The 72089-nt window shown below is 28.3% G+C and overlaps 4 protein-coding genes and 1 pseudogene across 5 annotated transcripts; 2 read left to right on the top strand and 3 right to left on the bottom strand.

Annotated features, from left to right (window-relative positions):
• Window positions 1-7018: 7018 nt before the first annotated feature.
• LOC111287556 (F-box/kelch-repeat protein At1g23390-like) lies at window positions 7019-8381 on the bottom strand. The gene has a single exon (XM_022878181.2). The coding sequence runs from the start codon at window positions 8247-8249 to the stop codon at window positions 7092-7094; it is 1158 nt and encodes a 385-aa protein (XP_022733916.2). The 5' UTR covers window positions 8250-8381; the 3' UTR covers window positions 7019-7091.
• Window positions 8382-39529: 31148 nt separating this feature from the next.
• On the bottom strand, window positions 39530-43052 carry LOC111288347 (ATP-citrate synthase alpha chain protein 1). Of its 2 annotated transcripts, none has more exons than XM_022879206.2 (13): window positions 42984-43052; window positions 42776-42879; window positions 42256-42432; window positions 42001-42162; window positions 41819-41899; window positions 41522-41573; window positions 41320-41434; window positions 41133-41214; window positions 40734-40829; window positions 40520-40621; window positions 40149-40265; window positions 39949-40065; window positions 39530-39801 (listed from the first exon to the last, which is right to left on the bottom strand). In XM_022879206.2, exons 2-13 carry the CDS (start codon window positions 42872-42874, stop codon window positions 39730-39732), a joined length of 1272 nt encoding a protein of 423 aa, XP_022734941.2. In that variant the 5' UTR covers window positions 42875-42879; window positions 42984-43052; the 3' UTR covers window positions 39530-39729. The 2 variants fall into 2 exon arrangements, with proteins under 2 accessions (XP_022734941.2, XP_022734942.2); XM_022879207.2 differs by having other exon boundaries at window positions 42776-42876.
• Window positions 43053-52620: 9568 nt separating this feature from the next.
• Window positions 52621-53367, top strand: LOC111287493 (ubiquitin-ribosomal protein eS31 fusion protein). The gene has a single exon (XM_022878097.2). The coding sequence runs from the start codon at window positions 52711-52713 to the stop codon at window positions 53179-53181; it is 471 nt and encodes a 156-aa protein (XP_022733832.1). The 5' UTR covers window positions 52621-52710; the 3' UTR covers window positions 53182-53367.
• Window positions 53368-56268: 2901 nt separating this feature from the next.
• Window positions 56269-58763, top strand: LOC111288996 (axial regulator YABBY 4-like; annotated as a pseudogene).
• A 4200-nt stretch (window positions 58764-62963) lies between these two features.
• On the bottom strand, window positions 62964-64771 carry LOC111287455 (DNA-directed RNA polymerases I, II, and III subunit RPABC5). The gene is made up of 4 exons (XM_022878033.2): window positions 64628-64771; window positions 64455-64513; window positions 63379-63473; window positions 62964-63249 (listed from the first exon to the last, which is right to left on the bottom strand). Exons 1-4 carry the CDS (start codon window positions 64661-64663, stop codon window positions 63224-63226), a joined length of 216 nt encoding a protein of 71 aa, XP_022733768.1. The 5' UTR covers window positions 64664-64771; the 3' UTR covers window positions 62964-63223.
• Window positions 64772-72089: the final 7318 nt, after the last annotated feature.

Genomic DNA, 72089 nt, shown 5'->3' with positions numbered 1-72089 from the left:
ACCTAATGTTAGTGACAATCAATTTCTTAATCACAATGTCAATGCTCTAAGTGAGAATTAAGAACACGTCGATCCGAAAAGGCCTGGAGAGTTATAGTGAATCAGAAGACAAGATGTCAATAAAGATCCTTCACCTGATTGCATAAGGGCATAATTTTGGAAAAAGATGTTAAGGCTAAGTGGAAGTTGTTTATTATTTTAGGATTTCTTTTAGAGTAATGTTAGGATTTTTTTTATGCAATAAGATTTCATTTGTTATCATTTTAATAAAGGGAAAGGATAATGCATTTCATTACATTTTCTCTTTCATTGTCCCATGCTTTGTTACCTTTTTATTCCATTTCTTAAATTTCAAATGATGAATGTTTAAATAATGATAATAAAAATTCTGGGATTTAATTTTGAAAATGCATTCACATTGATTTGAGAAGACTATTTGAACAAAAGAAGCTAGCTACTAGCGAATGTAAAATTAATATGTCCTGAAGATGTGTAAAGATCCATGAGCTTATTTTTGTTCAATAAATAATGTTCAAAGAAAACATTCACATTTGTGATGAAAAATGATAATTTTTCTTTTACCATTTGAAAAATCATTCATTGCCACTCCTTTGAGCCTGCTATGATTTAATTTTTTAAAAGAATCCTGACCAAAGATCACCCTCCACACTGAGAGATAATTTTTGAGAAAAAAAAGAGCCTAAAAATCATAAAAAGGTCTAAAAAAAAGTAAGACGAAAAAGAAGAGAGCAAAGAAAAATGTCACACCTGATTTAGGGTAAAGTAATGTGAATCTTTTTGTGAGAAGTGAGGTGAATGTGAAAAAGAAAAAAGTAGTGAAATAATGGGGCAAAATGCCAAGTTGCATCAAGTGATTATCCTTTGGTTTTGAACCCTTTTAATACATGTTTTGAGCTTATTATATCTATTTTTTTCATAACCCTTCATCATGGCCTACATTACAACCTTTAAAAGTCTATTTGGATCAGATGTGAATGCTCGAATTGAATGGTCATATGTTGGGCTAAGGCATGCTCATGTTTGGTTGCTCTAAAGATTGATGTGAAAGATGGGTGAACGAATGAAGAAAGAAAAAAAAGAAAAAAAAGAATGGAAAAAAAGAAATAAGAAGAAATAAAAGAAAAAAATGGAAAAGAGGAAAAAAAACAAACAAAAAAGATAGAAAAAAAAAAAAGAAAAATAGAAAGAAGAGAAAGGAAGATTAAAATTGAAAACCCAAAAAGGCAATTTGGGTAGAAAATCTCTGAGTTGACAGTTTACATATATAAAATATCAAAGATATTTAAAGATCCTCCGAGGCTAGAGCAAGGTTTTATGAGCTTAAAATGATGTCGACAGTCAATCGAATAAGTTTTTTAAAAAAAATCTTGGATTAATGTTCAGAATTGTTTAAATTTTATTACTCAGATATACCATTCATCCTGATGACATGCACTCAAACTTGTTTCTTTCCCCGTTTGTTTTTGTATCAAACTCATTTCTCATTGATTACCTTTTCCTTAATTCACCTTGTGTTCTCGCATCCTTAGAATGATTCAAAAAAAATGTGAATGCATTATATTTGTCATGATTTAAAATGATGATGAATGAATGACAATGTGTATAAAAGAGTCTTGCATTCTTTTGAAAAAAAATTCAAGATGATAAAGAAAAAATGAAGAGATCATAGAAACCTAAAAAAGATTATTTGAAATGACACATGGTGTGCTCAAATGATGAATATGGTGATGGGTTGGTCAATAAATGAAAAGAGTACAAAAACCTAAAAAGGTGATATGACCAAGTGATGAATACAAGGATGAATCGATCGACATAACGTGCGAGTTATGATCGAATGAAGAAAATAATATGGATCAGTGGACAAAGTTTATTTTGGAATGGTTAGCGTTGAGAAACCTATGAGTGGTGACCTAGTGATGGACGATGAAATTTATTTTGGAATGGCTAATGCTAAGACACCTATGAATAGTGACCCAATGATGGTAGATGAAACTTGTTTCAAAATCTGTTAGTGTTGAGAAGCCTATGAACGGTGGTCAAGTGATGATCAATTGATGAAACTTGTTCCAAAGTGTTAAGAAGCTAAACAATGAAGAAATGTGAGATGATAAAGTCTTGAGAACCATATTACCACGTTTTGATTAGAATTTCATGACATTGACATCCACATTACATGCAGAACGTTTGCATTATTATTTGGAGACTGTTTGAAACTTTGGTTTGGATATGCATTTACATTATGCAGTAGACATTTGAATCATGGTTAAGAATATGGCATTGTGAGAATTTAGATTATTGCATTTGCATCATTAAAGAAGCATTTGCATCATTGATCATGACATTCATTACATGCAAAATTTTGAATCCCTTGAAAAAAAAATTATGAATCTTTTTATAAGAATTTTTGAGTTCTCAAATGCGAATATTTGGATTTCAAATGAGAATCTTTGAATTTTAAATGAGAATGTTTGAGATGTGAAACCCTTAGATTTGTCAAATGTGAATATTTAAACTTGAATGAGAAGCTTTGAATTTTTAGATGTGAATCTCCAAGATTCAAACAAGAATATGAGCCTGGCAACTTGCAAATGCAAATCTTGAAATCTTGCAAAGTTGAAGTGAAATTTTGAGAATCAAATTTCACTGAATTCCTGCGAAGCTGAAAGGTTCTTGCAAATATGAGCCTTCAAATATTGAACTCAAATTGTGAATCTTTGAGTTTCCATTACAAATTCCATCACACATGATTTATGACTCATCTGGTCATGATTGTCAAAGAGCAATTTATTTTTCAAAGTTCTGTTGCCTCTATTTAAAGGAGCAATTTATTTTTTCAAAGTAGTCGTTCCTCTGTTTTACTTTTCCAAAATTGTGGTGCCTCTATTTAGAGGAGCAATTTATTTTTTTCAAAGTCACGGGGCCTCTGTTTATAGGAACAATTTATTTTTTCAAAATCGTAGGGCCTTTGTTTAGAGGAGCAATTTACTTTTTAAAGTTGTGGTGCCTCTGTTTAGAAGAACAATTTATTTTTTCAAAGTTGTGTTGCCTCTATTTATAGGAGCAATTTATTTTTATTTTAAAGTTGTGGTGCCTCTATTTAGAGAAGCATTTTATTTTCAAAAGTCATTGAGGTTCTGTTTAGAAAAGCTTTGTTTACTTTTTCAAAAAAAAAAAAAGGTGTATTGAGTTGATTGGGTTGTCTACATCTTTGGACAATTCTTATTTCACAAAAAATACGCAAAGAGTGGCAGTTGTAGACACCTTAATCTGTCCAGGGGTTTACATTCAATTTTTGTTAATAAAATAATAAATAAATAAATAAAAACAAAAATCTAGCAGGTTGAGTTTGTGTGAGTTAAAACTTAAAAAAGATTAAAACCCTTTTCTAATTTAAGGTTCTTTGAATTTAAAACCTATAAATACATGTCCACACAACTCAAAAGAACACAGAACATAGAAACATAATTAATGGAGAAATAAAAAAATTTGACAGTAGGCGAGGGAATGTGAAGTTGTTGGCACCAAAAGAAGGCAAAAAAAAAAAAAAAAAAGAGGAACTGAAAAAAAGGCTGGGCAACAAGAATAGAAGAAGCTAGCAGGAACCGAAAAAATAATGGAAGGCAACAGTGGAGGGGAACCACGTGCGTGTGGAGCAAGTGCTTTAGTGTGCTTTGATGCCTTAGTGTCATGTCATAAGCTAGCACATTGATTTGGTAGAATTTCATCCCAAAGGCTTACGTCAACTTTGGTACTTTTACTTATTTTTATTTAGTTTTTTTTTTTTTTTGCAAATTCTTTAATTGTTTGGTACTTGTTTTTTTTCTTTAATTGATTGTTTATTCATTTGTTTTGCATAATTGTTTATTTATTCACTTTGTTTTATGATTTTCATTATTTGATATTAAATAAAATAATAAAATAATAAAATAAATTTTAAGAATAAATATTAATTATCCAATGATGAAATTTATAGAAATTTCAAATGGTAAATTTTTATAAAATTTTTAGGTGATAAATTTTATTTGAATTTGTCTCAAATGTTGGAATGATTTAGATAAAGTTTCAATAACAATAATTAATATTTATTTTCAAACAAAAAAATAAAATAAAAAAAATTTGATTGAAAATATTTGACAATTATCTAATGATGATATTCTTAAAAATTTCAAATGAGAAATTTTTTAAGAAATCTGTAAGTGAGAAATTTCTTTAAATTTGTCACAAATGGTGAAAAAAATTTAAATGAAATTTCAATAAAAAATAATTATCATATTATTTTCTTTCTGAAAACAAAAAAAGAGGAAATAAATAAATAGAATTTTTAAATATGCCCAAATGGTAGAGAATTTAGAAATTAAAAAAAAATTTAATTTAACCCAAATTGTGGAATAATTAGATGTATTTTCAATAAAAAAAATTAAACATTTTTTTGATGATGAAGCTTCTTCAAGAAATCAAATAAGATTCTTGAATACTCTTAATGTGAGAAAATATTCTTAAGAATTATGCTAGATTGATAGAAAAATCTTAAGAATTATTTTCAATATTTGAATATTATATTTTAAAATCATTAGACTCAAGACCTTATGAGAAATTCAAAATAAAATGGTACCATCATTTGGATGGGTATGTGGGGATACTATAATTTTCTCTACATGTAACCAAACTTTCAAATAATGTTTTGGTTAACAAACTCGAACCTATTTTTCTAAAGACTCTTAGTCAAGCTTAGGAGCTCTTAAAGAAATAGATTCTTTAGATGACCAATCACACCTTATAAAAAAGATTAGTGGTAACTCATTCATTTGTTAAGTCTAGTTATAGATTTACGAATCTATATGTTATGACAATGACTATTTTGAATGATCTATATGATATGTATGAAAATGATACTTGATCTGATAAGATGTATGAGCCTATACTTACTGAGTTGTGATTTACTTATTCTCTTTTACTTTTTCTTTTACAGATGATAAGAATGTTAAGTATGATTAGTTTTATGAAAAATTAAAAAATTAAATGGAATATATTACTTATTTGTCGGAGATAATATTGATAGTGAGATCTTATGAAACAATTATGTATTTTATATAATTTATATTTAGATATATAAAAATATATTATTAGTTAGATTAAAAATATGAATTTTATTTGATAAATTATATTAGTTTATTAAAAAATTTTAAAATGATTAAAATAAATACTTCGTATTATTTGAGATTTTATTTTAAAGTAACATGACTGTGTTATATATTAGTCTTAGGGTGTGACAGTTGCACAACATGTTCCACATCGATTGTCGACCATGTTGCTCTTTCCTTTTTTCTCAGTTATTTTCCGGTCTCTTCAATCCATCGAGAATTTGAGAAGTCAGAAAGATTGGAGCAGCGGTGAACGTAGGTATGTAAGCTTTTCTCCCAAGTCCTTAATGTAGGACAAGAATTTCGTATTCAATTTTAATATTATTATGTTTACGAAGACTGTTGACTTGGAAGAGACTACATATTATATTTTGCTCTCAAACGCTACATATAACCCCCCCGGTATGATATTATAAAATAATAAAAAATAAAAATAATAGGATTTAAAATATTAATAAAATAAATATAAATTTAATAAAATAAAAAATATTTCATATTTAAAATACCACCATATATTACAAAATAATAATATTTATATTTTATATATATTTAATATGAAATAAAGATTTATATATATATATATGAATTATCTTGTTTAAATTTGAATAAATTAAATCATTATATATTTATATTTTTTTTCTTTCTATAATTTTTTTTTAAAACTACCTAATTGTAATCCGATGCTACAATCCGTCCCGACTCCCAAAACAATAAAAAAAAATAGTTTGGGTTCAAAATATAAGAGACGTAAAAGAAATTCCTTTATATGATCATGGTATCACCATTTCAAACATTGCGTCAGCTGGCGTGCGAAACATGTCTTAACAAGGGTCAAACTTTTGACAAAGTTAAAACAGCTTTAATGTGCTGTAATTGAGTCATCAGATTTTTTTTTACGACTACATGCTAATTTAACATTGACGTTACTGTTAAAAATAGTTTGGATTTAAAAAAGTACACTTAAAAAATATGATTAAAAATTTTAAGTATGTGACATTATTATAAAAAATATTATAAGTAAATGAAATATTTAAAAAAGTATAAAATATTAAAATATTAAGGTGATTTATTTATCTTAAGTACATTTTTCCACGGTAAAAAAACATCTTGGGCTTTTGTATTTAAATTGGAGAATCAAGTTTTTTAATTGAAAGGCTAAATTATTTTTATTATTTAGTATTGTGTTTGATCGAAAATTATTTTTAAACAAAAAAAAATTACTTTCAACAACAATATTATAAGACCTAATCAAAATAAAACAATTGTACAATTGTTAAGAAAAATGAATATAACAACCCACTCGAACTCAACCTACTAACTTTATTTATAGATTTTAGCAAGGTAGGTGGTCGTTGACACTTTTTATCATTTCAAATAAAAGATTCCAGGGAACATTACTTCATTTCAATATATACTTTTATTTTATTTAAATTATGTTACATAATTATATTATAAAAAATTAATTAATTATTATATATCATAGATATAAATAAATTAAAATAAATATTTATCATTTAATTATCATATATGATATATAATAATTAATTAATTTTTTAATAATATAATTACTTGTTATGATCTGAATAAAAATATATGTAACTATGGAGTGTACAATCTTTTTCATTACCATAATTATCATATGCATTCTGTTGGAGATCTTTCTTTATTTTGATGACTATTTATAACTGAAATATAAATAAGATTCAATTGCAAAATACCCAAAAACTGTAAAAGCATAAACAAACAAGAGATATGTTTTTTTTTTTAATTTATTTTGTATTTTTTATTCATTTGACATTTTTACTTTTTTTAATTATTTTTATTAAAAAATAAAAAAATTATTAAACGGAAGCAAGTAAAGCAACGAGCAAAGGTAGCTCAACAAATTCACCACGGTCAAACAGTTGAATCCATGAATAGAAAACAATGTCACTGGAAAATCCCGTTATTAACAATACTGAAACCCCCTTTTCCGGACCCAACTGCTTTACCTAAATCACCTAACGCAACATCGGCGCACGTAAGCACCGTCCTCTCCGCCACCCTACTTCCATCACTCACCTTCGCGTTCTTCAAACTTCCCCACCGGGAAACCCCTTCGCCGTTAATCTCACACACCACCAATTCCTCAGGCTCTTCAGGGTTGTATATGTACAAAACACCATCCATCAAACTTATTTTCATTGAACTTAAACTTGTATGTTTCCCTTTCAGCTTTTCCACCAACTCTTTTGGCATCACCCCGATTTCTTTACAAAACTTAAATGATTCGCCCTTCAATTCCCAGATTTTAACGTCTTTAACATTCTCGGAATTTCCAAGTAATCCCACCATGATCATTTTGTCCCCGAAAATTCCAATCACAGAAAAGTAAATGTTCTGATCGTGTCGCAGGTCGAACGGACCCTTCCAAATCCTGGAGCTCGGATCAAAAGAATACGCAATACCAGAAACTTGCTCCATGGCGTACAATTTTTTAGAATTGGCTGCTACAGAGAGCCACGTGGAAGCTGCAGAGTCTTTGAGGATTGCTGGCATGGACTCACACGTATCCCACTTGCGAGTGTCGAGATCGTAGATTTCAACCGAAAGTGGATCATCCTCGAAGTCGCAGGCGCCTCCAGCGACGATGATTTGGCGGCCCACCATGGCCACGATAGGGTCGGTGCGCCAGACAAGGGGTGGGTCCACGTGGTGCCATGTCAGGTGGAGGGGGTCGAAAGAGAAGGAGAATTTAGAGAGAGACAACATGTAGAGGAGCGTGGAGTTGGACGAACGGAGAGCTGAGACGTATTCGATGGGTGGGTTTTGGTTGATTCGGAGCCAGAGGTTGGAGCGTGGGTCGTAAGCTAAGGCGGTGGTAGCGTAGGGAGGGCGTGAGCTCTGAGCGTGGACAATTAGCCAAGGTTTGGGCTTATTGAAGTGGCGAAGAGAGGAGAAGACGGCGTGGTTCCATGATTTGGACACGTGGCTAGCTGAGAGGAGATGGATGAGAGGAACATGACAGAGAATTGATTCTAAGACATCTCCTTGAATATTAGCTTCAGCTGCTTGATCTTCTTTACTCAGCTTCTGTTCTTTGGTCATCGTAAATCTAGAGTATATTTAATTTTTGCGATTTAGCGCAATTTATAAAGGCTCGGGAAGAGAATAACGACGTGGTTCAAGGACTGTGCACGGAAAAGAGAGCTCTATTTTTTTTTTTTTAATTTATTAACCACACCAACCAACGATGTGCCAATTATTCCACATTCTGCCTTTATCCTTCAATCCATAAAGTCGTTAGTAATTATTGAACAAATTTTGAGTTAATTATATTTTAAAAAAATAAACGGTATAAAAGTCTCTTAATTATATTAAAAAATTATTTGTTTTTATTATAATTAATTAATTTTTAATATTTATTTACATTAAATTAAACTTTTATTTTGATGCATTAACTTTTTTTTATTAACAAATATAAAATTTCATTTGATATCAATAAAATATATATAAATTTATCACGTAATTAATATATAAAAATTAAATAAAATAAAAAAATTTTTCTTTAAGATTTTTATTTAGACATAATTTTATGTGAATTGATTTGAATTTGATTTAATATTTGATTTAAAAGATTTGATTTAATGCTTTATTTGAGTGATTTGATTTCAATCAATTAAAACATTTTAATTGAATTTATTCGTTTGGGTTTATCTTGAATTAATTACTTTTGTGTAATTTTATATAGGTTAAAATTCAATTCAATTTTATTTGGGTTAAGGTTTAATTTAATTTAGATCAATTCAGCATTTATTTATTTAGACTTAAAGACCCAAAAATTAATGTGAACCTGAATTTCAATTTTAGGTTCAAATTAAGTTTTTAAATACAATTTTATTTTCATTTTTTTATTATTCAGAGTTAATTAAATTAATTAAAAACTAAAAATAAACAAAAAAGAAAGAAAATAGATTGAAGTGCTGACAACCAATTGTACCAAGAGTAGCTCTTCTGCCCATTCCACGCCACAAGCAACCAAAATTTTGAATTGCTTTTCAAATGCAGCGATTGTATTGCTACATTTCTATTCCTATGTTGGCTCTACAAGACCTCAATTTCACAAATTAAAGCCAAAAGAAAAGGCTCAACAAAGGGAGCAATGGCAAAAAATCTTCACAGAGTCATAGACATCCATTTTGTCCGGGATAATTGCATACCATTTTTCAACAAACAAATATGGTTAGATCCATGTTTAAGTTGAGTTATCGAATTTAACTTAATTACGCTTTTTAATTTGATATGTTTGTGGTTTATGTCATTTTCCACTGGCTTTTTTTTTTCCCTTTTAGGCTTTTTCTTTGGGTTGTTTATTATAACAATTTTGAAGATCGTTAAATGAAAATTTTTAAAGTTTCAAAATAAGATGAGTTATCATCAATCTTTTTTTAAGGTATGATTGACTATCTAAATAGTTTATTGTTTTTAATAAAACAATAAAACAAGTTTAAAATTTATCAAAAAGATAATTTTGATCTACAAAATCAAAATTGAATTCTAGAGTACAGTTATGTGTGAAAAAAATTAGCACTCCACTGTGCCCATTTTAAAACAATACAAATTGATCATATGTTATCTTTAATCTTGATAAAAATGGTTTTAATTCTAATATTTAAAATAATTCCTTAAAATTTTATTTTTTTGTGAAAACATTTTTTTTAAAAACTTTTTATTTATAAATAAGATAAAAATTTGAGTATCGAAATATTTTTTTAATTCTCCAATATTTAAGTAGAATTTCAAATAATATTTCTTTACTTGGGTTTTTCATACTAATTCATCAAAAATTTCATAAAACATTCCTTTATAAATACTAATTATTGAAAAACCCTCCAATATCTTGGTAGGTCTCAAGAATTATTTTTATTTGGGAATATTAGTTTTTTAATTATTTAAACAATTCATCCAAAAATTCATCATTTAATTTTTCGAAAACAATGAAATGCAGGCAAATATCATATAGGGCGAACATATGACATCAATGGAAATTAAAATTTAAAATGCAGACAATAAATTAATTCATCTAAAACATATTTTAAATTTTATTTTTGATTCATTTTTAAAAAAACCTTTTATTTCAGAAAAAGATGAAAATTTTTAATATCAAAATATTTTCTAATTCTTTAATATCTAGATAGAATTTTGAAGAATATTTTTTCACTTAAAATTCTTACGATATTCCTTAAAATCTAGCTTTATATTCCTCTGTGAAAAGTAATTATTGAAAAGCCCTATCATATCTAAGCAGAGTCTCAACGATTATTTTTACATAGGATTATTAACCATTATTTATAAGACAAACTAATTTTCAAAATGATCACTTATAATTTCACATGTTTTATTATAGATCATAATGCAACATAAGACACTAAATGATGCAAATACAGAAAATCAACCAACTTAACTTATCTTATATGGTTTTAACCCTTTTTTATCATGATTTTTTTAAAGAAAAATCAAGAGGAAATAAATTTTATTTTTGTTATTTATTTTTTGTAAAGGAAAATTTTCTTTAATTCTTCAATATTTAGATAGAATTTTGAAAAAATTAATCATTCAAAATATGATTTGAATTATCTCAATATCTAGGTATGGTTTTAAATATTTTTTGAGAAAAATCATCATGTATTTTATTTATGAAATCTTTTCTTTAAAAAAAACATCAATAATAAATTTATTTTAAAGAGTGAATATTAAATAAATATTAAAAACAAATAAAATAAAAAGAAAGAAGAATATATTTAATTTGTAGCCTTATCCATAAGTGATATGCTTTATAAATCCAAATCAATTTAAAGCCCAACTCCATATCTAAACCCAAATTCTTAAGCTCAAATGTACCACATAAGAATGCATCCATACAGATTTGGGCCTATCTAAGATCATGGGCTAATGTAGGTCGGGTCCAGCTAGGTTTGGGCAGATGAGTCTTGGGTTGGGTTTGATTAGGTCAACATTTTCTTTTCTTTTTTTTTCTTTCTTTTTATCCTTTTTTTTTTACCTTTTTCATACCAATAGTCCTTTCCTTTCTTTTTTTTTTCATTTTTTTCTTTTATTACTTCATTCTTTTTTTTCTTCTTTTCTTCTCCGCTAAATGGCCCAGTTGAGAGCCCTTTTTCTTTTTCTTTTGGTTTTTCTTTTTTCTTTCTCTTCTTAACTGAACCAGACTAAAAAAATTTTCTTTTTTTTCTTTTTTTTCTCAATTGAACGGCCAAATAGTTGATCAATATTTTTAAAAAAATTTTCATTTGGTGGTATTATATTTGATTATTGTTTGTTTGTGATTTTTTATTTTTGAAAAGACTGTAAGGTGTGGGTTTTCAGTTGATAATGGTTTTTTTTTTTATGTTTTTTGTTGGTGTTAAGTTATGAATGGGTTGAGATTTGGTTAGATATGGGAGGCAGATTAGTGGTTTTTTTTTATTGGATGTTAAGTGCTAAGCATATGGATGTTGAATGGGTGTTAAAAGCTGTTGCTTGATGGTCGAATAGTCTTGTTTGTTGTTTTAATTTTTCTTATATGAATTTCAACTGGGATGCTATTTGACTATGATGGTGGGTTACGGTTTGAGGATGATTTTTTTTAGTTGTGAATTGGGATTGCGAATGGTGGTGGAATTCAATTGAAAAAGATGGTTGATAGCTTTGGTGGGTTTAGCCAAATGGTGCTACTTGGGTGTTTTAACGTGATTTGGTGGAAAGGTCAAATGGTGTTGGGTGTGATAGGTTCATTGACAAATAGGTTTCGATAGAGAGTGGCATGGATGGTGTTAAGGTGAGTACATTTGACTGATGATAGTAATGGTGGCTTGGGTTTGATTGGGTTTGTGAAGTTTTTTTTTTTTTTTGTTATGTAATGTGGAATCGGATATTGAAGATTGGTGGCTTTAGTGATATTCTTAATATGGTATTGAGATTAATGGAAGTATGGTAGTAGTAGCTGGTCAAAGCTGGAAGTGACCTTAATGGAGTTGAAATTTTTGTGAGAAAATTTTTTAATTGCCAAATGGTTAAAAATTTGATGGTTTTTTTCCTTCTTTATAGAACCAGAATAGAACATTTTTTACTTTGTTTGTAGTTAGCACTTTGAAGTTTTGTTGCAGTAGAAGTTGTTGCATTTTAGGGTTTTACAATGCTACATTTTGAGGGAACAAAAAGTAAAAAATTTTGATCAAATCATGTTAGAGATAAATGAAAACAAAAAAGGGTAAAAACAATCTATAGCCAAGGATGAAAATGTGCAGTGCTGGTCATAGTTTGAAAAGAAAGTGAGGGTGAAAAGCTTGGTAATGGAAATCCCTTTTTTCATTGTTTTTGTAAATTTTTTTTTTAGAATTTTTTGTGTAATTTTTCAATTAATAATTTGGGTTTTAAAATTAAAATTTGGACTTTAAATTTTCTTAAAACCTATATAAGATTGGCCCAATATTGACATAGAGTGGTTTTTGATCCAATTAAAATGATAAAAAATGATTCATCCAAAATAAAGTTTGAATGAGCTCAATTTGATAAATTCAATTAAAAAGTTTAAATTTTTCTCATATCGAAATATTCAAATCAAACACAAAAAATTGAAAAAACTTGAGTGGATTTGGATAAAATTAGGTGTTTACACTCTTCATAAATAAAATGTGGGCTTAGTTCATGGTTATAGGCTAAACGGGTGGAAAAGTTTGAAATGAAAATTGAAACGCATTGGTGGTTGTCATCTTTTTCAAATGCTAAAAAAGGTAAAATTGCATATGCAAAATGGCAAACAATAGAAATAACAACGTTGATTAGTGGTGCATGGTGGCACAGATGTTGGTCACTTGCCGAGTTGTTGGTATTGGGTTTTAAGTTGGTTGGCCATTGTCAGTTTGTCAGTGAAAAGGAAAGATTTTTTTTTTTGTGAAAAGGTTGTAAAATGAGGTTAAAAAAATGAGTTTTATAGTAAAAAAAAAGGAAAAAAAGAAAACAACATCTATTCAAAAAGAAGGATTCGTTCATGGACCTGGATCTGACCCGAGGTCTCTGTCACAGGATCAGGTGCCCTGCTTCAGCTAAAAGCCAAAATCAATCCAAACCGAATTGACAATTAGACTATTCTTGAACTGACCAGATCGTTAAATCGCTCTAAACCATTTAAAAATCACTGTTGAACCATAAAAAACTACCTGAACCATGTTGAACCTACCGGATTGCTTGAAGCCTATTGACTAGCTAGTTTTTGATAATTTTCTTTATTTTTATTTTTTTTAATTTTTAAATTATTTAAGTTATTTATTAATGCATATTCATATTTTAAATACCTATACTAAATATATTTGTTTTAGAAATAGGAAAATTAGTGTTTAAAAAAATTAGTAAATAAGAAAATATGTGTACAAAAAATATATAAAATGTAAATAATAATAAAAATAATAAAAATATAAAAATAAATAAGTAAAAATAAAAAATAAAAAATAATAAGAATGAAAATCTTCGATGATGAGATATTAAGGAAGTCGGAGTAATGATTCCTTAAAATCTCTAGATAAAGATATTTTTCTAAAAGTACTATCAAAGTAATTGAGTATTTAAAAAAGTATTCAATACAAAATATTATTTATTTATTTTTTTTAAAAAATATATATAACTTAATGAAGATAAAAGAAAAAAAAGAAATAATGAAAAAAAAAACTCTTTTTAATAATAAAATTAATATATAAATATATAAATATTACTTGTGATGATTAATAATTTTTTTTAAAAAAAATAATAATAAAATCAAAATTAAAATAAGATAAAATAAAACAAAAATAAAAAAGAACAAAAAGGGAATGGAGCAAAAAATGAAAATTTTCAAAAATAAAATTTTAAGAAAGTTCGAATAGTGATTTGTATGAAATTTTTAAGTAATAAATTTTTTCTAAAATGCTATCAAAATATTATAACATTTATAAAAATTTTCAATAAAAAGATTTTATTCATTTTTGCTCCTTTTTAAAAAATTAATAATAATTATAATGAAAAATTTTGACAATTAAAATAAAATAAATAATGAATAAGATACAATATTAGGAAAAATAAGTAAGATGAGAAAGCTAATATATATATGTGTGTATATATATATATATATATAAACTTTTTGTATACATATCATACGTTTTCATTTGCATTTTATATAATAGTATTGAAAGTAATTCGAATTTTCAATGATGAGATCTCAGAAAAATTCAAATAGTAATTTTTGAGAAATTTTGAGGTGAAATTTTTTTTTAGAATTATTGTCGAAGTATTGAGATATTAAATTAGAATAGTAAACTAATAATTTTATTTTTTTTTAAATATCAAATTGACAAAAAATGACAAAATGTATAATAAATTACTATTTTTATATTTAACTCTTTTAAATTTACAAAAGAAGAAAAAAATACCGCTTTTTCATTTAAACGTTTTTTTGCCTCTAGTGTGAAAGAGAAAGCAAATTGTGTAATTGACAAAAATACCAATAAATACATGCCATAATTATAAAAATCATAGTGTACTGGATTAGCTATTTTAGTTTTTTTATAATTTGATATTAATTGTCTAATTTTTATTTCGTATTTAAATGTTTTTATTTTTTTTAAGAAATGAAGAAGATTAATTTTGTATTTCAAGTCGTGCTGCTTATTTTTTTAGTTAATAACTATTTTTATTTCACATAAGCAGTCATATACACAATCAATTATTCTTTAAAATTATGACAAATTACAACTCTAATGTGTGAAACAATTATGTTATGTTAATATTTTTTTATTCAATTTATGTCATATGATTATATTATTAAAAATAATCAATTATTTATTACATATCATATGTGAAAATTAAATGATAAATATTTATTTGAATAAAATTATTAATTATTTTATAATAAAATAATTTTTTTTAATAATATACTTATATGACATAACTTAAATGAAATAAATATATACTGTTCTATATGATTATTTCCCATGTAAAATGACAAAATTCAAGATATGAGAGATTCTAGTTTCACCATTTCCAAGTGTTTTTATAAAATAAAAATATTAATGAAAATGGGTTCAATTCAAAGAGAAAGTGATCTATCGAATAAGGGACTCTGCCGCGGTAAATAAATTTTCTTTATTATCCTTAATGTTCGTGGACCTTATAGTGATCAAGCTACCTTTAGCTTCATTCAAATTCTTCTATGTCAACCGTGTTGAAAAAAGTTGTTACTATTTTTAGTGTTTTTTATTTTTTTATCTTTTTTCAAAAAACAAATTTCAATTACTAGTAAATAAGGGAATTCATTAAATTTAATAATTTGTGCATTTTTTTTATTATTTAGTTTATATCAAACATATATATATATAATATAAAAATTATTGTTTTTTAATTCGACACATTAATATAAATTTTTTTTTTTATTAAATTTTTATATAAATTTTATTAAAATTTTAAATTATATTATTTACGTATCTTTTTTCTAATCATAATCATATTATATTATTATATCATATTTAAAATTATTAATTTTAAACGTCATTTCCGGTCTTCTAAATGCATCAAAAACAAATTTTTTTCCTTCAATGAGAAATATTGAAATTACAAATGAATTGACTGCAGGCCCGCCTTATTAGACCAAGTTGTCAAAATTCCACATTTTGTGACTAGAAATAGTAAAAGGCAGGAGACCAGCCAAACTGATATTAGTCTATACATATTCCACGGTCATCAGACGCTGCCATTTGCTGTTGGGATTATCATGATTCTTTTACCCTTCAATTCTTTAAAAAAGGCCGCCGGTTTGGACTAGGGGGAAGATTGACGAATAAAATTCTGAAAAGTAGAACGTTTCATTTCAGGCAAATGCAGATTGGCTCGAGAGTATGATACTTTCAACAATCCACAAACAATTGTGTTAAAATGGACTTTTATGATTCCATTGATGAAAGCGATAATATCATGGATTGGTTTAATTTAAAATGACACTTCCCTGCCCTATTAAACTTCCCTACCAAATATATTTCTATGCTATCAAATCAAATAATCCAAATTTCGGAATACCTGGCATAGACAAGTTTGAGCCAACCCATCCCCCACTCCCTGTACTAAAAAAAAAAAAAAATATATATATATATATATACATATATACTTTTATCTTTTATTTAAATGAGAATAAATAAAAATATTAAATTTTGAGAATGACAATTAAAGTAGATATGATTTTTAAATATTTATCGAGAATAAATACGGATAATATAATAAATATTTGAGATATATTTTAATAAATAAATTTATATAATATAAATTTTTAGATTGATGGGTTATATATATTTGGGTTAATATATGTGCCATAGATAGATCTATAAACTTAATATACTTATATAAAAAGTAACCCTTGATAGAGAATACACTTAATGTATGTCCTACAGATCATAGATCTATAAATTTTTAGTGAAAGGTGGAGAGAATATACTTCTCAGTCTTACATGTTTTATTATAAAAGAACAACAATTGCCAACGATATTCTGTTCTGTGCTTTTCGAAATAGGTGGCGCTTGTCAGTAGGGCTAGTGGATGCCTCTTCATTTTGAAGACGTACATTGCATTGGTCTAATTAAACAGGAACCTTGTCAGATCATATAATCGTGCCCCTAGACTCTTACCATATGATTTTTTTTATGAAATTTTTAAGAGAAATTAATTACAATAGTAATCGATTATTACATTCATATATAATATATTACTAAATAATTAATTATTAACAATTAGACCAAAAAAAAACGTAATCAGAAAACAATTTCAGGAGGATCGTGTTCATATACTAATTTATATTATATAATTATATAACATAAATACTTTTTACATTATATTATTAAAAATATTTTTGCTTGAAATTCAATAATTTTAAATATTAAAAAATGTTTTTTTTTAAATATTACAATGAGATATTATCTCATACACTTACATCTAAAATGCAATCTTGTTTAAATTTATAAATAAAATTGAAATTCACTTTATTATTGTTTTTATTATTTATATTTTACTGTGCAACTGATATCTATAGATATATAAAGTAAAAAAATATTTTTAAATACATAAGAAATAAAAATTACTATTTATATATAATAAAATATATGATTTTACTTTTATATAGAATATTTACATTTAAATAAATACCTCATATTTCACATTTTAATTATTGATACTTTTTAACATATGATTATATTTATACCCAAATATAGTTTTTTTTGTTTACATTTTGTTTGAATTATTATTATTATTATTATTATTATAAAAATGGATGGAAATTTTTTTGTTTGACACTTCATTTTTATTATATTTTTGTGAGAGCAATACAAAAAATTACAAAAATTTTAGTACTTCCTACATACGTAAATGTAGCTTTTTAAAAATTGAGTGGATTCAATTGACCTCAAAAATTATATGTGGTTATATCACTAAATCAAACTTACGTATAAAAAGATTTGAATCTAAAATTTAAAGATTTTAAGACTTTCTCTTTATCTTAATATTATGTTTGGATTAAGGGGAAGGAAAGGAAAGGAAAATAAAAGAAAGTAATGGAAAAAAATTATTTTCTTTTATAAATTTTTAATTTAAATGAAAAGAAAAAAAAGTGAAAACTCAATAATTTTTATTTTTTTGTAAATAAGTTTTCAACTCTTTTTTTTAAATTAAAAATTTATCCAAATAATTTTTTTTTTGTTTTCATTACTTTCTGTTATTTTTCTTTTCCTCTCAATCCAAATATAGTATAAAATAAAATCTCATCGATCAGGCTATCTCTCTCTCTCTCTCTATATATATATATATATATATGTGTGTGTGTGTTTGCCTATGAACTTAGCGGCTCTTAGTTTAAATTGTTCAAATTTAATGATCACATTAAAAAGGAATTAAAGAAATGAGAGAAAACTCAATCCAAAATTTAAAATATCTAATTTAAAATCTGAAATTTATTTTTATTAATTTATATAATTATTTTTAAAAAATAAGAAAGTAAAATTTCAAAATCTGGAAAATCCTAACCGACAAGTTATGGTTTCTTTGTATAAAAAAGGAAAGATCTAATTTGATAACTAAAAACTAATTGTCCATTTCCCATATAAACGGCAATAAATAATTGGCTCAACAGTTTTGATTTTGAACCATATTTGGTTCTTTGTTATACAATTAATATACGATTAAATTCAAACCATAAGTTCTGGATCAACAGTTGTATATATATACTTGAACTTAATCCTAAATAAATGTTTTCCCAATTTATTATAGTAATAGAGATGGATAGAGACTTACTTTTGTAATAGTCATTGGACCATTTGAAAAATACAAGTGATTCTTTTATCGAAATTTAAATTTTGATTACTATAATTAAAATTTTAATATTTTATTACTGTTGACACATATGAGAGATATTAAGAAGTTGAATTACTATAGTGAATTAATCCGAAATTACCCAAATAATTATTAAGATGATGGCTTTAGAAAATTAGAATATTAAGAAATTTGATCACCGAGTGGAATTAAGAAAAACTAGGGACCTACCTTTGCCAACCCTGCTTGTGTTTATTTTCTATGCAGTAGAAATGGAATGGTCATTTGACTCTTTAATAAGAAAAAGAAAGCATTAACCAGCTGCTACGGACCGCTCACCAACCCCCAGCAGAACATGAAGCCAGCCAATGAAGCAGATGATTAAAGCTAAGGCCTTCAGGTTGGTTAAGGGGTTAATAAACAAATTTTTGTTTGATGGAGACTTTTGCTTAGTCTTCATCACTCGTCGAATTACCCGTTTGGTCCACCGTCTTATCCGTTTTGGATAAATATTATTTAATTGGATTAAATAATTTTTTATTTAAATTCCGATTTAAAATATATTTAATAAATTAAAATATTAATATTTTAAAATATTTTTGAGTTTTTGAGTTCTGTCAAACCTTATTTTCAAATGCTATAGTTCGGTCCAACTATGATTTGTTGTTTTTTTATTTGGTTTTTACTTTTTGAAAATTTAATAATCTCTTTGGGTATATCCACTCCCAATGAGTGATAATTAAAGTTCTATTTGACTGCTATTAATTTTTCGACTAGCGCTTTTTTTTTTAAGTGTTAGAAATCAATAGTAAAAGATAAAAACTAATATTATAATTCATTTTAATTTGATAAATAATTTAATGTGACATGTTATAACGTTTAGATCCGGAGATTTATCGTTAGACATTGACTTAAGGGAGTCGTCACCAATCTTTTTTATCTAGGTGCGATTGGCTACTTAAAGAATTTGTCCTTTCATGGAACACCTAAGTTTAAGGGTCCCTAAAAGAATAGGTTCAGGTTTACTAATCAGAACAGAGTTCGGAGTTCGGTTACGTGTAAGAAAGGTTATAGCATCCTCACAACGTCCATCGAAAGATAGTACCGGCTTAAATTTGTGTTATCCAATGAGTCTTAAAATTTTATCAAATAATTAATTATTAGAAATTAGTCTCAATTGACTCTAATACTTTTAGCAGAAAATTGAAAAAATTCCCTCACCTTAGGAGTATGCAAGAAAATTACTGTTTCACTTGCAGAGGCTCCATCGTCGAATTATTTAAAAAAAAATCAAAATCAAAATCAAAGTAAAAAAGAAGCAAAGAAGGATTTTTCTTGTGCACGAAAAATTGATACTTTCAACATTTCCCTAAAAATATATTTTTTTGAAACTTTAATTTCGAGGAAAATTGATACTTTCAACTTTTCCTCAAAAATTGATTTTTTTGAAAATTCATTTTTAAGAAAAATTGATACTTTCAACTTTTCCCCAAAAATTGATTTTTTAAAAATTTATATTTAAGGAAAATTGATACTTTCAACTTTTTTCCAAAAATATTTTTTGAAAACTTTTATTTTCAAGGAAAATTGATGCTCTCAACTTTTCCTCGAAAATATTTTTTTTTGAAAATTTATTTTTAAGGAAAATTGATACTTTCAACCTTTCCCCAAAAATATTTTTTGGAAACTTTTATTTTCAAGAAAAATTGATACTTTCAACTTTTCTCTAAAAATATTTTTTGGAAACTTTTATTTTCAAGGAAAATTGATACTTTCAACTTTTCTCCAAAAATATTTTTTTTATTTTTATTTAAAGAAAATAGAATAATAAAACAAAATAAAAGTGAAAATAGATAAAAAAATAATAAAACAAAATTAAAACAAAAAGTAAAACAAAAATAAAAATAAAATAAAGATAAAAGAATATTAAATAAACCTAATCTAATAAATAAAAAGAATAAAAATAAATAAACAAATAAATAAATAAATTCAAAAAAAAAAAAACCTGGAGCGGCTTGGAGTACAGCTTGGCTCAAAGAAGAGAAACGGCTCGAGACTTCGGCTCAGCTCGGGTCATGGCTCGGGGACACAAAACACGCGCGGGTTAGGAAGCGGATCGACGCTCGGGTCGGGTCGAATCTCGGTAAAATGCGCGGATCTTCTGGATCACTTAAGGCAAAAACGACGTTGTTTTGAGAGGGTATATAAAGCTATTTCTTTTGTTTTTCGGTAGAAAGCTTCTCTCCTCTCTCTCTCTTCCTTCCTTTTTCTCTCACTTCTCTCTAAAAAGGCCAAAGAACTCCGGTTAAATATTCATCGGATTCTAAAATTTTTCGTCGAAATCTGATTTTTCACCTGAAGTTCACCAAAAAGTTGGTCGGTTTCTGAGATCCTTCACCGAAAACTGGGCAGCTGGCCAAAAACTTCAAACTTAGCCAGACTTTTCGTCAAAAAATTCAACCGAAATTTGGAATTTTTCAAAAATTCCCAGAAAAAAAATCTCCAAAAATCTCCAAAAAATTTCTGCTAATTCCTAGAACACTTCTAAACCTTTTCTTAGCCTTCTATAATTTTCTATCCGCCCTTTTTCTCTTAATCAGTAGCTTTTGCTCACTGTTTTTTCATGTGTTTCTGTTCCAGAGGGTTCCTTTTATAGGGATTGATCAGAAGAATTTCTGATCAATCCCAATTCCTCTTTGGATCGGGATTCAATCTTTGAATCCAACATGGACTCTTCTGATTGAATCTCAATCCAATTTTTAGCCAGATAAATCAAAAAAATAAAAAAAATTAAACGAAAATAAATCAGATAAATAAGAGAAATTAACAGATAAATTAAAATTAAATAACAGATAATACATAAATATTAACAGAAAAAAATAATAATAATAAAGATATAGACATATTAATAAATACATAAATACCCAAGATAAAATAATAATAATAATAATAAAAGAAAAAAAATATATATAAAATAATAAAAATAAAATAAAATAAAATAAAATAAAAATGTAAAATACAAAAAAAATAAAAATAAAAATAAAATGATGAGAAAAAAAAATATATATATAGACTTAACCATTTGGACCAGGTTCAATTGATCAAATTGGGTGTTTACAGCTGTCCCTCTTTGCACATTTTCTGTGAAACAAAAATTACGCAAAGACGTAGACACCCAATCAAAACTCAACTCGACCTTTTTACTTTTTATTTTTTTTATTTTTTTTTTATTTTTGATCAAAGCTCCTCTAGACAGAGGCTCAATGACTTTGAGAAACATAAATGACTCCTCTAATCAGAGGCTCAACAACTTTGAAAAAAATAAATTGCTCATCCAAACAGAGGCACCACGACTTTGAAAAGTAAATTGTTCCTCTAAACAGAAGCACCACGACTTTGGAAAGTAAATTGCTCCTCTAAACAGAGGCACCACGACTTTGAAAAGTAAATTGCTCCTCTAAACAGAGGCACCACACTTTGAAAAGTAAATTGCTCTTCTAAATAGAGGCACCACGACTTGAAAAAATAAATTGCTCCTCTAAACAGAGGCACCGCAACTTTGAAAAGTAAATTGCTCCTCTAAACAGAGGCAACGAAACTTTGAAAAGTAAATTGCTCCTTGACAAACATGTCCAAAGGAGTTGTAGATCGTGACTGAAGGAATTTTGTAATGAAAACTCAAAGATTCACAATTTGAGTTCAACATTCATAGATTCAGATTCGCAAGAACCTTCCAACTTTGTAAGAATTTACTGAAGTTTGATTCTCAAGATTTCAGTTTTGTTCAAATTTGCAAGATCTCAAGATTTGCATTTGCAACTTGTAAGACTCGCATCAAAGATCCTCATTGGAATTTTGGAGGCTCACATCCAAAAGTTCAAGGCTTTTTAAAGGTTAGTATTTGGCAAGCTTAGGATTCACATCCAAAAATTTAAAGCTTCTCATTTGAGTTTAAAGGCTCAGCAATAAAACTTAGAGTTTCACATCTAAGTTCAAAGGTTCTCATTTAAAAAAATCTAGAGATTCATATCCAAAAAGCTGAAGCTTTGTATTTTAGAGATTCACATCCAAAAGTTTAAAACTTTTCATTTGTTCGAAGATTCACATTTGATGAACTGTAGGGTTTCACTCTTCAAAGATTCTCATTTTGAAACTCAGAGATTCTCATTTGAGTTCTCAAATATTCTCATCAAAATATTCACCATTTCTTTTTCAAGTGACTCAAAATTTTGCATGAATGAATGTTATAACCAAAGATGCAAATGCTTTCTTAATGATGCAAATGTGGCAACCTATATTCTCATAGTGCCATGCATGTCCAAACAAAGTTTAATTCATCAAATCATGTGCATGTATTATTGAAGCGACGATGCCACCATGATGCATGTAATGCAAATGTCTATGCAACAAAATTTTAAATAATTATGGTGATATGGCTATCAAAACTTCACCATTCCACATGTCTTCCTTGTTCAGTTTCTCAATACTTTGGACTAAGTTACATCAATCGATCATCACTTGACTATCATTCAATGGACTTTTCAGCACTAACAAATATCAAAACTAGTTTCATCCACCATCACTGGGTCATTACTCATAGGTGTCCCAGCATTAACCATTTCAAAATAAACTTTATCCACTGATTGTTTTCATCATTCAATCATAACTTACAAGTCATATCGACCAATTCATCCTTGTACTCATCACTTGGTTATACCACTTTTCAAGATTTGTCCCATCATATTCTTTATTTGGTCACATCATATATCCTTTCAAATAATCTCTTTTAGGTCTTTACCATTTCTTCATTTTGTCATCGTCATCATCTTAGATTTTTTTTCAAATGAATGCAAGACTCTTTTAAGCACATATTCATTCATTCATTATCATTTCAAATCTTGACAAATACAATGCAATCAAGCATTTTCTCAATTCATTCTAGGGGTGTAACAATAAGAGAACACAATGTGAATTATGCTAAAGATAATCAATGAAGATCTATTTTGGTACAAAACAAATGGGAAAGAAAATAAATTGGATACATGTCATTGGGATGAATGGCATGTCCAAATGATGAATATTTAGACAATTCTCAACATTAATCTAGGATTCTTTTTCAAAAACTCAGTCTATTTACTGTTGAAGTCATCTTAAGCTTGGCGAACTTTACCCCAGTCTTTGAGGGATCTTCAAATATCTTTGATCTTCCATTCATGTGAGCCATTTGACCTGGATCTTTTGTTACCAAAATCACCTTTTCAGGTTTTCACTTTTTTTCATTTTCTCATTTTTTCATTCATTCATTCATTTCTTTTTTTTCATCATCTTTTTTTTTTCTTTTTTCTCATCTTTCATACATTGTTGATATCTTTCATACATCAAACTTTAGAGCAATGTAGCATGATTCCATTGCTTCATCATGAGTATACCTTCGCTCAACATATGATCCTTCAAGTTGAGTATTCACACTTGATCCAAATGGACTTTTCAAAGTTGTAATGTAGGCTAAGGTGAAGGGTCATAAAAAATGGTTATAATATGCTCAAAACATGTATTGAAAAGGTTCAAAACTAAAGGATCATTTGATACAACTTGACATTTTGCCCCACATCGTTTCACTACTTTTTCTTTCATCACACAAAAGATTCTCATTACTTTACCCCAAGTCATGTGTGGTATTTATTTTTTTCTTTTTTTTCTTTTTTTTTCACTTTTGAGACCTTTTGTGATTTTTCAAAAATTATCCCCCAGTGTAGAAGGTGATCCTTGATTGGGGTTTTTTCGAAAAAAAATCATAATAGGCTCAAAGGGGTAGCAATAAATGGTTTTTTGAATGGTAAAAGAAAGATGGTCATTTTTCATCTCAATTATGAATACTTTTCTTGAACATCATCTATTGAACAAAGCTCATGATCCTGTATAAAAGATTACATATCTTCAAGACATATCTCTTTCACCTCTGGTAATCGCTTACCCTTTTTTTTTTGCTCAAATCATCTCCTCATATTAATGTGAATGAGTTCTCAAAATTAAATCTCAGAATTATTGTTATCATTGCCTAAATATTCATCATCTGAAATTTAAGAATGGAAGTATAAAGTTATGAAAGGTAACAGAGCATGGAGTAATGGTCAAGTGAAAGAGAAAAATGTAATGAAATACATTAAGTTGCCTTTATTAAGATGATAACAAGTGAAGTCATATTGCAAAAAAGAAATCTAACATTACTCGAAAAGAAATCTTAAAATGATAAAAAAAACCTTCAACCAGCCTTATCTCCATTCTTAAAAATTATCTCTCTATATGATCAGGTGAAGAATCTCTATTGACATCTTGCCCCTCAATTCATTGTGACTCTTCGGATCCTTTCTGTTCTTGACTTTCACTCAGAACGCTAACATTAGGTGTTGTTACTTTTCCTTGATCAAAACTTACCATTCCATCATTGATCAGTCGTTGCACCTTATGCTTTAAAGCAGTGTAATTTTCAGTAAAATGGCCAGTAATTCCATAATGATAGTCACAACGGGCTGTAAGATCATACCACTTTGGATAGGGTGGTTTAAGTGGCTCAACATGACTGGGGGCAATCGAATGACTATTATAGAGTTCTTGATATAACTCTGTATAAGTCATAGGGATTGGATCAAATATAAGTTTTTCTCGAACAGTCTGTTGTTCTAGTGAACCATTTGCTAGGTTAATAGGGCGAATTTGGGTTCTTGCAGGAGCTTGAATGTTAAGGCTATATGTAAGATCTTGAAAGCTAAAAATTGATCGGTATGTGGATGAATAAGGTGGTTGTGGAGCTAGCTGGTATGGGTAGGATGAGGCATTATTCACAGCAGGATAGTATGGAGAGTAACCTTGGGGTGGATAGGGTTGATAACCCCTAAATTGTTGTCTATCAAAGCTTACAGCTTAAGCTTCAGCTTTTTTCTTTTCTGATGCCTTCTTGGTTTCTCCTCCTTTCAACTTGCCATTTTTATGGCATTTTCAATAATTTCTCCATAGATCACCATGTCGGTAAAATTCTTTGTTGTATTCCCTATCATCTTTTCATAATAAGGAAACTTTAAAGTGCTGATAAATAATATTGTAGTTTCTTTTTCAGTCAAAGGAAGTTGTACTTGAGAAGCAACATCCCTCCACCTCTGGGCATACTTTTTAAAAGACTCGTTTACCTTTTTCTTTAAATTTTATAAAGACAAACGATCAGGGGTCAAATCGATAATATGTCGATATTGACTAATGAAGTCATGTGCCATATCGCTCCAAAAGTGAATGCGGGTTCTGTCTAGCTGAACATACCATCTGGCCGCAGAGCTAGTAAGGTTATCCTGAAAGACATGCATTAAGAGTTTTTCATCATGAGCATAAGCTGTCATCTTTCGACAATACATGGTAATGTGAGTTTTGGGGCACTTCGTACCATTATATTTTTTAAATTTTGGTACTTTAAACATATAAGGAATGACTACATCAGGGATTAGGCAGAGTCTAGCAGCATCAACTGACCCATAAAAACCAAATCCTTCCACAGCCCGTAGCCTTTGCTCTAGCATACTAATCTTAGAGCTTTCTTGAGTTTTCACTTTTACCTTTTCTTTCTCCTTCTCATTTAGACCATCTAGATCAGAAATTGGTTCTACTACCTTTTCAGTAAAGACAAGATTTACATAGTTATTATAATACCCTGGGTTGGAAGCTGATGGTATTCCAGGATATGTTGGATATGTGAAGTGTTACGGTGGAACCTCTTGAGTAAACTGGGCTTGAGGTGGACCAAAACCTGGATGATATAAAGGGTCAGCCACTTCTTGCAACGAGAGAACTTGTTGGCTTGTATCTTCTTCAACTCATTTCCCCTTATTCAGCTTATTAAGAGTATGCAGAATCTTACTTAACTCACTTTCAATCTTTTCCTGTGCTTTTTCTATCTTTTCAAATCTGTAAGAATTTTTTTGCTCCATTTGTCTGGCTCTGGATCTTGTGTTGTATCGATGGGTAGGGTTCTCACTAGATGGAGCTATCCTTGGACCTTTAGCACCACAATTATGATTAGAAATGTTATGCTATGCTTTATGTATGATGCTTTGATGCACGAATGAAATGTACATTTTTCTGAATGAAATCTAATATGAAATGGATGCAAATGATTGTGTTAAAACATGATCATGAAAGTAATGCAGATGCATACAATTAGACAAACAACATAGTTAGTTCCATGGATGAAATGAAAATGATGCTGATGCACAATATTACATATGATAATGAAAATGATGCACAAAGTTAAACAATCAAAATGATTAGATAAACACCATTTTCGTGTCTTAATTTCAGGGTATATCTATCATTGGGTAGAAAGGGCTCTATCTTAGGTTTAGGCACTCTTAAGGCTCACTATATGTGGTTTAAGGTCAAAGTCTAAAGGTTCTCAAATTGCTCCTTACATTTTTGTCCATCACAGACTAGTAAGGCACCCTAATCTTTACCCATTACAGGCTACAAGCGAAAAAAGTTCAATTTGAGTAGGAGTATTTCACTAGCCACTGCAGAGGCATTAGACCTCACGAAAGCAATAGGTACTTTACTCCCTCATAGAGGGACGGAGCTCGGGTATAGAGCTCATGTTATGCACATACATATGAATGACATAATTAACAAGGTAAATAAACATGAATGAATAATAACACATATATACAAACAGGTTCAATTTTATTAGGCTTTTGGATAACACAAATTATTTGTTGGCCTGACTCTCAAAATCCCCAGTGGAGTCGCCAAGCTGTCATAACGTTTAGATCCGGGGATCTATCGCTAGACATTGACTTAAGGGAGTCGCTACCAATCTTTTTTATCTAGGTGCGATTGGCCACCTAAGGAATCTGTCCTTTCAGGGAACACCTAAGTTTAAGGGTCCCTAAAAGAATAGGTTCAGGTCTACTAACCAGAACAGGGTTCGAGAGTTCGGTTACGTGTGAGGAAGGTTATAGCACCCTCAAAACGCCCATCGAAAGATGGTACCAGCTTAAATTTGTATTATCCAATGAGTCTTAAAATTTTATCAAGTAATTAATTATTGAACATTATTCTCAATGGACTCTAATACTTTTAGCAAAAAATTAAAAAAATTCCCTCACCTCAATTAATTATTTTTTTTTGTGAAAATGTTGTAAAATGAGGTTAAAAAATGAGTTTTATAGTAAAAAAAAAAAAGGAAAAAAAGAAAACAACATCTATTCAAAAAGAAGGATTCGTTCATGGACCTGGATCTGACCCGAGGTCTCTGTCACCAGATCAGGTGCCCTGCTTCAGCTAAAAGCCAGAATCAATCCAAACCGAATTGACAATTAGACTATTCTTGAACTGACCAGATCGTTAAACCGCTCTAAACCATTTAAAAATCACTGCTGAACCATAAAAAACTACCTGAACCAAGTTGAACCTACCGGATTGCTTGAAGCCTATTGACTAGCTAGTTTTTGATAATTTTCTTTATTTTTATTTTTTTTAATTTTTAAATTATTTAAGTTATTTATTAATGCATATTCATATTTTAAATACCTATACTAAATATATTTGTTTTAGAAATAGGAAAATTAGTGTTTAAAAAAATTAGTAAATAAGAAAATATGTGTACAAAAAATATAAAAAATGTAAATAATAATAAAAATATAAAAATAAATAAGTAAAAATAAAAAATAATAAGAATGAAAATTTTGGATTATGAGATATTAAGGAAGTCGGAGTAATGATTCCTTAAAATCTATAGGTAAAGATATTTTTCTAAAAGTACTATCAAAGTAATTGAATATTTAGAAAAGTATTCAATACAAAATATTTTTTATTTATTTATTTTTTAAAAATATATATATAAATTAATGAAGATAAAAGAAAAAAAAGAAATAATGAAAAGAAAAAATAACTCTTTTTAATAATAAAATTAATATATAAATATATAAATATTACTTGTGATGATTAATAATTTTTTAAAAAATAATAATAATAAAATCAAAATTAAAATAAGATAAAATAAAATAAAAAAGAACAAAAAGGGAATGGAGCAAAAAATGAAAATTTTCAAAAATAGAATTATAAGAAAGTTCGAATAGTGATTCGTATGAAATTTTTAAGTAATAAATTTGTTCTAAAATGCTATCAAAATATTAAAATATTTATAAAAATTTTCAATAAAAAGATTTTATTCATTTTTGCTCCTTTTTAAAAAATTAATAATAATGATAATGAAAAAAATTTGACAATTAAAATAAAATAAATAATGAAGAAGATACAATACTAGGAAAAATAAGTAAGATGAGAAAGCTAATATATATGTGTGTATATATATACATATATATATAAATTTTTTGTATACATATCATATGTTTTCATTTGCATTTTATATAATACTATTAAAAGTAACTCGAATTTTCAATGATGAGATCTCAGAAAAATTCAAATAGTAATTTTTGAAAAATTTTGAGGTGAAATTTTTTTTTAAAATTATTGTCGAAGTATTGAGATATTAAATTAGAGTAGTAAACTGATAATTTTATTTTTTTTAAAATATCAAATTGACAAAAAATGACAAAATGTATAATAAATTACTATTTTTATATTTAACTCTTTTAAATTTACAAAAGAAGAAAAAAATGTACCACATAAGAATGCATCCATACAGATTTGGGCCTATCTAAGATCATGGGCTAATGTAGGTCGGGTCCAGCTAGGTTTGGGCAGATGAGTCTTGGGTTGGGTTTGACAAGGTCAACATTTTCTTCTCTTTTTTTTTCTTTCTTTTTATCATTTTTCTTGCCTTTTTCACACCAATAGTCTTTTCCCTTCTCTTTTTTTTTTCATTTTTTTCTTTTATTACTTCGTACTTTTTTTCTTCTTTTCTTCTCCACTAAATGGCCCAATTGAGAGCCCTTTTTCTTTTTCTTTTAGTTTTTCTTTTTTCTCTATTCTTAACTGAACCAGACTAAAAAAATTTTCTTTTTTTTCTTCTTTCTTTTCTCTTTTTTCTCAATTAAATGGCCAAATAGTTGACCAATATTTTTAAAAAATATTTTCATTTGGTGGTATTATATTTGATTATTGTTTGTTTGTGATTTTTTATTTTTGGGAAGACTGTAAGGTGTGGGTTTCAGTTGATAATGGTTTTTTTTTTTATGTTTTTTGTTGGTGTTAAGTTATGAATGGGTTGAGATTTGGTTAGATATGAGAGGCAGATTAGTGGTTTTTTTTTTTTATTGGATGTTAAGTGCTAGGGATATGGATGTTGAATGGCTGTTAAAAGCTGTTGTTTGATGGTCGAATAATCTTGTTTGTTGTTTTAATTTTTTTTATATGAATTTCAACTGGGATGCTATTTGACTATGATGATAGGTTACGATTTAAGGATGATTTTTTTTAGTTGTGAATTGGGATTGTGAATGGTGGTGGAATTCAATTGTAAAAGATGGTTGATAGCTTTGGTGGGTTTAGCCAAATGGTGCTACTTGGGTGTTTTAACGTGATTTGGTGGAAAGGTCGAATGGTGCTGGGTGTGATAGGTTCATTGACAAATAGGTTTCGATGGAGAGTGGCATGGATGGTGCTAAGCTGAGTACATTTGACTGATGATGGTAATGGTGGCTTGGGTTTGATTGGGTTTGTAAAGTTTTTTTTTTTTTTTTGTTATGTAATGTGGAATCGGATATTGAAGATTGGTGGCTTTAGTGATATTCTTAATATGGTATTGAGATTAATGGAAGTATGGTAGTAGTAGCTGGTCAAAGCTGGAAGTGACCTTAATAGCTGAAATTTTTGTGAGAAAATTTTTTGATTGCCAAATGGTTAAAAATTTGATGGTTTTTTTCCTTTTTTATAGAACCATATTGGAACCTTTTTTACTTTATTTGTAGTTAGCACTTTGAAGTTTTGTTACAGTAGAAGTTGTTGCATTTTAGGGTTTTACAATGCTACATTTTGAGAGAACAAAAAGTAAAAAATTTTGATCAAATCATGTTGGAGATAAATGAAAACAAAAAAGGTAAAAACAATCTATAGCCAAAGATGAAAATGTGCAGTGCTGGTCATAGTTTGAAAAGAAAGTGAGGGTGAAAAGCTTGGTAATGGAAATCCCTTTTTTCATTGTTTTTGTAAAAAAAAATTTTTAGAATTTTTTGTGTAATTTTTCAATTAATAATTTGGGTTTTAAAATTAAAATTTGGACTTTAAATTTTCTTAAAACCTATATAAGATTGGCCCAATATTGACATAGAGTGGTTTTTGATCCAATTAAAATGATAAAAAATGATTCATCCAAAATAAAGTTTGAATGAGCTCAATTTGATAAATTCAATTAAAAAGTTTAAATTTTTCTCATATCGAAATATTCAAATCAAACACAAAAAATTGAAAAAAACTTGAGTGGATTTGGATAAAATTAGGTGTTTACACTCTTCATAAATAAAAGGTAGGCTTAGTTCATGGTTATGGGCTAAACGGGTGGAAAAGTTTGAAATAAAAATTGAAACGCATTGGTGGTTGTCATCTTTTTCAAATGCTAAAAAAGGTAAAATTGCATATGCAAAACGGCAAACAATAGAAATAGCAACGTGGATTAGTGGTGCATGGTGGCACAGATGTTGGTCACTTGCCAAGTTATTGGTATTGGGTTTCAAGTTGGTTGGCCATTATCAGTTTGTCAGTGAAAAGAAAACAATTTTTTTTTTTTTGTGAAAAGGTTGTAAAATGAGGTTAAAAAAATGAGTTTTATAGTAAAAAAAAAGGAAAAAAAGAAAACAACATCTATTCAAAAAGAAGGATTCGTTCGTGGACCTGGATCTGACCCGAGGTCTCTATCACCGGATCAGGTACCTTGCTTCAGCTAAAAGCCAGAATCAATCCAAACCAAATTGACAATTAGACTATTCTTGAACTGACTAGATCGTTAAACTGCTCTAAACCATTTAAAAATCACTGTTGAACCATAAAAAACTACCTGAACCATGTTGAACCTACCGGATTGCTTGAAGCCTATTGACTAGCTAGTTTTTGATAATTTTCTTTATTTTTATTTTTTTTAATTTTTAAATTATTTAAGTTATTTATTAATGCATATTCATATTTTAAACACCTATACTAAATATATTGTTTTAGAAATAGGAAAATTAGTGTTTAAAAAAATTAGTAAATAAGAAAATATGTGTACAAAAAATATAAAAAATGTAAATAATAATAAAAATAATAAAAATATAAAAATAAATAAGTAAAAATAAAAAATAATAAGAATGAAAATCTTCGATGATGAGATATTAAGGAAGTCGGAGTAATGATTCCATAAAATCTCTAGGTAAAGATATTTTTCTAAAAGTACTATCAAAGTAATTGAATATTTAGAAAAGTATTCAATACAAAATATTTTTTATTTATTTATTTTTTAAAAATACATATAACTTAATGAAGATAAAAGAAAAAAAAGAAATAATGAAAAGAAAAAATAACTCTTTTTAATAATAAAATTAATATATAAATATATAAATATTACTTGTGATGATTAATAATTTTTTTTTAAAAAATAATAATAAAATCAAAATTAAAATAAGATAAAATAAAAAAAAATAAAAAAGAACAAAAAGGGAATGGAGCAAAAAATGAAAATTTTCAAAAATAAAATTCTAAGAAAGTTCGAATAATGATTTGTATGAAATTTTTAAGTAATAAAATTTTTCTAAAATGCTATCAAAATATTAGAACATTTATAAAAATTTTCAATAAAAAGATTTTATTCATTTTTGCTCCTTTTTAAAAAATTAATAATAATGATAATGAAAATTTTTGACAATTAAAATAAAATAAATAATGAAGAAGATACAATATTAGGAAAAATAAGTAAGATGAGAAAGCTAATATATATATATATATGTGTATATATATATATATAAACTTTTTGTATACATATCATACGTTTTCATTTGCATTTTATATAATAGTATTGAAAGTAACTTGAATTTTCAATGATGAGATCTCAAAAAAATTCAAATAGTAATTTTTGAGAAATTTTGAGGTGAAATTTTTTTAAAAAAATTATTGTCGAAGTATTGAGATATTAAATTAGAATAGTAAACTAATAATTTTATTTTTTTTAAAATATCAAATTGACAAAAAATGACAAAATGTATAATAAATTACTATTTTTATATTTAACTCTTTTAAATTTACAAAAGAAGAAAAAAATACCGCTTTTTCATTTAAACGTTTTTTTGCCTCTAGTGTGAAAGAGAAAGCAAATTGTGTAATTGACAAAAATACCAATAAATACATGCCATAATTATAAAAATCATAGTGTACTGGATTAGCTTTTTGAGTTTTTTTATAATTTGATATTAATTGTCTAATTTTTATTTCGTATTTAAATGTTTTTATTTTTTTTAAGAAATGAAGAAGATTAATTTTGTATTTCAAGTCGTGCGGCTTTTTTTTTTAGTTAATAACTATTTTTATTTCACATGAGCAGTCATATACATAATCAATTATTCTTTAAAATTATGACAAATTACAACTCTAATGTGTGAAACAATTATGTTATGTTAATATTTTTTTTATTCAATTTATGTCATATGATTATATTATTAAAAATAATCAATTATTTATTACATATCATATGTGAAAATTAAATGATAAATATTTATTTTAATAAAATTTAATTATTTTATAATAAATAATTTTTTTTAATAATATACTTATATGACATAACTTAAATGAAATAAATATATACTGTTCTATATGATTATTTCCCATGTAAATTGACAAATTTCAAGACATGAGAGATTCTAGTTTCACCATTACCAAGTATTTTTATAAAATAAAAATATTAATAAAAATGGGTTCAATTCAAAGAGAAAGTGATCTATCGAATAAGGGACTCTGCCCCGGTAAATAAATTTTCTTTATTATCCTATAATGTTTGTGGACCTTATAGTGATCAAGCTACCTTTAGCTTCATTCAAAGTCTTCTATGTCAACCGTGTTGAAAAAAGTTGGTACTATTTTTAGTGTTTTTTATTTTTTTTATCTTTTTTCAAAAAACTAATTTCAATTACTAGTAAATAAGGGAATTCATTAAATTTAATAATTTGTGCATTTTTTATTATTTAGTTTATATCAAACATATATATAATATAAAAATTATTATTTTTTAATTCATATCGACACATTAATATAAAATATATTTTTTATTTTTATTAAATTTTTATATAATTTTTATTAAAATTTTAAATTATATTATTTACGTATCTTTTTTCTAATCATAATTATATTATATTATTATATTATATTTAAAATTATTAATTTTAAACCTCATTTCCGGTCTTCTAAATGCATCAAAAACAAATTTTTTCCTTCAATGAGAAATATTGAAATTACAAATGAATTGACTGCAGGCCCGCCTTACTAGGCCAAGTTGTCAAAATTCCACATTTTGTGACTAGAAATAGTAAAAGGCAGGAGACCAGCCAAACTGATATTAGTCTATACATATTCCACGGTCATCAGACGCTGCCATTTGCTGTTGGGATTATCATGATTCTTTTACCCTTCAATTCTTTAAAAAAGGCCGCCGGTTTGGACTAGGGGGAAGATTGACGAATAAAATTCTGAAAAGTAGAACGTTTCATTTCAGGCAAATGCAGATTGGCTCGAGAGTATGATACTTTCAACAATCCACAAACAATTGTGTTAAAATGGACTTTTATGATTCCATTGATGAAAGCGATAATATCATGGAGTGGTTTAATTTAAAATGACACTTCCCTGCCCTATTAAACTTCCCTACCAAATATATTTCTATGCTATCAAATCAAATAATCCAAATTTCGGAATACCTGGCATAGACAAGTTTGAGCCAACCCATCCCCCACTCCCTGTACTAAAAAAAATATATATATATATATACATATATACTTTTATCTTTTATTTAAATGAGAATAAATAAAAATATTAAATTTTGAGAATGACAATTAAAGTAGATATGATTTTTAAATATTTATCGAGAATAAATACGGATAATAATATAATAAATATTTGAGATATATTTTAATAAATAAATTTATATAATATAAATTTTTAGATTGATGGGTTATAAATATTTGGGTTAATATATGTGCCATAGATAGATCTATAAACTTAATATACTTATATAAAAAGTAACCCTTGATAGAGAATACACTTAATGTATGTCCTACAGATCATAGATCAATAAATTTTTACTGAACGGTGGAGAGAATATACTTCTCAGTCTTACATGTTTTATTATAAAAGAACAACAATTGCCAACGATATTCTGTTCTGTACTTTTCGAAATAGGTGGCGCTTGTCAGTAGGGCTAGTGGATGCCTCTTCATTTTGAAGACGTACATTGCATTGGTCTACTTAAACAGGAACCTTGTCAGATCATATAATCCTGCCCCTAGTCTTTTACCATATGATTTTTTTTTATGAAATTTTTAAGAGAAATTAATTACAATAGTAATCGATTATTACATTCATATATAATATATTACTAAATAATTAATTATTAACAATTAGACAAAAAATACGTAATCAGAAAACAATTTCAGGAGGATCGTGTTCATATACTAATTTATATTATATAATTATATAGCATAAACACTTTTTACATTATATTATTAAAAAAAATTTTGCTTGAAATTCAATAATTTTAAATATTAAAATTTTTTTAAAAAAATATTACAATGAGATATTATCTCATACACTTACATCTAAAATGCAATCTTGTTTAAATTTATAAATAAAATTGAAATTCACTTTATTATTGTTTTTATTATTTATATTTTACTGTGCAACTGATATCTATAGATATTTAAAGTAAAAAAATATTTTTAAATACATAAGAAATAAAAATTACTATTTATATATAATAAAATATATGATTTTACTTTTATATAGAATATTTACATTTAAATATATACCTCATATTTCACATTTTAATTATTGATACTTTTGAACATATGATTATATTTACACCCAAATATAGTTTTTTTTTTTTACATTTTGTTTGAATTATTATTATTATTATTATAAAAATGGATGGAAATTTTTTTGTTTGACACTTCATTTTTATTATTTTTTGTGAGAGCAATACAAAAAATTACAAAAATTTTAGTACTTCCTACATACATAAATGTAGCTTTTTAAAAATTGAGTGGATTCAATTGACCTCAAAAATTATATGTGGTTATATCACTAAATCAAACTTCCGTATAAAAAGATTTGAATCTAAAATTTAAAGATTTTAAGACTTTCTCTTTATCTTAATATTATGTTTGGATTAAGGGGAAGGAAAGGAAAGGAAAATAAAAGAAAGTAATGGAAAAAAATTATTTTCTTTTATAAAATTTTAATTTAAATGAAAAAAAAAAAAAGTGAAAACTCAATAATTTTTTATTTTTTTTGTAAATAAATTTTCAACTCTTTTTTTTAAATTAAAAATTTATCCAAATAAATTTTTTTTTTTTTTGTTTTCATTACTTTCTGTTATTTTTCTTTTCCTCTCAATCCAAACATAGTATAAAATAAAATCTCATCGATTAGGCTATCTTTTTCTCTCTCTATATATATATACACGTGTGTGTGTGTTTGCCTATGAACTTAGCGGCTCTTAGTTTAAATTGTTCAAATTTAATGATCACATTAAAAAGGAATTAAAGAAATGAGAGAAAACTCAATCCAAAATTTAAAATATCTAATTTAAAATCTGAAATTTATTTTTATTAATTTATATAATTATTTTTAAAAAATAAGAAAGTAAAATTTCAAAATCTGGAAAATCCTAACCGACAAGTTATGGTTTCTTTGTATAAAAAAGGAAAGATCTAATTTGATAACTAAAAACTAATTGTCCATTTCCCATATAAACGGCAATAAATAATTGGCTCAACAGTTTTGATTTTGAACCATATTTGGTTCTTCGTCATACGATTAAATTCAAACCACAAGTTCTGGATCAACAGTTGTATATATATACTTGAACTTAATCCTAAATAAATGTTTTCCCAATTTATTATAGTAATGGAGATGGATAGAGACTTACTTTTGTAATAGTCATTGGACCATTTGAAAAATACAAGTGATTCTTTTATGGAAATTTAAATTTTGATTACTATAATTAAAATTTTAATATTTTATTACTGTTGACACATATGAGAGATATTAAGAAGTTGAATTACTGTAGTGAATTAATCCGAAATTACCCAAATAATTATTAAGATGATGGCTTTAGAAAATTAGAATATTTAAGAAATTTCATCACCGAGTGGAATTAAGAAAAACTAGGGACCTACCTTTGCCAACCCTGCTTGTGTTTATTTTCTATGCAGTAGAAGTGGAATGGTCATTTGACTCTTTAATAAGAAAAAGAAAGCATTAACCAGCTGCTATGGACCGCTCACCAACCCCCAGCAGAACATGAAGCCAGCCAATGAAGCAGATGATTAAAGCTAAGGCCTTCAGGTTGGTTAAGGGGTTAATAAACAAGTTTTTGTTTGATGGAGACTTTTGCTTAGTCTTCATCACTCGTCTAACTACCCGTTTGGTCCACCGTCTTATCCGTTTTGGATAAATATTATTTAATTGGATTAAATAATTTTTTATTTAAATTCCGATTTAAAATATATTTAATAAATTAAAATATTAATATTTTAAAATATTTTTGAGTTTTTGAGTTCTATGGGTCAGACCTTATTTTAAAATGCTATAGTTCGGTCCAACCATGATTTGTTGTTTTTTTATTTGGTTTTTACTTTTTGAAAATTTAATAATCTCTGTGGGTAAATCCACACCCAATGAGTGATAATTAAAGTTCTATTTGATTGCTATTAATTTTACGACTAGCTTTTTTTTTTTAGTGTTAGAAATCAATAGTAAAAGATAAAAACTAATATTATAATTCATTTTAAATTGATAAATAAGTTAATGTGACACCAATTATATAATAATTGATCTATACCAAAGAAATTATATTTGAAAAAAAAAATTAAATTTAAACAAAACTTGAAGACATCTTTGTAAGAATATTAATTTTATCCAAATTTAATGAAAAATTTAAATTTTTATCCAAACGAAAATGTATATAAGTATTACATTTTGAAATAGGAATATGAACGAATATAATTTTAAAATTTATTTATTAAGTGTGAGAACAAAGATGAATAATATAGCATTTCTTTTGCATACCTATACTTATATCTTATATATATTTTTACATATTTAGTAATTAAAATTTTATTTAATAATATAAATTTTTATTTTAAATTAATTAAAAAAATATATTTTGATTTAAAAATATATTAATATTTATTTATAAAATTACATAAATATGCTAGATAAAAAACTAAAACCATCTATACCTATTAAATTCTTGCAAAGATAAAAATGAAAATGAATTTAAAATATTTATTAAATATGAGCATAAATATATATATAATATAAAAAATAAAAAATACAGGTTGAAAATATTTTATTTGTCTTATACCCAATTTATTAATTTTTTTATATCTTTGATTGTGTTATGAAAAACTGGATGATTGTAACGGGATTAAAATTTGAATCGGTATTACTGTACCAAACTTGAGGAAGAAAAAAAATGCTTCATTTTATAAACTTTTGTTCTCCATTTTTTATGTTTTGGCAAAAATTAAATAAAAAAAGTACAAACTAAAAAAAAAAAGCAAAATATCTATCAAATAAATCAACAACCGTGTTGATTTTAGTATCAGCATGACAGGTCTGGCTGGCTACGGGCGTCACTATTACGTGATGCATATGAATGCGCGTCACGATTGCAAAGTTAGGCCTCTTGTAGGCCTAATTTTCCGCACGAAAACTACTGCATTGCTTCCTTGTTTGCGTCACAAAAACCTTTCAAGAAAAATTGGGCCCTGGTTGAAGTTAAAATTGGGCTACAATATGGCCTTGTTAAATTTGGGTTTTGCAGGCATTCATTTTTTTTTAAAAAGAAAAAATATAGGATTCATTCGTATTATTTGAGAATTCTGGATTTATCCTAATAGAGTGTGTGTATATATATATATAAATTTAAAACTGCAGTCATTTTTAGTAGGTTCTAAATACGTAACTCAATGTTTTTATAAAAAATAAAATACTTAACTTAATGTCTATAAAATTGATCAAATTGATAAATATTAAATATTTAACTTGTAAAATTTAAATTCGGTTTTACCATTAATAATCCTCTTTGATGGACGCTTATAAATCCTTACAATCCGCTGAGATTTTCCCGACATGCCTTGACATTTGAATGGATAACCGCCCTTTACCTAAACTAATAAAAAAGCAAAACAAAAAAATGCAACTCAATTATTATGTAAAGGGGAAAATTAAATATAAAATGGAACGAAAATAGAAAAGAGGCAAATTGCATTAGAAAAACCCTAAAATTTTATTCAAAGAAAAGGTCGACACAGAATAATTTAGAAGCAAAGATCAAAACTGATGAGGTATACAAATTCAATATCACTGTATCAGTCCGATTAATTTAAGAGTAAAGATCAAACTCAAATCAAATAAAATCTATTTTTAGTGATAATGTCATAAATTGACTTTGAATTATATTAAAAATGTATAATGTGATATTTAAATTTTAAAAATCTTTAATGTGATATCTATATTATAAATTTAGAGCTAAAAACATTATGAATAAATATCACATTAATTAATAAATTTATAATTTAAATATCATGTTAAAGATTTTTAAATTCAAATCATATCAAACATTTAATTAGTGAAGGATCATTTGTAATATTAACCAATTTTTTTAATGAGAAACCAACTCCGAATTGAATTGGAAAAATTTGGCAAAGATCACTATTGCGGCGGCCTGTCTGGAAAGACCACCTCTATATATATATATATATATATATATAGTGATTAAGATTATGTTGGAACTTGGAAGTAATAACATTAGACAATACTTGGACAGTGATTCGAAGTGGGGAGACAAAGATTGAGCATTTTTAAGCTCTTTATTGCTGACAAATGCCATCTGCCTGAGATCTCATGTTCATTCTCAGCAAACTACAGATGGTTTGTTATTTTGTGAGGTTTCTAGTACAATGAAAATGGAAATCTAATGAACATGTCCCACTAGAAAAGATATAACAATCAGAGATTGAATTCAAGAACCAACAAGTCATGCAGCGGCAGTGATGTACTGGATAGCCTGCTGGCATATACCGGTCATTGTAGCTTCAGGACCATAAACCTATAAGAGAGGCAGTGAAACAAAAGATATAATATCAGCAAAATTTTTTATTTTGGGGAACAATTTTCTACTTTTTTTTCCTTCTTTTATAGAGTAATCATCATTTACATCTCGTGGTTTATAAGTAGTTCTATTCAATATGGATACCTCAATAGGGATGCCAATTTCTTCTCCAAGTGCCCTCATTTTTGCAAGGCCCCTCTGGTAATTTGGACCTCCTCTCCTCACATATATGTACATCCGTGCCGCTTTGAGCTTTGATTCCTGTATAAATTTGCACATCCAATTATTCTTAATAAATAAAGGCGGACACCAAGTAAACCAAACACCAATAGAGTAAAGCTCACCTTCTCCTTCAAGGCTCGAATTATGCCGTTAAATGTAGCACCCACATCAGTAAAGTTAGCTATTCCTCCACCAATTACGAGGGCTCTTTTGCAACCATCAGGGTCTGCAGTTGCACACTGTAGAGGAATAATGAAATTATTTGTACATCCAAAATTAAATACTTAAACCAGTTCAAGGATGCATGGCAGTGAGTGCTGAAAATGTGCTCATAATGCTTATTAATGCACTGCAATTTTGCATCTGGAATTATCCGACAAATGCTTCATAGCATCTTCAACAAAAGTTAGACACAGCATTAGCTGGTCAAGTACAAGACCAAAGTTTCCACTCTAGAAACATTATAATGTGAATTAAGGGCCAGAATTCTTACATCAATTACTACTCTGGCATACTGCAACACTTCCTCTTCATTGGGTGCTCCACTGTATTCTGCGTAGTTTCCAAGCTCAGAAGCAAAGCCAAGATCTCCAACCTGATTGGGCAACAAATTATATGAGTATATTAAAATCATGACCAACAATTCAAAACCACAGGGTTTTAGTCCCTATCCTGAAAACCCTGAATGTGGAAACAAGATAACCGACCGTATCAGCATAGATGACACTTGCACCTCCTCCAGCTACCATTGTCCAAATGCGTCCCTTAGGGTTCAACACTGTAAATTTCAAAGATGCACTTGTCTGCAAGATTTTTTTAAAGTTAATACGATACTTGTGGATGAAGCTACTAAATGAACTGCAACGTAGTTTACACCACTTTTATCGGAGAAGAGTTCTTAGATGGTAAACTGCAGTAAACTAATCTTTAAGAATGAACTGAACATTCAGGTTTTCTTAGAGACCATATATATGATGAGGTGTCTAATAAAATAACTGCCATATCTGCCATATCATATACAGCTCAAGTTTCCCCTGCAACTGGGTAATTAGCAAGTAAAAGAAGATTTTGGATACAAAGCCAACCATCTATTAAATCTAGTGTACCTTCTCATCTAGCCCATGAATATAGCTTTCAGTTGCACTCATTACTCTTCCAAATGGCATTGGAAATTCTATACTACCCCACCTACATAGAAATGAAATTGCATCAGATGAGATGATGTTTATCCCTACTCCATATTACATTGAAATTACAAATAAGGAAAACTACTATATATAAAAGGAGATATACTTCTTGAAGTTCTTGAAAGAAGCAGTGTCATCCAGCTCGCCTCTCATATCCAAAGGATAAGGCTTTCCATCAACCAGTGTGAAAGGGTTCATCTCAAGGAAGGTGAAGTCAAGATCTGACATTTTGAAACTTGAAAAAGTTAATGACAAGTTTCAAATATTAATTGGAATAGTCTTAAATTCAAGACAGATATACGGCATACCTTGAAATAGAGTAAAAATTACTTTGATGAACTCCTCGATTTCTCCTCTGATCTACAATAAAAGAACATACATTTTGTCAAAGATCCAGAGTGGATTTTACTATAGACATATATATTAATTTGCTGATGTATTTGGCAAATCCATCAGATGAAGTTGTCCGTTCAAAGACAAAGGAACGGGATCAAGTTATGGAAAGGAAATCTGATGCCAGAATTTACAGACCTAAAAATACTAGCGAAACTACAATCAAAATGCAGAAACAGCACAGAAAATCATTAATTATTTGGAAAAATTACCTCCAAGGGAAGGGTTGCAACAAGTGGAGCACAAGTTTCTGAGGAGAAAGATGACCCGGTTGGGACAAATATGGTCTTAACCTATACAAAGGATACCTCCATCTTAGCCAAGGGACTGTAAGGTCAGAAAATACAAGAAATAAAGATGAACTGATGAAGAGGATTGGTTTATCTTACAATACCTTATCCCAATTCTCTTCAATTTCAATTCCTCCGCACTCTGAAAAGCTAATGCTGCAACCAAGTCTCTCGGAGACAATGTTAAGGTAGAACTCTTCATTGTGAGGGATGAAAGGTTCAACGATGAACGTTGTAACAGGTCCTTTACATCCGCCCATTTCCACCTATAGGAAACATAAACCGAACCCTTAAACTTATTAATCTCAAATAAAGGCTGTAAAATTGCAAGTAGAAACTGACTAGGAAGTAAAATGAACCTCTTTGCCTAGGCGCTCTTTCACAAAATTAATAACTTGGGCGAAATCTAGATTTAAGCCAACCAAACCACTCTTCCCACGCTTTCCGAACAACATATCAGGTTTAACGACCAGTTTCTGCGACGAAACCCATGGCTCTTTCTCTACTAGCTCATTGAAATCAGTTGACTCCGTCACCTAGAATCAGCAGCACAACCAAACAAATCACTAACACTTCAACACATACAGTAATCGTTAATCAATGACTCAAGGAAGATCAACATCTTAAATTCATGTTCTAATTTCAAACCTTCCTGATCTTGAAAGAATAATTTAAACTACTACTCAGCAAAGCAACCAAGCTTCTAGCTTTACGCTAGATCCGGAAATCTCAAAGCCAGACAGTCGTTTTAATTTTGTTTTAGATTCAGTTCCAAAAATTTTCTCATCAAACAGATAATAATAAAATCAGACTAAGAAAGGGAGATATTGATGCAGTTCGAAATGAATATGGAGATGTTAAAGGAGAAATTGAACTAACTTGAGCAGATTTGATTGGCAATTCTTTGCCGCAAAGCCTCTTGAAATGCTCCTTCAACAATCTCTTGGAATCGTACTCTCTGATCTTCTTGCGTGCCATTTCTTCTTTTTTCTCAGCAAAATTCCAACCAAATCAAAACTTCATAAACAAAAGAAACCTTTTCGATTCAGATCTAAACAAAATCTAATAAAATGTGGAGAAAAAGTACCGTTGAAACACAAGCGAAGTGGAGGCAAGCAGAGGCAGTTGGAGCTACTACTTTAAAACTTCAAAGTGTTTTATTTCACCTCATTTCCGTTTGGTGTATTTATAGTTGCGAATTTGTTTTAGGGAAGCGTTTAGCATTTCATGTTTTATGGAATAAATTTATCAAGCTCATTGGAAACGGACACATGCGGTTACCTAACCGCTCCAGACCCCCAACCTACCTCTCAACTTTTAATAATACAATATTATAAAGGGTATTTTATTTTAAATTCAGATTTAATTTAATTTATTTATGTAATTATTTCAAGATGTGATATTTTTAATATTTTTGAATTTGAATATTTTTAATTTTTAAATTATAATAAAAAATTATATATATTATTGAAGAATTTTCTGGATTTCACAAAAAAAAATTAAAATGTTATTATCTATTGATTTACTTATGAATTTTGCATCTTTTAAAGTTATTTAACTATATTATTTATAATTTTTTACAATAATATAAAATTTCATATTGGGAAACAATATTTATTTAGTATAATAAATCTAAAGAGTGTTTTTAGAACACACGTTAATTAGATCTTTTATCAGATTAATTTAATTTTGATTGATAGATACTTCTACTTTTTTTTTTTGTTATTTGTCTTCGATTTATTATTATAATTATTTTGTTTTATTCTTTCTATTATTTTTTATAAAAATGGTAAAACATCTATCAACAGGGATTTATTAATTATTTGAAATATACTTTAATAAAAGATAGTGACAATCCTTTAATTTTATTTGTAGAATTTAAAATTTTGATGGGAAATGAAAGAAATAATTTTCATATAATAAATTAATTAAACGTGTTGTTAAACTTTATTGGTGGGTGAGAATGAATAGATCTGCAGATTAAAATGCTTAGATCGAGTAAAGATATCAATGTCAACTTTGATTTTTTTGTACTTTGCTTTGTTTGTTTTTAAAGGTGGCGGGTGTTGCCGCCCTAATCCAGCCATAGAACTTAATATTGTTTGAAATAATAATTGCCTATCTTAATTAAGGAAAAAGGATTTAATTTAATACATTCTCGGTATATAAATTATTATATATTATAATATTATCAGTATATTATAAATTATCACATCATTATTTATTTTAATATAATTAAATTTTTAAAAATTAAAATATTTATTTTTAAAAATTTTAAAATTATTAAAAAATAATGTAACAATTTGTAATAGGTTGATAGTGTATAACATTATATATTATCAGTACATTAAATATAAAATCTTTAAAATTTTGTTGTTATTAAAAATTCTACAATTAAAAAATCTCATTGCCAACTATTTTATATTTTTTAATGGTTGACAGTTTATTTTTTATTTTTAAAAAATTTTGAAAATCTTTTTTCGTTGTTTATTATGTATTTAGCTTTTAAAGTTATATAATTTTTTTTATAAAATATTAAATTCTTAATTTTAATAATTAAAATTTAATTTCAGATAATTTTAAATGAAAAAAATAATGAATTATGAACTTAATTAAAGTTTTTCTATAAAGTTGCTACATATATAGTTCGAAATTCTTTATGACATTGATTTTTTTTTTTTTTATCATAGAAACATTCGCACAGTTAACTTTCTTTTTTTTTGATACGGAACTTTGGTTGATTTTAATAATGTAATGTTAATACAGTAAAATGGATTGAATGTTTCAAAATAGTCAAACTTTCAAACAAAATTTTATAGGAAAAATTCGTGAGATAGATACTTGTTTATGTACGCCTACCCCCTGACATTTTTCTAAAAGCTCCAAGTTGAACGGCTATCATTTTTTGACCTTGTTATTAACGTTCAAATAAAGTTTAAGTTGAACTACCACTTTGTTCATATTAAAAACCAACATATATATATTATAATAAATTTAAAATTTAATTCAAATTCATGTAATTAATTTTAAAAAATAATAATTAATAAATTTAAATTTAAATATTAATATTTATAATTTTTTTATTATCCACTTACGATTTCTTAAAATAAATACAGTACACAATCAACGATTGCTTATTACAGAGGAAAAAGTAAAAACAATCGCTTATTCTTAAAGCTCCAATGCTATGTTTGTCTTATGTATTTATTTATTAATAATTGAAAGTTGGAATGATATGAAATTTGATTTGGCATTTAAGCAAGCTTAGAATTGTTGGTCACTTGATTTGAACATTTCATCGGCAGTGTTTCTCCTTCTTGTTTATATATATTTATGCTTTTAAGTTTTGATCAGTTGAGTTAGTTGCAATACCATCCGATACGTTGCCCCAAATTGGCTTTAACTTTTGGGGTCGCTTGAAAGGATCTATCGTTGGTCCTTTTTTCTTGTAACTGCATAAAACTTAAAGATGCCCAATTCCCTAAAGATTTTAGGTTTGGCCAAAATGATAGATCGAGAAACGAAGACGCATTATAATCGCTAAGAAAAATGAAAAGAATGAGAAAAATGTGAGGAAAGAGAAAAAATAAGAAAAAAAAATTAATTTTTGAATGAAGGGTGAAAAATAGATTATGATTTGCATATAATGATTTTGTGTTTTGTAAAATATTAAAAATTTTATGTGACAGTAATTTTTTTTCATCAGACGTGATTAAATCATTATCTAAAAAAATAATTTAATTCTATGATAAAATATTTTATCATTTAGATAAAGTAGTACGTAAATTTAATAATAGTTAATATTATCAATTTAATATATGAATTAAAAAATAATTTAATTCAAATATATAATTATTTTATATTACAAATTTTTTTATTTCAAATTAATATTCATTGTAATAAGTTAAAAAATAATTTGTGTGTTTTTTTAACTTTTTTAAAATTTTACATGTAATATAAATTTTTTGTTTGTTCTTTTGTTATAATTTTAATAAATTAATTTTATTTTCTAATTCAAAATTTTACATAATTTATATTATAAAAATTATTTTATCTGTCAATAATATATATTTTTTAATTTAATAATTTAATTATATTTTATTATAAAGTTACTAATATTTCATAAATTATTGTCTTTAAATAATATTAAAACCATTAATTTGTACAACTACTATAATATGCATAATTGTTTGATTCTTTCAAATAAAATAATATTTTATTTTTATTAATATTAAAAATAATGATATTTAATTCTTATAAATTAATAATTATTAATGAAATAAAATGATTTTAAATTATAAGTAATAATATTACTTCAGTAATAAGATCACTTTAGTTATTAAATTACTATGATAATATTGAAAATGATATCAAAATTTATCTAAATAAAATTATAAATAAAATTGTCAATTTAAATTGAATAAATGTTTTCTTTCATATTCAAAAGGATTGAATTTAAAGGAAAAAAGTGTAAATTCATTCATTTTTCATCACTTATCTTGTTTCTTTTTTACCAAACGAATAAATAGATAAAAAAAATTTTCCTTCTTTTTCTCTTTTTCTTTTTTTTTTTTTTTTGCTAAACACAGCATTTGTATTAGTGTTAGTAAAAAAAAAAAATAAAGAAAGCAAATTAATTAATGCAAGTCAAAATTGCCGATCCAAATCAAAATAGTGAAAAGTACTATTTGATTTAATTAAAGATTTTGCTAACAAATCATTTTGTATTGGTTTAAGATGAGCAAAACCAAAGGCTGAAAACAATCCTTTTTTATTTTTTTCTTTTTTATTTAAAAAAAAAAAAAGGATTTAGAAACTCACCAACCTACCCCGGGTCGAAGTATGAAGATAAGAGTGGTATTGTTTGACACATGAATACGACACAACTAAATATCTCCCAGTCAACACAGCACAGCGCCATGCTTTCTGCTTGACTTGGTTTTCCAAGTTGCCTGCTAAGCATTTTTCAAAGAAACAGAATCAAATTCCACACTTGATTTCCACGGAGCCATAAATATAAATTTTCAATGGAGGAAATCAAATCAATTTTTTTTAATTATTAATCGTGACTTGAAAATGAGACTTTTGGACAAGTTACAAGTGCTTCTGTTTTGTTACAAACCCTTTGAAAAACATGGCACATTTTAAGTCTTTGCTTTGATAATTTGTAGTGTTTCACTTCAGATTTTTTTTTATTTTTTTGGTTTCACAAGCTGCCTGTGTTGACATTTAGGTAGCGTTTGGTACTTATCATCAATTAAATTGTAGAGAATGTGATTGTAGGAAATTAAAATGCTGAGAAGATGATATTGCGGCGTTTAATATATATGGCAAAGTGCTGATTAAAATGCAAAAAAAGGAGCATTACAGTGTTTGGTAAATTACCATAGGGAATATAGTGTAAAATTTTCCAAATTACCTTTATGTATCAAAACAAATTATTTATCCAAAATAACAATTTTGATAATAATATTTGCATTTAAATGAGAATTCCATACTTTTAATAAATTTATATTCACCATCATTGCAATTTGGAATATTCTTTCATTGTGTGAACTAATAACATGAAAAGATTAAGATAGTTTAGATAGCATTAACGAAATTAAACAAAGAGATAGCATTACATAAAGGTAAACAAAGGTTCAAACCTTATCAAATAAAAATATACATAACTTCCTACTATAGCTAAATTATTTTTCATAATCTACACAAATTATGGTCAAAATAATATCAAAACAAAATGCAATTATTAAGTGGCACTAATAAAAATTGGAATATTGATTTTGAATAACTTCTTCACTTTGATCATTTAATTATCTCTTGCGGTGGCTAACATTCTCAACAATTGGTATTTCTCTACTATCATAATAATTTATTTTCTAAAATTGTATAAAAGCTTGTTAAGCCTGAACTGTATTAGGAAATGATTCATGGATAGTTCTTCTAAAATCATGAACTTATATTAATTTTTTGGCCGAGTTTTATAAATTTTTGGTTTATATTCAACGTGCACTATGTACGTCTTTGCCATATATAATAAAAGCAATAATATGAACTTTGTAATGAAATTTGATAAATAAATCTAAATTGTTTGAAATATGCTAGTGATTTTACCATTGATTTGGCTTTCAAGTATGTTCAATTATTTTTTCTTTGGAGATCAGTATGAGCATAACAATCAAACTGAAAAACAGGGGAACATGATAGAAAAGGCAAAAAACACCAAGCAAGAAATCAAAACAAAGTTTATTACACATTCAAACTTAATATAAGAAAAAATTGACACAGTAATCAACAAAGACACAACAAGTGATATAACATGCATGAAACAATCAATATAGTAAGGAGACAAACGGGCTATGCACATCAACTTAATTTCATTTACTAAATAATTTAAAACAAAAAAAAAAAAGCAGCAAAAAATAGATCAACAAACCTAAGTTTATTTTTGGAGTTTAGGGGTTTCTGGCTTTTGAAATCTAGAGTTTATTTCTGTTCTAGGTATTATGATTGGTTTATGGTTTTTGAGTTTTTCAAGTAACAATCAACACACTCAAGCTTTAAATCTACATATCCAAGCTTTCAATCAATAGATCCAAACTACAAATAATAGAACCAAGCTTAATAGATCGACAACAACAACATCCTAAACCTTAAACAAAAAAAAAAAAAAAATGAAAGACCTACAAATCTCGCTGAAAGACTAGAAGTTGAGGCCACAGCAACAAGTAAACCTTAGCAATGGGAGTGGAGGCCCACCAATAGAAGAGTAGAGGAGAGTAAAACTGAAACAAGCAGGAAAGGAGAGTAGATTGCAATGGAGAAGAAAGGAAGAGGGCAAAGTGGTCGAAAGAAATTTTCTAACTTTGCCAAGTAATTGCAAAGTTATTTTGCATAGGTTTTTGGCTGCAATCAAATTGCATCTCCAACAGCAATCTCATTGTAAATGTAATCTTCCGTTGCATTGGTTCCCAAACACTATAATGTGATTGCATCCAATTAAATTGCAGGGAATGTGATCTACTTCCTTGATACCAAACACCATATTAAGATTATATTCCCCATTGAAGGGAAGAACATATATCTCATGTAGCAATGTCTCCGTATGGATAACAACAAAGTTATTAGGGAAGAGTTAAAGAACCTCCAATAACTTTTATCAAGGAAAAGGATTTACTTCAGATGAAAGAATTCTAACCCCAGGATATATTTTATTAATGACATGTAAATTGCACACTCTAGGATGTTTAAATTTCTAAATATATTATGCAAGTCTAATATGGAGCTTATTTATGTTAATTCATGTAATCACTTTATTAAATGGCATCCAACTGATTTAAAATTTAAATTTCAATACTTATAATTAGAAGTATTCATGAGTCAGATTAAATCAGATTCATGCTGATGTCATACTTGGTGATAATAGTTTATATGCTTTGTCCAAGCTCGTACTGACATGAAGTTTTAGACTTCAAAAATTTTTTAAATTCGGTCCAAATTAAAAATTTTTTTTCAAATACATCTATTAAACTTAATTTATATAATAAAAATTAAAAAAAAAGTGGTTAAATTAAGTTTAATGGGATTTTTTTTAATTCACATATATCAAAATTAAAATTAAAAATTATATAAAAATAAAAATTAAGTTTAATAAAATATATAATTTTTAATTTTAATTTATATATACATGAATTAATTTATATATAATTCATATTATATAAAAAAAAAATTTTATATATGTTTGAATTTGAGTTGGGTTGGATTGGACTCATGCTTTTAATTTTTCACCTAAGACTTGATCCCACCCAAAATTTAAATCGGTCTAAAAATTGTGTCCAAGCTGTTTAATAAGTTTTAATTTTTTATTTAAATCATTTTAAAATTTGAGCAAAATTTCAAGTTTGGATAGATAATCCGACTCTTGAACAGGTCTACCTAAAACTATTTCTCTTATCTTTAAGTTGCACCAAAAAGTAAATATACTGTGCAAGTTGAACCAACAATCTTGGATGTTTAAATTAAAAATCTTCTATATTTACCATGTCAGACAAGAGTCTCTAGACAATTACAAATTCAATCATATATTGATATTCCACTTTCAAGAATAATTAGTCACCACCAAAATGAGAAGACACAAGATTTTAATAATCTTCCTGCTACCTGATAGCATGTAGTAACGGCTGGTGTTAACCCCGATCTCAACACCAGCAATCTCTCTTCTTACCTCAGGTTTCGATGAGAATCGTGGAATGACCTTGATAAAGAAAAGCCCTTGAGTTTAATTATTAAAGCAAAGATGCAATGCATTGGCAGTGCATCAGTCCTAATCCCATGTACCTGTTCAGTCCAAGATATCAACAGAAATGGTAAACATGTTAGCAGGAAATAACTAGTGCCAGTTAACTTCGATACTGAGAAAATCATCATAAGTTACTGACAGGAAATAGCAAAAAAATAAATATACAGTTGCTGCCATCCTTCCAATTACACCATTGACTGATATAAACAGCACAAGGAAGTCTAAATAACTTCAGGATGAGACAAAGTTATTACCCATCTATTTCATTCTATTCAGATACATACAACTTGGTAAATGCAATAACTTTGGGTTGACACAAGAAGCACACGCCTCAAATAAAGTCTTTCAGAGATGCCCCATTTGGGCCAGAGCCCCCAATTTGTCACTGGATCCATTACTCCTAAGAACCCAACAACTTCAGAAACCAACTGAAGCCTACTAAATCTTTGTGAAATACCAAAAAACCCAATTTCTAAATCAAAGTAAATTCCATTCGAAGAATTGCCACTTCAAATGGTTTCTTAAATGCATAAAAGAAAAAAAAAGATTATGTATGTATATGCTTCATACCAAAACATAACCATAGTGATATTTAGAAAAAGATTAAATGTGTACCATAAGAGAATATGAGGATGACAAGTCAGGAAATGGGTATGGCCACCTGTGCCATAATATGAGAATAAAGCCTTTCACCTAAAAAAACAAAATAAAAAAAGGGAAAAAGTATAGAATAAACTAATATTTTAACTAGTAGAAAACACTGTAAAACATAAATATGGCTTTAGCAAAGGTTAACACAAGCATGGATGATCTATCGGAAAACAAGTTTAGACGTCCATAAAACAAAATATACAAGTCGAAACAAAGGGAACCGCTGCAAGGAAAAAGGTAAAATTAGCTTAGTAATTGATTGGAAGATATTGGAAATGAAGTGCCATGGGGACTGTTAAAAATTGTAAACTTACCATGCAATTCAAAATTGTGTCACCAAGTAGGAAAACAGCATTGATTGAATGCATACAGACAATCAGCTGCAGTTGAAAGTGCGGACCTAAATCCCAAATAAAAGATGCCATGTAAATAACAGGAGCAATTCAACTCTTCCGACATGAGAAGCTAAACGGCAACCGGTGAAAACACAGCAATGTCTTTGAAAGGTGTCCATATTCATGGAAACGCTCAAAGATTAGAAAATAAAAAAAAAAATTTTTGAAAGAAAAATTTGTTTGGACACTATTTTCCTTGACAGAGTAGTTCTTAAGTGTACTTTGTAAACTTTGAAATGGAAGAACTATCAACGCTTTAGATAATACGGTAATAGATTTGCAAGCGGAAAACGATTGTTTAGTCACATATATTGAAAATAATATATTTAATAGTATTAGTAATAATATAATTATATATGTATTTAGTGGACAAATTGTAATAACATGGTAATATATTATGAGTTAGTATTTGATTTGGTATAATGTTATTAATTTCATAAACGGTGTTAAGAGATTGATGTATATCTCATTTATTTTTTTAATTAAATTTTATTTTTTAAATAAATAAATTATTAAATATATTAACAATGTAATTTTTTAATTTTACAAACAAAATTAATAAGATGACATATACTTTTTAAAATATATTTACAATAATAAAAAATTAATTATAATAATAGGACATATATGATCTTATTAATTTTGCTTGTGAAATTAAAAAGCTCAACCGGTAATACATTAAATAATATCTCTTGTAAGTATACCTCTTTTAAATTTAGTTGTGGAATCTAAAAGCTCTAAAGACACAGTGAATAAAATAATTTTTCATATAATATTAAAAAAATTTCTTTATAAATTTTTTATATTATAAACTGCTTCTCATAAAAAATTTGAATCCATCATGGATAAAAATTTTAACTTGAAAGTATCATGGAAGCAATTATCTCTAAATTTATATCCAAGTATTGTATGGAGAGAAAAATTTTTTTTTACTCATTTATTAATATAATAATTTAAGCCACAGATCTCTTTGTGTAAAAAAAAAAAAAAAATCAAATGAAAACAAAGAGTATTGAACAATATTGATATTAAAAATAAATAATGATAAGAAAAATAACTAAGGCACATATTCATGCATTTACCACTTTATAATTGTTGGTTTTTTTTTTCTTTTTTTTTTTTTTTCAATGTGATCAAAAGGCAATAACAAAGCGAAAAGTAATAAGAAAAAAGGTCGGAGAAAGACCTTGATATAAACAATCGAAACTTTTTTACGAGGAAATATTTTGGTTGTAGAAAAAGATTTAATGAACTAAGAAAAAAGGGGCAAAAAAAAAAAAAGATGAAAATTGAAATTGTAAAACATCTGACGGGTTCCGCACCCGCAACAGCATCACGACGCGTGAACTTGCACAACACCGCCTTTACATAAAACCTAACCCTAGCAATAAAATCCCAATATAAATTTTCCCCTCTTCACGTCAGTCCCCAACCCCTCTTCCCGGCCGCGCCACCCAAAGGCTGCAACCATGCAGATCTTCGTGAAAACCCTAACGGGTAAGACCATAACCTTGGAGGTCGAATCCTCCGACACCATCGACAATGTGAAGGCCAAGATCCAAGACAAGGAAGGCATCCCACCGGACCAGCAACGCCTCATCTTCGCCGGGAAGCAGCTCGAAGACGGCCGAACACTAGCGGACTACAATATCCAAAAGGAATCCACCCTCCATCTGGTCCTCCGCCTCCGCGGAGGCGCCAAGAAGAGAAAGAAGAAGACTTATACGAAGCCCAAGAAGATCAAGCACAAGAAGAAGAAGGTGAAGCTCGCTGTGCTCCAGTTTTATAAGGTGGATGATTCTGGAAAAGTGCAGAGACTGAGGAAAGAGTGCCCTAATGCGGAGTGTGGAGCTGGCACGTTTATGGCTAATCATTTTGACAGACATTACTGTGGCAAGTGCGGCTTGACTTATGTTTACCAGAAGGCTGGTGGTGATTAGCTTTTTCTCTGGGATTTTCTTGTAATTGTTACGAGATTTTACATTTGATGTTTTGGTTTTAGTTTTAATAGTACTTTTTGTTTAATTTAGTTCCTTGAAACGGATGGTAATGGTTGGAAATTTGAATTTTTAGATGCTTGATTAGATATTGATATATGTCAATTTTCTGTTAATGTGGTTCCTTCATCTTGTTTCTTTGATTATTCTTCTAATTCTTTGTGTGTTTGGAATGGTGATTGTAACGATTTCTTTGGTTAACTTTTAAATGTTTGGTTTATATTTGATATGACATAGAAAGTAGTTTATATGATGATGATGATATTCTATGATCCAATCGAATATTGGGGATAGTGAATTGGAGCAGTTGAAGTTATTTGCATTTCTCAATCTTAATTGAAAAAACAAGAATACTAGTCCAATAGCTGCTTGCGGAAATGACTTTGTCCTGCATGAGCCTCTGCATTTGGGATCTGGCTATGAGCTCAAGTTAATTACTTTCGAAGAAAATGAAATTCTTTTGTTGCTTCTTTGCTTGTCTAGGAAGTAGGAACTGCTGTCATTCTCTGTATTTCGTTTTAAATCATGACAGGAAGAACTTTGGCTGGCCAATTAAAGGATGTTATGTCAAATGTGTTCTGATCATACTAACTTCCCATCCATGTTATTATATGAAGATTTTTTGGTAGAATATGGATGTTTCCAGGCATAGTTTTTCTTTAATCATAGCCTGATCATAATGCCAGATTTCTTTAATCTGACACAGGTTTTAGTTTTAATGTTTCTTTCCATGTATACTTGTGTATCATTCATGTTTGTGTGACTACTTGTGGACAATGATTTGCTTATCAAGTTGCTGTAGTTTTTGAAGGAATGTCTGTGTCTAAATATGCAAATGTTTTCCTAGTTGTGCCTAAGTAGTCGTAGATCAGGGTGTCCGTAGCTTGTAAGAGTTCGACAAAATGTTCCAAGTCTAGAAAAATCACCTTCTAAAATAGTTGGTACTACTATTGGATGATGACCTATTTTGAAACTGGAAACATGGTGTTAATATGCAGCTATCTCTTTATGAGAGAGACATTACAAATATTGGTTGTGGTTTGCTTCTGAGTTGCTGATGAATTTTTCTAGAGATTTACAAGCTAAGTTATTTTTCATCTGCTGAATGATCAATGAAGTTGGCTATTTTCAAGTAAAAAGGATCCCTGTCTTGAGATTGCATCCAAATTGAGCCTAAATATTCTAGTTTGGCCATGTAAGCATCTCTGATGAACTTGTGGGCTTGGTGTCATTGTGGCTGTTTGTGTTGACATCTCACCTGCGCTGATGCTAAACGTTTGTTGAATCTATTCTGTGCTATTAAAATGCTCAAACTTTTAATATCATCATCCCTCTCGAGGTGGAGAGCATGGGAAAGATGTTACCTGGGTTACAGTGCCTTTCACTTGTGATGAAAATAAAATGGTGGTGAAATGTTTCCTTAACTAATGATCAGTCTTGGCCTCAGGAGTCTGGACAAATGGTTTTGGAGAAAATTTTCTAGTGATTATAAGTTCGGTGACAAAATCTGGAATCGATATTTGGCTTGGCTAGGCATTGACGTAGGTATCTATGTCGATGATTTAAAATATTTCCTTCATTTGTCACCTTGGCAAGGTAAAAATGCCTGATTAGAGATCCCCTGGTTAAGGCAAAAACAAATAAGACTTACTTGGACAATTACTAGGTAAAAAAGAAAAGAAAAATACACATGCAATGACAAAAATAACACAATCGTTCCATCTATATATTTATCCAACAATAACTTCCTGATGCTTGTTGATTCCTACCAAACAATCATTGGTAATTTCTTCCGATCATAAATTTGGATGTTTATCCTAACTGTACCTTCATGTTCATGGTAAGAACTGTTCCCTCAATGAGTCAATGTGAGTTTTACCATATTTCAAAATCTTGTTTTGCATTATTAGTTCATTCAGCTGTCTCAAATATTGTTTTGTGGGAACATCGCGTGCTAGCAAATGGGGTGAGACAGTCAACAACAGAGTGAAGTGAAAGTAAGGAAGGAGGGGTGAAATGGGAATGTAAATTGGAAAATGGGTGAGTAAACGTTAGCATTAAGAATGATGCTAGTGCTACCAGCAAAATAGTTAAAAAGGGTTGCTATGTAACGGGAACAAAGACAGCAGGGAAAGTTGAAGTAAGGCATTGCTCATTGTCGATCAAACTTACCCTCTTTGAGGAAAGGCAAATCCTGAGATGCCTATTTTCCTTCTCCATACACTCTTCTAGAAACTTCCTCTACACCCAAAAATGGTAAAACTCTTTTGCTTTCAGTTTCGTGGGGAGGAATTGAGGGCTCAAACAGACAGAAGACTAAATAATACAGAAAACAACACATGAAACCAACAAGCTCGAAGCCTCTTTTACTAACTGGCTATAGAACTTCGAACCTTTGGGCAAACATCAATATCACTTGACTCATATCATGGAATTTAGTGGGCTTGTAGTTCAAATTTCAATACTTACAATCACTTTTTTATTTTCAGTCTACTATCTCCATTTTATAATGAAAAATACCACACTAACTTGAAGTTCACTATTGTTTCTAGCAATTTAATTAAAGTGTGAATGACAACGTTGACAAGCTGGCTAGGAGTACTGTCAGGAAATGAATTGGCAAGAAAGTGAATTTTCTTCATTTTTTTTTCTTTAACCTTTCTTTTAATTTCTGAGAAGAGAGAGAACAGGGGGGGGGGGGGGGAGGGGGGGAATAGGTTTTGGAAAAAATTGCTCATACATAGTTTCATAATGAAAGTAGTAGGTGTTGCCGTATTGGCAATAAGGATCTGCCATATACGTTTGATATATCATTCATTGTTCCATGAATCAAAGTACTTTTTTTTTGGTTAAAACCAATAATTACAGCATAGTGTTTAAGGAATTAGTTGTTTAAGATATCAATAAAAGGAAGGTAATCACTGTAATTAGTGTATTGTACAAGCTATAAATCCCACCTCCCTCGAAGCAGAAACACACACACACACAAAAATTATATATATATATATATCATCCTTATTGTAATCACCCAAAACCTTCTCTCTTTCCTTCACTTTCTCAAACACAAAATCTCAGAAACAGACGACCCAACAAAAAGAAGTGTCAACACTGAATCATCTCTTTGATCTCTCTGAGCAAATTTGCTATGTGCAATGTGGTTTCTGCACTACCATTTTACTGGTAACACATTCTATATAAGTTTTTCCCTCTATATATGTATGTTAAAGTCTCTGCACTCTGCTCATGTAATTAGCCTTTCAAGAGTGCAGGTAAGTGTCCCATGTAGCAGCTTGTCCATGGTGGTGACAGTGAGATGAGGGCACTGCACAAGCCTTCTCTTAGACAATCTGATGAACGCCTCATTTGTCCCACTCCAGCTCCTAGCTTCCCTTGGTCGTGATAATGAGGTGTAAGTATATGCTTCGCAGGGTTTTTGGCAATTAGGTTCCCCATTGCTATCAGCAGCTAAGTTGACTTAATTTCTTTTGTTGTACTATTACTTCATCAAATTGCAAACCTAGAAATTTTGTCTTTATACACTTAAAAACTTGCTAAATAATATAATTTATATCGATAAGTTGTGTCTTTGGTATACTTAGTATGCTCTAGTTAATCATATGATCATTTAATTAGATGATTATCAATACCATTAAAAGTTTGTATATGCTTTCTCTCAAGCAGCCAAAAGAAGGAGAGCTTTCCGAAGAAGTGGCTGCCCCTAGGAAAACCTCAGACAGGCGCAGCCCACCACTGATGACCTCTTCCGACAATGAAGAAGAAGAAGATATAGTCCTTGTGAATCATTCTAATACTAGTTTAGTCAAATTTTACAGCCCCATCCGTTAGCTTATAATCTCTTCATCAAGTAATAAGAATCCATCTCTATTTATGAAAAAAAAACAGGTTTTTTGACTTAATTAGGACAATATTACCATATATAGATTCATTGTTGGTGGCAGAGAAGAGATTAGGAGACTAAAAGCTCAAAATCCCATCATTCCACAGAAAGAAGCCTTCAGCACTGCTGCAAAAAATCTAAGGTCTAGAACTAAAAGGGATCAACAAGACAAACCAATTCTTTCCTGGACATATAGGGATGTCATCTGATTCCTGATACATGTTCTAGTATTTCAGTGGGCCCACTTTCCTCCCATGCACAAAAAAGGAGAGGAAGGCCTACAGGATGATGGAGAGGCATCACGGAACTCAGATGCTACAGATCAGGTTAGCTTTCTCTCTGATACCTATTCGTTTCTACTAAAGAATATTTCTGATATATAATTTTATTAATTATTAAACACAAACCAGTAAACTTCAAGCTCATTCAGCGTCAAAACTGTGGTAGAGCCGCAGAGGGAGGCTAATCAATTCCAATAGGAATATAGTAGTAGCTATAAATTTGGTTGAACTACCAATAGAGCAAGAGAAGTACTCGTTAATTATGAATGTATGTCACTATAGGACAAGTTCGAAAGATGCAATTCCTTATTTTATTCAACTTTATGACATTGTTCATTCATGGCGCAGCAATTATCTGTGAATTGATCACCACGTACTGGATATATAATTAGATTTCATCGTGACCATTGACAACAACCCTTCACTCTAATCATATCTGATTCAAACCATGCATCCATTTAAAAATATCTAAGGATAGAAGGGCTAAAATGTGAGTTCCCAGGGTACTATAGGAGGTATAAGTTATCATTAATTACACTGCGTTGATTAGTAAATTCATGGATGTGTTCATGCATGCTCTTGCATGTGGCTCTGCAGCCTTTGCACGCATATGCTTCTTCCATATTGCTGCAGCCTGGACAGGTACCTTCTTTTCATTCTGTGGGAGAAAGTAATTAACAAGGCTACAAGCAAGGGAAGAGTACCACTAATTATAAACGGTTCATTACTCAAAGGCCCCCCATTTCTAAGGAGATAAAAAGGATTGGCCTCACTTTACAATGCTCAGAGCACATAATCCTGGAGCTGACATTAGGAGAACTGAGAGTCGTGAGAGTGATAATTGGATTTTATCCTATTAAATTAATTTCACGAAATGCAAAGCTAGTCATTTTCTTGCAGTTCAACGCTTCAACTACTACATGTCCAAAATTTAATAAGTTAGCCTTTTGGGGGGCACTTGAACACACTGTTAAGACTTCTTTAGCTACACTGAGTTTGCGGTAATTGATGGCACATAAAAGGGTGCACGACTTTCTGTTGTGACAAATTTCAGGTTCACATAGAAGTCAATGGTTTCCATGAAAGCATAGCCGCAAGGAATTCCATAAGGACCAAGTACTCCCTTTGAATGAAGAAGAAAGCCCTAATTTTAATACTACAAAATTTCTTCTACTACTACTACAACTTCTTTAGGGTTAAGTGATACTATTTATAGCTAGGTTTCAAAGTCATTTACCTTATTTGCGGGAGACGCTCTTTCGGAATGAGGCCTTAACTGCGAGCTGCATATGCTGACCCAAACAAACTTCAGTTTACAACTGGTATTTTATTAGCAAGATAGCTCTTTTCTCTATAATTTAGACAGGCCATTGGGGTAAAGTGCATTTGTAGTCTCAATCCTTTCATTTGAGTTTTATTTTAAATCCTAAATTTTTAAATTGTTTTATGATTGTCAAAAACCTTTAAAAATGGTGTCAATAAGGTCCTCTAATCAAATTTTACAAAAAAATTACAAGTTAAGATAATAGATCCAGAAATATTATTCTACCATATTAAATTTTATTTATTAAAAAATAAATAAAATTTTTAAAAATGAAATAGAACTATCATTTTGTCCTTAAATTTAAAAATTCAACTTCAATCAAAAGGCCAAAAAGGTAATTTAATTTTCATAATAATTACAAAAATTTTATTTCTTTTCAAATAAATATATATTTTTTCATATGATAGCAATGAGCAATAATTTTGGATTCATGATTTTATTTCCTTTCTTTATTTATATTTTGTCAAATTTTATTTCACCTTTACGTATAATTTTGATCAAAGAATATAAAATTAAATCTTATTGAAAATAAAACTAGATTAAAAAAAATTGAAAGAAATGAAACATAGCTAAATGATTTTTTTAACACTTAACTAAACAGCAGTAATAATTTTAGAAAGTATTCTTTGTAAATTATTACAAGTATAACTAGTATGATTTGAAACTCTTTAACATTATGCTAACCTAACACAATTAACTTATATACTATTACAATCTCTTAAAAAAATATTTTATTAAAAATAATTCATTCAAAATCACTTAGCAAATGAGCATAATTCTCTTATTGTTTAAGTTTAGAATTTTATTAAGCCTTTTAGCATATATAATCTTTTTATATGCTTTTTTTTTTAGAAAATAAATATCAACCATCCAAAAGTCAAAATTATTTGAGTATGTTTCAATTTTCTCTTAAAAATAATTTTTAATTTTATTTTTAATAAGATTTAATTTTATAAATTTATCAAAATTTGTAAACATTGGGAAAATAAATATCATAAAATAAAATAACGAAAGAAAATAAAATCAAAGTAACAGACCCAAAATTATTAATTTCTAATTTTATTTCTAAAAAGATTTAATTTTATATATTTATCAAAATTTGTAAACATTGGGAAAATAAATATCATAAAATAAAATAACGAAAGAAAATAAAATCATAGTAACGGACCCAAAATCATTATTCTTTTCTATCATATAAAAATATATTTATTGGAAAAAAAACAACATTTTTATAATTATTACAAAAAATTAAAATTTGCCCCTATTTTTAAGCTGCTTTTTTAAAATCAAGGGCAAAAATGATATTTTGTTTCATTCTAAAAAATTTTATAAATTAATTTTTTTTCTATTAAATACATTTAAATTATTTGGTTATGTTTCATTTCTTTCATTCTTGTTAAAAATAATTTCTAGATTTATTTTTTTATAGGATTTAATTTTATGTTTTTATAAAAATTTGTAAATATTGAGGAAATAAAATTTAATAAAATAAAAAAAGAAAGAAAACAAATCAAGATAATTAACCTAGAATTATTGCTTTTTGTTGTCATACAAAAATGTATTTATTAGAAAGAAAATAAAATTTGTATAATTATTATGAAGAAAACTAAATTACTATTTTTGCCTCTAATTTTAAGTTGAATTTTTAAAATCAATGAGAAAAATGATAGTTCCATTTTATTATTAAAAATTCTAAAAGTTTTATTTATTTTTAATAAATACATTTTAGCATGATAACAAAAATTAATAATTTTTCTATCTATTATCTTAAGTTGTAATTCTGTTATAAATTTTGATTTAAAGGTTATTTTCGCACCATTTTAAAAGGTTTATAACTATTATGAAATAATTTAAAGTTTAAAATCAGAATGAAAGTCGAACCCACACAGAATTGCAATGATTAACTCTCATTCACTTCCGGTACTGTTTCTTACTTTCAAATGCCGGTTTCCTTTGAACGTGGCTCCCTGAAAATAATGGAAAAAAAAAAGCAAACTTATATCTGTATATATAAAGGGCAACCCAATGCAATGAACAGGAGATTTATATCTGTATATATAAAGAGCAACCTAGGTTATATATGAATTAGATCAAAGTTTATGTAATGTAGTTTTTGTTTTGTTGCATCTCTATGGAATATTTATCAAATTCTTAGGTATATATACATCTTAACTCTTACCCATGGAACGCCTGTAGCGAGAGAGAGCATGAAAATATGCTTGAAAGAAGTCCCTTTTCTATTTTTGTAACTCCCTCCGCATTGCAAAAGTATATTAATATCACTACTTTCTTTAGTTAAACGTTAAATTCCCAAACTTGATAGAATACTGTTATAGTATATTGCATTTTTAATCAACCTACTGACCTCTAACTGTAATGCAAGGCCAAATGCTTGCACAATGCTTTACCAATGCCTTGACATTGTTGTCGGTTCATGTGAAGAAGCAAACAACTTCTATTAGATGCTGAACCTGCAGATTTTCCCTTGCAAGACTATAAGAAAAGAAAAAAAAAAAAAAACAGTAGTAGCTAGTGACCAATATTCCTATATATATAAACTTCAACTTGATTTTTGGATATAATTACAATTGCAACCTTTAATGTAACCAAAGATTCTACTATTTGTTAACTTTGGACTTGAAAATGTAAATAGCTAGCAAAAAATTTGGGAGGGATTTCACTTACCATCCTAATGTTATGCGGGTGGCAATGCAGACAAGGGAGACCCTGGTGGTTGTGATGGTACATTATTTCTCTCCAACAGAAAATGGACAAAGCAAAGAGAAAACCAAATGAAGCAAATGACAGAGTAAAAAATAGCAAAGTAAAATGCAGAAAAAGCTACAATGGGAAGGAAGAGATTAGAAAATTTATAGTACTAGTAAAATAGAAAAACCAAATTGGGGAAAACGACTGTTATCCACAAATAAGTGAGTGAAGGCCAAAAGAGTACAAGAAATCCAAATAATAAATTCACCTCGTCTTCAGGAGCTAAAAAGAAAGAAAATGTATGTTTTGATTATCATGACGACTACCGTGGACAAAGCGCTTTGAAAACCATAAGCTAACCGATCCCTGCATTTTCCTTTCTTAATTGGGTTAATGATCAAGTCAAGGGATGGTCAGCTACAGTGGGTTCTCTTAGATTTTCTAATTAATGAATTCTGACCCAACGATCAATGGGGGTTGCTTTGTGTACAAAACATGAGCCACATTATGGGGTCAAATTGGTGAGAGAGGGAGAAGCACACATAGGGTCAGGGGGGCAATTAACGTATTTACTCTACAAAAACTATTAATGTTAAGATAATAATTGAACTCCACACATCTAACGTAAATGTCATTTGTTCTGCTTGATTTTTGGATCAAGTCTAGCAATATTCGGAGAGCGAGGTCCGATGCCATTTTTCGGCCATTAAACCCTATGTCGGAATAAAGTTCTTTCGAGCTTCTGCATTGTTTCATGTTGAAATAATGTTTCACTTGTTAATATACACCCATGTAAATTAGTTCTGACTAATTATTTGATTAATTGCAGGCATACTCGTTGAAAATGAAGGAGAGGATTCTCATGGCTGCCATTATTTGAATCGATAAAAATGACATTGGGCTTCCTCATCCGATCATATGACTGAATAGTTGAAACTCACATATCTTTTTGTTTTTTTCAGTTAATTTTCTTTTGCAAGGGAGCTTTTTTTTGTTGGTTGGAGAAAAATACCCACATGACATAATATTATTCTATGAGTAGGACCGGTTCCAGTGTTTTGGCCAATGTTTGTTTGTTTGTTTGTTTTTTTTTTAATTGCGAATTTGTCACCAATAACTTCAAATTCTAACGCAGATATCGAATGGTTTGGTTCCCAGTTCCCAGTGACATTGATTGCTTCAGAGTTGCTGTAATTTCGGGGCTTCTTTCGATTAAAGTTCCCCCATCATACCAACAGCCAAGGTCATCTCATTATTGATTTTGAAGGCTTTGATTAAAGTTACCATTCATCCTAGACTTTACCCCCTAAACACAAATGTGGAGGTGAAGGTGCAACTAACAAAAAGAACGCGTTCCCCAGGCCTACAGGATCCACAGTAAGGTGACATTCAAACAAACAGATCCCATCTACCATCAAAACTGTATGACACTTGCAATTTTGTCCAGCCCTTCCTAAAATACCGTGCTAAAGTTATGGGAATTATAATTGATCCACTAACTTCAGTTGTATCATGATCAAGGAAATTTAGTATATACCAAAATCCTCAAATTCATATAACATCCATCAATCTTTCAGTATTTCAAATACCAAGTAGGTTCACACTTACAGGGATCCATCATAGAACTAAAGAAAGCAAGTAGAATACTACTATTTAAGTCCTTTCTTTTGACTAGCTTCAGACCACGGTCCACGTTACACAAAACTGAGAATCACAAACAGACACTCACACAACTGGCAACAGAGCATGCAGGGATAAGTTCTACATGTTTCCTCAACTGGTCTCTGACTTCTCCAACGCTGCAAAAATGATGCAGAGTCAGTGGAAGGTGATACCAAACAAATCCAATACTAAAATGCACATAAACATGAGGAATAGAGGGAGTTAAAACAGATTGAGGGCAAGGAAGGGGGACAAAGAGAGATTACTGTTGTAGTTTAGAAGCTTCTCAATGAGGTCAACATGAGTCATAAGCATTCTTCTACAGCAATAACGAACCAAGCCCAAAGCATCAAGAGCATCTCTGCATGCCATACAAATCATAATTTATTCTCTGCAATGTCAATCTGAGTATAGAAGCCCAACTGACTACCATTAATGATAACTATGATCCATAGATCAATAATAGTGCATAAATTTAATTATAGGTCACATCAACTTGTAATATAATATTATCATAAACATGTTGGTTGCTTTGATACATTTCCTTTGTGTCCTTATGGGTACACAAACTTGCACATTTCCATAAATCTATAACACTAGCCAACAGTGATAATTTTGAGTTGAATCATAGTTTCAAGCACAAACTTGCACATAGAAGGCTTCTTTATAACATCAACTCAGACTTCCCGCACTTTCAAGCAGCAACTCAGTTTCAAGTTAGATAAGACATCATGCACCCATGCTAATTCCATCCTTACAGATCAGCAGAACCAGGCACAATTTAAAAAAGTATACGTTAGCAGCTGAGAGAAACCTTGGAGAACAAGGTGGAAAGTTTCTATACAAACAAGCAGGGGCCTTTTTTGGACCATTTCAATAAAAAGATTATCACGCAATGGCCATCTGGTCTATCATTCAATAGGATGAACATCAATTGACAACAAGTATTACATTGTACACAGCTAAAAGTATGGGAAAACAACTCCCGACGAACAAAGGCAGGTGATGTTTGTGTATTTTGGATAAGTAGATACAAAATAACCCTAAACACCTCAAGAACCCAAATTAAGCTTCCTTAAGTGCCCTAAAGATATCCATCAAGCAACCACAATGACAAATTTAGACCCGGATAACAACAACAAATACAAACCACAAAGAAACCATCCCAAGAAGCGATCATATCACCCCACCTCCTCCTCCCCCCCCCCCCCCCAAAAAAAAAAAAATCACCAGAAGACAAGTTTCGGGCGATTTCAACATCAGATTATTCATCGCAACAATGCAGTCACTTAATTTCTTCAAAACTATTAAATAAAAGGAAGGAACTGAGATTGTTACACACCCTTCAGTATAGTCGGCCTGGAGAAGATCAAGGTAAGTATCCCATTTGTTACCAATAACCTACAAATGCCCAAATCAAATGTAGACGTTAACAGCAACAAAGTCACCAAAACCCTAAATCCACTTCAGAGGGTAATCAAAACGGAATAGAAAGAGAAGCAGTAAGAAAAATACCTTCCCGCATGTGAAGCAACGAACTGGGATAATCATCTTGTTCTGCTAGTTCTTGGTCTTGACTTTGCAGTCTACGCTCCTCTCGCGTCCTAGAGCGTTCTAACGGGGATTTTAAAGGAGATGCCGTTACACCAAATATCGCTGCTTTAAAACAACGTCGTTTTACTAATTTGTACCCCACTTTTCGTGCTTTATTTATTTTCTTTAAATGAATATTATATCTGCATTATTTACATTGTTTTTCTAAAACAATGTTCCCTCTTTTATTCAAACCGATGAGTAAGGTAATTATTTGCAAATTGCAATTGTTGTTATTTTCTTTTATTATTTCTATGACTTTTGGTTTTTACATTTTTTTTTCTTTTTTAAGCTTTAACTTTCAATTTAAAACTATTACAAGAAAGTCAAATTGTTATATTTTTCTAATCATCTCTTATTTTTTTATCACTTTTATTACAAGATAAAAGTTTAATCAATCAATTTTGAAAGTTTGAATTAATAGCCTTTGATGATTGGTTTATGAGTTTGGTTTTAACAACTACTTTGAATAAGTAAAATTTTAAAATATATGTGGTATTAATTAATTAAAATTATCATTTATCAAATTCACAACCGACTAACTAACAAAAATAATAATTACTTATTATTAGTTTTACCAATTTTTTTAATTATTATCCAAGCAAAAAATAAATAATTTTTATTACATAATATATGTGGTACAATACACGAATTAATTTTATTTATTTATTTATTTTATGTGTAAATATATATATATATATAATAGTTAATTTATAACGTACCTTGAATTGATTATGATTGAGATAATTATGAATTGAGATAAAAGTTAATTAAAAAATTAATTATTAAAAAATAGTAATATAAATAGTAATAAAAAAAGCTATATATTTCTTTCATTTTCAATGTCTAATTTTTATTTAATATAAAGATAATAAAAATATGATAAATAAAAATTTTAAAAAATTATTTGTCTAAAAAATAAAAAATTATTAATTCATGACTTACCAATTCAGGATCAACAGCAAAAAAACATTAAACATTAAATATGATATTTAATATAATTAAGAGAAATATTAAAGAAATATTATCAATTACAACTTAATTAAAAAAACATATTACAATAATGATTTGACAATAGTAGATCAATATACTTAGTTTTTAAAATTTATTTATTGCAAGGTAAAAATAGATTTGGTTTTGTTTATTTTCTTAATTTATTAAATATCTTTATATTTTTCTTTATTTTCATTTATACTCAATCTATTTTATTCCTTTTTTTTCAAGAAATAAAACTTTTTAAAAATGATATGGAAAGTTATGCAATTTAAGGAGATACGGTAATTAATATATGCACTAAAACTCAAATAAAGGCTCAAACCATATATTTTTAAAATCTTTTTTATTATCTTATATTTCATACATAAATTCATATTATCCTTTGCTTTCTTGAAAAACTTTATGATAACCATTCATTTAGTTTAACAATCCTAAATAACCATCACAATTGAGAAAGATAAATAAGAGAATATAATCATATATAAAGTTCAAAACGTGAATAACCATCACAATTGAGAAAGATAAATAAGAAAATATAATCATATATATAGTTTAAAACAGGAAGGCTTGATTCAAAATGATCTTTTAACATATAGTAGATACTATATATAATATTGAAATAGTAATGCTAAGCGATGAAATTTGAAGTAATGATTTTGATAAGGATATCATTGTGATAATTAAATACTTTAATCGATTTCTAACCAAGTGCCTAATTAAAATAAAAATATACAAATGGAATGTAAATTTGAAAAGAATTATACTAAAATAAATCTTTACAATATGAAAAGAAAATTGGAAAATAAAATTAGGAAAACAAATTTATGTTCTTTTTTTATCTAAAGAAATAAAATTTCATTATAGTCTTAAATTCCCTTTAAAGACAATCAAATAAAAAAGAAAAATGAAAGAAAAAAATTGCAAATATTGACAAAAAAAAAAATCCAAACAAATGTATCATATTCAATTTATTGATTAATTATAATAAACACACTATTATATAATGTGCAAATAATAATATAAAAAAAGCTTGTACATATAAAAAAAAAATTTTAAAGAGGCATATAACAGACCAAATAGGCACTTGTAATAGATTGAAAGAAAATCTCAAAGAAATAAATATTACTATGATAATAAACTTGAATAATAATGAAAAAGAAAGCAAGAAATAGAAAACGTGTAACACAAAAAAATAATAAATTAAAGTCGATAATCATTCACATATTTTTACCTTTGAAAATCATGAGTGCTACTATCTTCTCTTGCTTTTTTTCCTACATTTTTTAGACCTAATTTGCTCTTGAAATCATTTACTGTTGAGATTAAATATTACAGAGGTTTTAATCTTGGATGCATCTTAATTGCTCTCATTTATTTTTGCATGACTTGTTTATTTGTCTCTTAATCTTTAACCATTTAGTGATAATACATATTTTTATATCAAGATAAAAAAAATTTGTATAATTTTAAATTAAGATATGAATGTATTTTAAATTGAGATAAGATATTTTTTTATTTTAAATCATAAAAAAGAGATAAGAAAGTTAGTAAATCACAATTACTCAACCACAAATTCTAATTAATTTAAATTTATAAGGCTATTTTTGTATTAAATCTATAAAACTATTGATTTAGACTGTATATGAATTATATAGTTTCTAAGATTTAATGATTTAACTTTAAAAGTTATATTTGAATTTTGAAATATATAGATAAATGTAAGTTACGAAATTTGTTTTATCTTACTTAAATTTAGGATAACACTTATCTATATTGAAAGATTAGGATAATCTTAACTTTGAAATTTTAAAAATTAAATAATTGATAGAATAAAATTATTTGATAAATAATTAAAATTAAAAGAAAATTATCTTATTTATCATTTAAATAGAATGTACATGTAATTTAAGAAAATTTATCTAATTGTATATTTAAAATTATTCTATGTGTCATCACAATATATTATATATATAAAATTACACGTAAGTGGATCTTATCATATAATTTTGTATATTGTAATATAATATATACACATTTTCTATTTCTTTTTAAATTTAATTTTTTAAATATATAAAGGACATGTATTACTATTTTAATTTCATTTGGAGTTAAAAAACTTTAATGTTTGATAATTTCTCTCTCTCTCTCTCTCTATATATATATATATATATTAGATATTTATATAATAAATGTTTTTTGCTTATAATAATCTATAGCATAATAACTTTCACTAAATATAATTAAAGCAATTAATGATTAAAAATTTGATTGCATTAACTTTTTTTTATTCTTTGATTTCAATAAATCAGTATTAAAATTTAAAAAATACAAGAAAATTAATTGCTTTAAAAAAATTAAAGAAATTGTCTCAATTTTTTACTAATAAGATATGCTACTCCCTTCACGAATAGGATTTCCTACCGCTATTCGATATAGGATTTCACTCTGCCGCCATCCTCATCATAATTTATAAATATTACTGTGAGTTCGAACATGAAATACCAACTTTGATTGTCTAACACAAAAGCTTTATCCTCGAGTTTCTCCAATGGCTTCTATTTTCAGGCAAAATTTATATTAAGATTTATAAATGAAGTCTTAGAAGTTTTTTTATTAAAAATGAGTAAATAAAAATTTTAATAAAAAATTTAAATCGATAAATTGATAAAATTTAATGTAACGATCAATAATATATAAAAAAATTAAAAAAATTATTTATAATTTAAATTTGATCGATAGTTATTTAATGATAAAAAATTTATCAATATTTTTATTAAAAATATCTATTTAATAAATATATCAAAAAAATTTTAAATTTTATATGCTTAATTTATAGGATAAAATCTTTTAATTTGATTTTTATTTTCAATTTTAATTTTTATTTACTTATTTTTAATAAAAAATTTTATTAATTTTACTTATAAAATTTCATGCACATGTTTTCCTCTATTTTCTACCAGTTTAATGGCTTATACCACGAAGTTTTTCAACCCAATATATACTACCAAAAACCCATTACCCCGCTTCTTGTTTCGTCCAAATTGAAGTAACCATCACCCTCAATCTCCTAATTATCCGCTATGATTGCTTAACCGGTCACTTCACCGAATCCAACAGCACTTTATCCTAAGAAACTCTTCGTTTCCATCTTTATCTTTTGAAAAAGCAAGATCAGGCTTACCAAATTCCTGGTCCCATGTTAATAAGACTTCGAATCAACCTAGTCTTATTTATTTTAAAGTTGTGAATGATGAGATTATTCGACATGGAGCTAGAATAGGAAACTGGGAGTTGAACAAGGGACATAGAGTATTGCCTTTATAAGCAAAGTTGTGGGGAATAGTTGTGGAACATGTAAAAAGGGTTTTGATAAGAAGAGCTTTGGAGGAATTAGCATTAGAGCGTAATTATGGCATGGTTTGAGCGACTGAGTCATCGGTTAAGAAAATACTAAACAGAGTTAGAATGGAAGATGGAGATCATCAATGTGAAAAGGTGAAAAAAGTATTAAGAAAAAGAAGGTGAAAGGTGAAGATTACGTTATATGTTTGGAGAAAATCAAGGTTGGATATCAGGCACTATTCGAATGCCTTGTTCTCATACTTTTCATAGTATCTATATAAAAAAATGGTTTAAGTAGAGCCACTATTGTCTTATTTGCAAACTTGAGAGAGTTAAGAGCTTTTTTTTTTTTTTTTTTATTTCTTATGAACGATTGTTCTACCTATTTATTTGGTCAACAAAGTTAACTTCCATATTCATTAAGTCAACATAAGTTCGATTGTCATGTCATTACAAATAAGGGTCGACATCTGGACTCTTTGTCATAACATAGGCTCGTTCAAGCCAAAAAGGGACTCACCTAACTACCTCCATTAACATCCCATCAAAACATCGCTTTATAGTAAACCAATTGACTTCTAACTTTTTTGGGATCATTAATTGTAATTCACGTTAGCTTGGAATCATTAAATGCAACCCACAATCACCTATGTGGCCCTCTCTAGAGCTCTACATAGACTTACCATCAATTACCAACTACCTATTATATTATTGTTATTCCTTTCATATATAAAGTAAAAAAAAAACCCCAAGTATAGTATAAAAATGCAAATATTTTCTCTTTAAGCTTTCTAAGTAGTTACAATGTATCTTCTTTCTCAATTAAAATCTTTAACACTTTGACTAACTTAGTTGTTAAAGCATGTTTCATAAAACTAACTCCGACACCTCTTAATTGTGCTTTCTTGCTACAGGTTCAAGTCATCTCTCACATGACCTTTAGATTCTTACTCATTCCACCATTATTCAAAAACAGTACTCAGCCAACAAGGTCAACTCTCATAATTGTCAAGTCAACATACTCTTGCTACTATATCACCATAAGTGAAGGTCAACATCCAAACTCCTTACCATAAAATAGGTTGGCCTTTACCAAAGAGGGACTCACCCAACTACCTTTACTAATGTCCCATCAATGTATCACTTCACAACAAACCAATTGGATTCAAATTTGCTTGGGATCATTAAATGCAACCCACAGGCCACAATCACCCAAGTGGCCCTTCTTTAAACTCCATATAGACTTACCATCAACTGTCAACTATTCTGGTTATATTATCGTCCTTTTCCTTATATATAAGGTAAAAAAGAGAACTAGTTATGGTACGAAAATACAAATCTTTTATCTTTAAGCTTCCTAAACACTTAAAAAGTATTTAGTATGGAAAGATTCACTTAACAATCATGGTGATATGCACTCAGTAATTAAATCATTTATTTAGTAAAAATTTAAAAATCTTATGTGACAATGATATCAAATCATTGAGGTGATAAGATCACTATTTTAAGAGTGATATGATTCCCAACTTAAAAGATAGAAAAGTTTTGTTGGCTTTGAATTGATTAAAAGTTTTGAATTGACAAAATAAAAATTTACCTAACTTGAATCAAACTCTCCTAATCTTAAATTGAACATTTTTCCAACCTTCTATCTTGCCAAAATTTGTTTAGGAACTAAAACAAAGCAAATTTTTGAAGCAAAATAGATCAAGACATGTTTTGGATAGAAATGATTGATCCCTTAAGAGAATGGATCGATCATTTCCCTTATCTGATCGATCTCATAACTAAATGGATCGATCCCTTCCCTTACCTGATGAATCTCATAACCAAATAGATTGATCCCTTCCCTTACCTGATCGATCTCATAACCAAATAGATCGATCCATTTTTCTTTCAAAAGCTAAACTCGTGAAATTTTGGCAAGAACCAATCAGTCCCCTCTCTGTAGGGATCAATTGGTTAGGGTTATGTGTTTACCCAATCGATCCCTCTCTTAAAAGGATCGATCTCTTTGTTATACAAAATGTAATCTAGGTTTGAAAATACACAAAAAAGATTGATCCCCCTTACATAGAGGATCGATCACCTAGGCATAAGATCGATCTTTCTCTTAAAGGGATTGATCTATTTTTTATACAGAATGCTAACCTTATTTAAAAATCTAAAAAAAAGATTGATCCTCTCATATAAGGGATTGATCACCTAAAAAATGGATTGATCAGGTATACTACCTGATCGATCAGGTAAAGTTTTCAAGGCATAAAAATAGGCTTTCACATAACTGACCCAATCGATCCTCTACATGAGAGGATCGATTCTTTGATGCCCCAAAAGCCCCAATGGTTATTTTTTTGTTTGATATTTTGTAAGTTTGAACCATTATATGCAAGGTAATGGCTCTCAACTCCTTCCTATGTATAAATGAAAGCCTTTATTATAAATTAAGAGCATATATAGCTAAGAGAACTTATTGCCTTCACCAACCATTTTGTTCCAGCATTCAAACCAGCTTCAAAAAGGGAAAAGTACAAAAAATCTTTCTTGTATAAGTTTTTCTCTAAATTCTCTTGTCAATATTGCTTTGTATTTCAAGATAGCAAACATCTAACCTTAGAGAGGTCTTTTAAATTTGCATAACACTTCAGAAACTTTTTATTGTGAGTTTGTGAGCTTAAGGGAGAGGATAACCCTTAAGAGTTTGTGGTGTTGATTGTGTAAAGCTTTGAGAAGTTAGGTTGTATCTTTCAACACATAATGGATTGAACTCTTTGGCAAGAGAGGCTAAGGGAGATGACGGAGGTGTCTAAAAAAAAGATCGAACCTCTATAAATCTTAGTGTCTACTTCTCTATCTCTATCTCTTATTTATTTTCATTTATTATGCTCATTTGCTTAGATAAATTATTTTACAGAATTTGTGCTTATTAAGTGTTGATTTTTGGAAATTTTATTATCAACCAATTCACCATCTCTTGGTTTATTTCAAGTCTTTGAGCTAACAAATTTTATAAAAGTAATTTTCAATTTTATTTTCTGACTAATTT

This window comes from Durio zibethinus, chromosome 4 (assembly GCF_047325235.1).
Source record: "Durio zibethinus cultivar Kanyao isolate XHJ-2024 chromosome 4, ASM4732523v1, whole genome shotgun sequence".
NCBI lineage: Eukaryota > Viridiplantae > Streptophyta > Magnoliopsida > Malvales > Malvaceae > Durio > Durio zibethinus.
This window is presented reverse-complemented; position numbering and strand designations above follow the sequence as displayed.

Bases quoted from the DNA above. Each gene is read 5' to 3' on its own strand.
- LOC111287556 (XM_022878181.2), bottom strand. From the start codon at position 8,249: ATGACCAAAGAACAGAAGCTGAGTAAAGAAGATCAAGCAGCTGAAGCT.
- LOC111287455 (XM_022878033.2), bottom strand. From the start codon at position 64,663: ATGATTATCCCAGTTCGTTGCTTCACATGCGGGAAG. The intron at 64,514-64,627 runs GTATTTTTCTTA...GGGCATTTGTAG, and splicing joins GTTGCTTCACATGCGGGAAG to GTTATTGGTAACAAATGGGA. The intron at 63,474-64,454 runs GTGTGTAACAAT...TATGGCATGCAG, and splicing joins CAGGCCGACTATACTGAAGG to AGATGCTCTTGATGCTTTGG.
- LOC111287493 (XM_022878097.2), top strand. From the start codon at position 52,711: ATGCAGATCTTCGTGAAAACCCTAACGGGTAAGACCATAACCTTGGAG.
- LOC111288347 (XM_022879206.2), bottom strand. From the start codon at position 42,874: ATGGCACGCAAGAAGATCAGAGAGTACGATTCCAAGAGATTGTTGAAG. The intron at 42,433-42,775 runs GTTAGTTCAATT...TGCTGATTCTAG, and splicing joins TGCCAATCAAATCTGCTCAA to GTGACGGAGTCAACTGATTT. The intron at 40,266-40,519 runs GTAAGAATTCTG...ATTCCTCTACAG, and splicing joins ATGCCAGAGTAGTAATTGAT to TGTGCAACTGCAGACCCTGA.